Raw genomic sequence first — 63,394 nt, 5'->3', positions numbered from 1 at the left:
TCGGATTATCCCCCGCGACGCACGAGCGTCGAGAGTTGAGTTTGGAGTGAGGACTCGGATTGGGAACACACATCCTCGAGGTCGCCTTGTACCATTGTACGCAGCTCTACTGTTTTGTCCTTCTTGCTGACCGGCGATTGTATTGTAGATCAAGTGGTCGAAATCCCCTGACTCAATATCTCTGAATAAGCGGGACGTCGACCTGCGTTGGTCATGGTGTCATGGTCATATCTGCTCGCTGTTTGTGTACCTCTTCAACCTCTTGTACAGAAGTAAGTGCATTCCTCCCAAACCACGCTGATCTATGTCATCCATCATCCTTTTTTTCCTCAAAGACTACACTCACGAAAAGGACGACGAGCTCGAAATTCAAAGATCGCTCCCGGGTCAGCGCTTTCACTGGCACGGAGTCCGTCTCCGACCGTGCTAATACCTGGACCGGTGCCCTTACAAAGCCACCAGGATCTCATCTTGGTCCACCGCATCAAGAAACAGCAGCACGGTCATCCGAGTGGGGATAGTATTAGATAATAGATGCTTTGGCGAAACGCTCGACTTTTCATGTCCGAGCGGGACCCCGACAAGGAGAGAGCTGGAAGACGACCGTGACTTGATCGTCCTTCCAGTCTCTCCTTGACCTTATTTTCTTTAATGTCATTGTTTGTTTTTTCGGTTCTGCCTTTCGTTCTCCTGCTTCGCCTGTATAACCTATTTATACTCGATGTTGTAAAGTTGTGGACTTATATATAGCCGTAGAATCACTCCTGGGAAACGAATGATGTCCATTCCGAGTCATCCTGCTTCACCCGAAGTTCGTCACTGGTTCGGAAACGTCAGTTGTATGAGCGACGAGACAAGCTATAAGTTATGAACGGAAAGCAGGGTCCGACGGGCGACCGAAAGGGGGCGCGTCTGCGCCAGACGGAGCAACGTCAGGCGCACATTGCACAAGAGCGCGTAAACGGAGGGCCGGTCTCACGAGTTCGAGAGAATTGATGGAGATCGATGCGGAGAATGAGCAGAATGCGGGAGGACGGGGGCAGGAGGCTCCCCCTTGTTCGTTCGTTCGAAAGAAAATTGAAATGGAGGGGCGGGTCAAATCGTGTCGAGGGGATTTGGATTGTCGTATTTGTCCATGCCAAACAACGAAATGCGGGGTTTTTATCACATGCGGGTCTCGCGCTGCTTGACCCCGCATTCGAGCTTAGCAGCGACCCACGATAGACACTGACAGTTCCCGAATCGTCCATCATCCATCATCGTCATAAACACGTCCTCTCAACCAACGCTCGCGACAGTGACACAACTCACGAGAGCGCAAACGCAAGATGTCACTCCTCACGCCCTCTGAATCACACGCCTTCCAGTCCTTCCTCTCCGCCCTCGACTACGACGCCCACTCCCTCGCAGACCAGGTCTTCGCCCCAGAATGGTCCCTCCTCTCCGACGACATACACGTCCCCCAGCCGCCTCCGGGCAAGGAGGCACTCACGAAAGCCACGAAGGATCTCATGTCGCTTCAGCCCCAGTCCTTCAACCCCCCTTCGTACTCTTCATCATGGCCGTCACAACGACCACAGACAGCGCACTCGGCACCGAGCCCTCTGTCCACGAACTCGCCCGCACCGACACAGCAGCCCCCGACGGCGCACACCAACAGTAGCAACAACAACAACAACAACAACAACACGAATCCGTTCTTCCTCTTCCACCAACGCAGAGCCTCCTCCGCGGCCTACAACGATCCTCCTATCCCCACAGCAACGCACCCCCACGCCCTCATGCTCTCCACCTCCTCCTCCTCCTCCACCTCCTACGCACCCCATCCCCATACACCCACCTCACCTCCACCCACCTCATCCAAACGCTCCTATTCCGAAGACTCCTCCTCCACGTCACATAACACGACAGTCAAACGACGCCGTCCCTCCTCTCCCGGCCCCGCTCCTTCACGCCAAGCCTCGTCGCCCGGTGGTGGTGGTGGTGGTGGTGGCGGTGGTGGTGGGGCAGGAAAACCAGCATTATTGAGCGCATCCCAGAAAAAAGCGAATCATATACAATCAGAACAGAAGAGAAGAGCGAATATCAGACGGGGGTATGAGGCGCTTTGTGAGACTGTGCCGGCGTTGAAGGAGGCGATTCGGTTGGAGGATGAGGCGAATGCCATCGCTAATGGAAATGGGGGTGCGGGGGTGGCGAAGAGGAGGAAGAGTCGGAACAAGGGGGGGAGGGGCGATGGGAGGGGCGATGGGAATGGGAGGGGAGAGGGTAATGGGGAGGAGGGAGGGGAGGGGAAGGTGCTGGATGGGAGGGCGGGGCCGAGGAGCGAGAATATCGTTTTGCAGAAGAGTGCGTATCTCGTCTTTACTCCTTTTCTTTGCTTGGTTCTTGGTTCTTTCACTCATGTCCTGCGTTTGTAGCGGTGGATTACATCCAAGACATGCTCTCCGAGAAACAACACCTCCTCGCCCGTCTACAACGCGCCCAGGGCGCATTACCCCCCGGGCACCCTGCCCTTTCCACACTTGCCCTTTCCACACTTTCACTTTCCACACATGCACATGCGACGGGCTCGAGGGAGGATGCGAACGGCGTCAGGTTGTGGGAGAGGGAGTGGACGGGCGGGTCGGGGCTTAATGATGATAATTCGAGCGACGAGGAGGAGTAGGGCTCGGGCTGCGTGCTCGGGCTGTGTGCTCGGGCTCCTTTCATTGGATTTCGACGACGACTCGAGTTTGACTTCACTCCTGGAGCTTGCTATTATTGCTTGCATTTACTTACGCACTTAACAATTTCTAACCCAACATGCTGTACAAACGTCCAAACGTTCAAACCCTTCGTCTTCTTCTTCTTCTACATTTTCACCGTTTCGCGTTTCACCTTTTCGCCGTTTCGCATTTTCGCATTCACCTTTGTGCTTTGATTGACTACTAAGTATTCCCGTGTATTCGCTGCTACTTGCTTCAAATTTCCCAGTGTCCAGTGTCCAGTTGTTTTTATACCTACCTACCTACACCCTGACCCCATCCTATCCTGACCCCATCCTGTCATATCCTATCCTATCCTATCCTGTTGTGGAATGACAATGACAAGGACCATGACAAGGTCAATGTGCATGACGACGAGTCACGTACGTATGTCTATCATCGTCCTCACACAACGCATACTCGCACACTCATCCTATCCTGTTGTGCAATGACAATGACCATGACAAGGACAATGACGACGAGTCACGTACGTATGTCTATCATCGTCCTCACACAACGCATACTCGCACACTCTAACTGAGAGCTTGTGACTGCTACTTAGGCCTTCGGGCTTCGAGCTTCGGCGGTGGTCTTCTGACCGAATTTTCTTGGTGCGGTGCGGTGCGTTGACGAGAAGTGGTTCAATAAGTACATTGTGCGACTTGTTCAATAACTACGTTGCGCGACACGTCTCTATACGCTCCTCACCGGCACCATCGGATACACCGATCAGTGTCCTCCATTGGCGGTCACAGTGTAAGTATACGTATGCCAGTGGTTCCCACGGTGTCGGGTCCGTTTTCTTCGTCCGAGTCTTATATTTGTCTTGCGGCCGTCGTGGTCATCGTGGTCATGCTCGTCGTGTGCGTGGTCGTGGTCGTGGTCGTGTGCTCGAAAAGAACGTACCTGGTGACGATGATCGATGCCCGAGAACGTGCCCCATGGCCGAAGTGGCGTGTCTGCGTGTGGCGATTCTGGCGAACTGCGAAGCATGATCGGCGACACATGGCATGGCGTTGTTTGGCAATAGTGTCACGAGTGGCGCCAGCGCTAAAGTTGAAGGATAGGAGGATAGGGGCCACACTCAGCTGTTACCCTGAGTACGAGTTCAGCCAGTGAGTGGTTGGTGATCATGAGGGGTGTTTGTTGGTCCTCGTGGATGCATATTGTACCCCGAACATACACTGGCAATCACGATGTAAAGTGTACTTCCTCTTCTTTCTCCTGGTCGGTCCCGCTTGGGCTTGGGCATCCGAGTCAAGACGGCGTCGGACTGTTCTAGTATCTAGTATCTACTTGCCCCCGCTCGAACGACCGTGTTGCTTGATAAGGTGATATCCTGCCAGTGGTGGGTAGGTTCAAGTTCGGGTTTTGGAAGGGTGGGGCATGACCTTCGAAGACCCTCGTCCTCGTCGCCGTCCTTCTAGAATCTGCATCATCTGAATCGTCCGAGTTGACTCGGACATCGACGGTAATGAGCGCTGAGCGCCAACGACGAATGGCACGTCCGACTCTCCACCTCCACAAACCCCGGCCCAAGTTCCAACATCTCGAGGGTCCTGTTCCCGCGGTTGTCTTCTAAAGTCCAATGCAGGCGCGAAACAGCTTTAATTCAAATCTCCAAGAAAGAAAATTGATAATTAGGAATCTTGGTTTCAGTAGCACAAATCCTCCAAACCCGGAACTACCATCCCCGCCTCCCCCCACTAGTACTCGCGCCTCCCCACCATACCTCCCTCCCCCCACCAAAAAAAAAACCCCCCAAAGACCGAAGAGCACAAAGAACACCCCCGCACGCACAAAGAACGACCGTCGCTGCCCCACCTCTCCACCTCTCCACCTCGCCCGTCCGGCGGAATCCGCGCTACCCTCGAGCCTCGAAGAAGCCTGAGTTCGCAGCCAAGTTCTAACCCAGGGGGTAGAATACGTGTTGATGGAGAGGGAGATGAGTGGTACGGAGTGGTGGAGGGGGCGAGGAGGAGGGAGGAGAGGGCGAGGAGGGAGGAGAGGGCGAGGAGGCGGATGAAGGGTGTGTGAGGAGGCGGATGAAGGGTGTGTGTGTAGGGGTTTGTGTAGGCGAAGGAGGCGGAGGCGGATGAGCTCGCGGTGATCGCTGACGTTGAGGATGCGGAGGATGGTGAGTGCTAGATGGCGGTGATAACAGAGGTTAGCGCAATTTCAGAAGACAGGACTCACTTCCATATGAGAGGTCGAAGAGGCCAGTGATCAGAAGTACACAGACGAAGAGCGGATCCGACCACGGCACCATAATCAACACATGCACACGTCCCGCCTCTTCATAGATATTGAACTGATGGCCCTCAACACTCCAATACACGATCAGCATAAAATATCGCAAGATAAGTCGGTCGAGTCGTAAGTATGCAATAGACGCGCAGAATTCAACCTCGGGCACCAGAATTCCCAGTCAGAGTCCTAGCTCCAAATCAACTCTGGAGAGGGAGACGTTTGCTGCCACAATAGCCTGAGAGCGCGAGGCTTGCTGGTGAGAGATGCCACATCGGCCGAGTTGTGGTGTGTTTTGTTTGTAGAGAGAGCTTGAGAGGGGAAACCGTACAGGTATCGCACCAGGCGGGGGGTAGAGTTGATCGTGCTATCGTTTTCTGCTATGGGGTTTACGATGAACACGAGATACGAATGGCTCGTCCAGGCGATGAAGAGACATATGCGACGCTGATGGAGGGCAATCGTCTGCGTCTACTGAGAGTCAGAAAGCTCGCTCATGGAGCTTCAGCTGACGAGCGCATTGCGCAAGCAAAGTACGAACTCAATAGTCGTTCCTTTTAGTTGGCCTAAGTATTAATAGCACAGGTCAACGGCAGAGCGCGTTACTTATTCGAATGGTCGTTTGTTATAGTTGAATTTGTTAGCTACAAGTATCCCAAGGAAGCAGAGAACTGTCGATGAAAAGCGCGTTCAACGAGATCCAGATGATACTAGCAACGTAACCTGTGACAGAAGGATATTTTATAGCGTCGAGCCCATCCGATAGTGGGCATCAAAGGAGCCACTGGGACTTGAGCTCGAGTGGTGGCTTGGGTGTAGTGTTAGTGGAAAGCAGAGACTGCAGAGTTGAGAATCGCAGTGCGATTCTCAACTTTCTGACCTTCAATCTCCACGTGTTTTTCGCGCTCCGCACGCCTTCAGCCACTCAGCCTCACTTCCGGCTAGGCTTTCCCGTCCTCTCATTCGCCGTCAGCAGGAGTCTGGAGAGAACATCCCCCCAATGGCTGATATCGAGACTAGGTGTGGTCGAGAGCGGTGCAAAGAGCGGATTTCGACAGGCTCGCTGCCATTTTCTGGGGGATACTCTTCTGGTGCTTGTGTTGGTGTTGGACCTACGTATCCGCCTGGATTTGGAAGAGCGACGGGGGCGCCAGTACCGTGCTACAGTGTATGTACGGTGGAGCGAGGGTGCCGGGGTTGCCACAAAAACAGGTTGCGGGTGGACCTTCGGCGCCGGGGTTTGGTGGGTGGATGGGAGATAGATAGCAAGTGTGTGGGATTCAGTGCGTATTCGAGATTGTTTTGGACGGCCAGTGAGTGTTTCCAGGGGTTCAATTCACCCGTATGGTTTACAGGAAACAATCCTAGAGTATGGTACGCCTAAAGGACGCGGTAGGATTTGACGCGTCGCGTCATCCGGTTAGGCCCGGTCTAGGTGACACATCTCGTCGTCGGCACCTCTGTCTCATTGTCTCATCCTGCCTATCATCCCGTTGACGTGACATTGCTGGGGGGACGAGGACGTCGAGGTGGCAGAGAAGGTTGTGGCGTTGACGGAGAACGACATGTCAGTGGAGGTAGCGGTAGCACTAACAGAAGAGAACAAGCTGCCCGTGGAGGTGACAACGCAGTCCGTCGAAACTACCGAAGAAGACGCTGAAACCGACGGAAGAGAGGAAGAGAGGGCTGAGGGGGGCAAGGGCAGAGCGGAGATGGACGAAGAGGCCAATTGTCTGCGGCTGTGGCCCGACGAGAGGACGATATTGAGGCCGATGTACTCGAACGTAGTGTACGAGAGACTGAAACCGAACTCAAAGCGGGAATCGATGTTGTTCGCGTCAAAGTGCCTGCACAACATAACAATATTCAGTCTTTGTACGTTGAACGAATCCGGAAAAGAGTGAACCCTCCTATAGTCAATGTTCAACGTCTCGTTGTACACGATCTGCGGCACCCGGCGTCAGAACCCACGATGAGTAGGCCTGCAACCAAAAGATGCTGGTCAACGACGGCACGATCCTTGAAGTGGAGGTTGATGACACAAAATACACACGTTTGATTTTGTCGACGTTGAGAGGCAAGGTATCGTTGGTGTTCTTCGGGAGCACAGTGCTCGCCGCGCCGATCTCGCGGATGACTTTATAATGGTCTCCTTGCATGCTATATTACACCAAACAGTCAGTCAAACCCAACGTACTCGCCACACCCCTGAGATGACAAGGGAAAAAAGGCACTCACTTAACATGCTCGTTGACCACCACGCCATTCAACTCCGTCTCCTCGGTCAAGTAGCTGAAGTTCACCTCCGGATAATGAGGGGAGTCCTGTCCCAACCTGAAATACGCCGCCATCGTCCTCTCGACCATATCCTGCACCCTAGCAGCGGGAACGGAAACATTCTTGACCGATTCTATGAGCGCGGAGCCCCACCAGGATGAGCTAGTCTGGTCGGGATTGGGTTCGTCGGGCTGGCCGTAGGCCATGAAACCTGGCATGTTCATGTCTGTGCCGGCAAGCGCGGATCGGACGCCGTTGATCATGGCTGCCCAGTCAGAGACGACGAAGCCTTGGAAGTCGAGTTCCTCCTATTCGTACGAACTTTGTACGAACAACACAGTCAGACGAGTCCACCCTGAGGGTCAGGCAGAAAGGATCGTACCTTTAGAATTCCACTGATGATCTTCGAGGTTTAGCACGTTTGCGTCAGGTTGACCTTGTTGTAGCTGCACATGATGGAACCGACACCGGCGTTCATGGCTTCAGCGAATGGCCAGACATAAAGCTCGTGCATCGTGCGGTCGTCGATGTCGGAGGAGTAGACTTGAGCGGCCTCGGAACCACCGCGGAAGTGTTCTTGTTCATTGCCGATGCTGGATGGGTGGGGGAAAGGGGAAGAGTGGAGATGGACAAAGAGGCTTCCTGTCTGCGACTGTGGCCCGACGAGGGAACAATTAGTCTCCCAAAGGCAGAGTAGACGGGATTTCAACCGGGCAAGCGAGGATCATCTGTCGGAACAATATCGACGAACGCTGAGCGGACTTCGGAATGTGTCCCCGGAACTGTGGGGGAGATGTCGGCCCCACAGTTCCGGGGACAGACTCGCGTGGTTCTGTTCCGTGATTATATAATCACAGACTTGGGGCAAGCAGAAATATTTGTGGAAGGTTCCCTATTGGCTATAAGCCCACAGATGTTCGTTATGGTCTGTGAGTAGGGTACATTTATGTCTGGAACCAAAAAAGAAATTACCTTGAGCAACGAATGTGATGTGGTAGATGGTTAATAAGGGTGTGGTGACCTCGCCACAACCTCGCCAACAGAACATGGGGTGTATATGCTCATTTGGTGCACCATTCGCCAGTGCGACTACAAGCATGAAATATAAAATATCGATGTAATTATTGAGAAAATCTATAGCGAAACAGGCACACATGCGATGTTACATGCCAAAATAACCCATACGGTGTGTCAACGCCACATCCGTGCCATGACGCGGCAAATCCTACCGCGTCCTTTAGGCCAACCTTACCTAGAGTGTAACACCTGCATTGTGGCCGGAGTTGAGGCCGTGAAAGGAAACAAAAGGATGGCACAGCGCTCGGAGTCGTTCCGGTGTCCGCCGGTGCCGCCGGGGCACTGCAAACACGAGGCCGGTACGTGGTTCGAAAATGAAATTATAGTGCCACAATCAAAGTACGCTCAGCTTTCGCCTCCTGACAATTGCTGCTGTTTGTGCCCCCTCTTTCTGTTTTTGGCATAATATCACTGGTCGAAATGCGCACAAAGTGATGTAAATTTCTTGCAAAACGGACCGTTCGTTCGCGAGATAATCGCGCTTTCGTTCTCTCGAACACGCGCCACAGCCCTTTGTGGGTCCCAACATTCGCTTCCTAATCCGGACAAAGTCCGTATTTGGACACAACTCTGGGTGCCGTGACTCGCATGCGACCATCAGATAACGCTTCTTTGTGTGCGATCTGGGCACGGTTTCTGGCCTGCTGGGCCTCGGTATGTTTCGCCGTCCAATGGTGCCAGTGCGTCTTGCCGGGAGGAGTTTGAATCGTTTCCCTGGCTATATAAGACCCACCTGGGGCTCGCTTAGGTCCCCCATCTTCTCTCTCCTCTACCACCACCATCTCCTCCCTCCCCTCCCCTCCCCTCCCCTCCCCTCCCCTCCCTCCCGGACCCGGACCCAAGGTGAGTCTCTTCAACCTTTCTCTTATCCTGTGCTCCCATCCTCTCCTGCTTGTGCCCCCCTCCCTCAATGTTCAGCGTGCTGATTCATCTTGATTCCCATAGGCCGCCCAATCAAGACCGGTGTCAAGACTCAACATCAACTACCAAGACCTCAAGCCGGGACCGTATCGGATTGGGATCGCTCGCGACGCGATCGACAGGCCATGGGTGTCACGGGGATGTGCGCAGAGTCGCGCTGCGGCCTCAAGAACCTCGAGGGATATACGGCATCCCGGACACAATACCCTATTAACCCCTCATTAAAGGACATGCCGGCCAGCGTCGTGCATTGTCCTGGGGATGGTCCAATCTTTCATTTGCTAGACACCCTTCGGGGTGTCACTTTCTCTTCGAGGCTAGTCCTCTCATTATGTCCCCTGGTATGGCATCGGCCTCTTCGTGGCTCAGGGGATTAGTACCTCTTCGGAGGGAAGCTAACAGACGCCCCGCTCGTTGGGGTTCTCTCCCCCAGATCGGCACGAGCTCCGTGTCCTGCATCTATGGCCTTCGTGCGTCGTATTTTCTTTGGGCTTTGGCGACGATGATGGTTGTATACTGACGTCAATATATCTGTATAGGAATGACCCTGACATGGGCAAGGCGGAGAGAGAGAGAGCCTTTTGGACTGGATTATTGAGCGGACTCCCTTCTGGACACGGTACGCCCCCTTCCAACCACAATGGGGTTGACTCCTCGGTTATTATTCCCTATATTACCCTCTTGGATTTGGGGGTCCGGATCCCTATTGTGCCCGGCATCGTTGTTGGCGGTACTAGAACCGCTTGCGCGACACCCACGATGAACCTTTATCTCTTTTCCTTTCTTGGGTTTCGTTGGGGGAGTTTTCGCACTTTGAGTGCATTCTACTGAGGCTAGGCCTCCCTTTTTTCTCCTGGTACTACGGCGTCGGCCTCTTCGTGGCCCAGGAGACCAGTACCTCCTCGGAGGGAAGCTAACAGACGTCTGAGTCCCTCGCCCGTTGGTGTTCTCTCCCCCAGTTCGGCACGGGTGTCGTATTATACTTCCCTGACCACTTCTTACAGCTTTTACAGGTGTGCGTGTCGTATGGATCCTCAGCTCCGACGTCTTGTGACCTGCGGTGACACTTCTCTTCTGCTCGGGCGACGCTCTGAAGCTCAAACGGCCTCTCGTTTAGCCGTTACTCCCCCCGCCCACCCGCCCACCGATCATCGACCTTGCTCTCAGTTTTAGGCAACCTCTGTTTTCTCTCCCTTTCGCTCTTTCTTTATCTTTTCGCTCTCGCTTTTATCTTCACTCTCCTCTACGGCGACACCCTTGGGTCATATCTATTTATTTATATCTGTGCTTGTCTCAAGCCTTCAGCTTGATCCCCTCCCCTGGTATGACGTCGACCTTGTCGTGGTCCGGGGGCTCTAGTACCTCAGCAGCCAACCCTCTGAGCGAAGCCAAAAGACGTCTACTGACAGATGAGTGGATCTACGTTTCGGTCTACATATTTCTTCTAACCTGTTCTGTGCAATTTTAATTCAGGTGCATTCGTGCGAGGAAGCTCAAGACGATCGACGCCCTGAGCATCAACACTCGGGCACGACGACGGGTCTGGTCGACGACTCCAATCAAGCACGATATCAATGGGCAGTGGTCTCTGGGGTATCTTCGGCTGGCTCTCTGGGGCGGGTCTCTGGGGCGTCTTGCGCTGGGTCTCTGGGTTTGCTGGGTCTCTGGGTTTGCTGGGTCTCTGGGTTTGCTGGGTCTCTAGGTCTGCTTGGCCTCTTCGTTTGCTAGGTCTTGTGGGCTTGGTATGCTGCTGGGTCTCATGGGCTTGGTCTCTTGATTTCTGGGCTGAGGCTGGGCTGACTAGAGCTAGGCGACATCGACATCGACCTCACGACCGAGCTCAAGCACGACTTCAACATCGACCTCACGAGCGAGATCAAGCACGACGTCGACACCGAGCTCCAACGAGCTTCAATACCGGTCCCCTGGGAGAGCGTAGACCTTGTCGTGGTCCAGGGGCTTTAGTACCTCAGAGTCCGATCCTCTGGGGGAAACTAACAGACGCTCGCATGGTACGTCTCCTACTTCCTACTACGTAGCTGATTATTTTCTAGATTCTCCTACAGGAGTGGTGTCCGACACAAACTCATAGTGTCTCGAGAAACATTTATTGATCAGTGAGTCTTCCCTCTCGATGCACGCATATTAGTGACCACGCTGACTTCCTCCTCAGTTTAACTACAGATGCGTGACTGTGTGAATGTGAGAGAATGGCGACGACCTGCCATCGACAGCGGCGCCCTAGACACGTCCTCGACACCGAGCTCCAATGAGCTTCAAGACCGGTCCCCTGGGAAGCGTCGACCTTGCCGTGGTCCAGGGGCTCTAGTACCTCTTCGGAGGGAAGCCAACAGACGCTTACTAACAGGTGAGTGGATCTATGTTCTCGCCCACATATTTTTTACTGATTCGTTCTGCGCAGTTTTATTTCAGGACGGTGTGTGTCAGTAAGCTCAAGACGATCGACTCCCTGAGCATCAACACTCGGGCACGACGACGGGTCTGGTCGACGACTCCAATCAAGCACGACATCAACACTGGGCGGCGGGATCTGGGGTATCTTGGGCTGGGTCTGCTGGGTCTCCTGTATCTGCTAGGTCTCTTCGTTTGCTGTGTCACGTGGGCTTGGCCTCTAGGTTGTTGGGTCTCGTGGGCTTGATCTCTAGCTGCTAGGCGACATCGACCTCACGACCGAGATCAAGCACGACATCGACACCGTGCCCCAAGTGCTTCAAGTCCGGTCCCCTGGGATAGCGTCGGCCTTGTCGTGGTCCAGGGGCTCTAGTACCTCAGAGCCCGCTCCTCTGGGGGAAGCCAACAGACGCTACTAACGGGTGAGTGGCTTGACCCTTCGATCCACTTCACTCGTATATTCCCTTTATGGCCTTCGTGCGTCATGTTTCGTTCTGGTCATTGTGGCTGTATGCTGACGCCGATATGCCTGTATAGGAATGACCCCAACATGGGCAAGGCGGAGAGAGAGAGTCTCCTGGATTGGATTACTCAGTGAACTCCCTTCTGTACCCGGTACGCCCCCTCCGACCACAGTGGACCGAAAACCTCGATTATTATTCTCCATATTACCTTCTCGGATTTCGAGGCCCGGATCCCAGGAGGCTCATCGTCGTTGCTAGCGGTACCGGCAGTGCGTGCGCGACGCCAACAATGTACTTTTTTCTGTTTTATTTCTTTGGTCTCGTTGGGGGAGTTTTCGCACTTTTGAGTGTATTCTACCGAGGCTAGGCCTCCCTTTTTTCTCCTGGTATGGCGTCGGCCTCTTCGCGGCCCAGGAGACTAGTACCTCTTCGGAGGGAAGCCAACAGACGTCGGTTTGTACTCTACGGTACTGTAACTTGTTCGTGTAGCGCATCGTTGTAGATACATATATTGTCAGTGGCTGGTAGTGCTCTTTCAGGCTCTACGAGCATGTGAATACTCTGCTTATCGTCGATGACGGTGAATATATACTTGTGCAAATAGCGATGAAGTGTTAAGAAGCGCAGTGCAATAGAGATATGACAGAGTGACCAACTGCGTGTGGCGAACTTCAAAGCACGGGTCGCGATCGGCGACACATGGCATTGTTTGGCAATAGTGTCACGAGTGGCGCCTTGTAGCTTGAAGGTTAGGGGCCACACTGTTCTCCTGTGTGAGGGATGTTTTTGGGATGTTTGTTGGTCCTCGTGGATGCGTGTTGGATCCCGAATATACGAGTGTGCTTCCTTTCTTCCTTTTTTCTCGATCTGGGCTCCTGAGTCAGACTTGAGTCATACGGCCAGGCGATTCGGTCATCCACTGGTGGTGACTGGGGACCATGTGTGGCAGCTATCGATCTTTAAAATATTCAGCAGCGCGCCCAAACAGCAGAAGATCCAATGCATGTATAATTATATAAATAGTCCTAAAATACAATTCTCAAATCACAGACTCCTCTTCGTAGTATGTAGTGATAGTCTGCGTCTCCATCAGAAATGAACAAGGACGTACATCGCCACAGAATCACAACCTCCTCAAAGCCCTGGACTCCACGCTCTCCCTCTGAATATAACAACCCTCTAAAGGCTCGAGATCTACGGCCCGGTGATCAAAACCGTGACGTTCATACAATTGGGTTAAACGTCTTGGCTGTTCTGACCGTGGTTCTGAAGGTGCCACTGGATGAGAGACGTCGCCGGCATACGCATACGCCTTCAAAGGACTCGGACTGGAAAGATGTTGAGCCGCTTGAAAGGTCTCGTCTGTGTCCTTGTCTGAGGCTTCGGCGGCTCGGATGTGGAGGAGGAAGCGATTGACGAGGAGTGTGACCATTGCCCAGACGAAGCTGCAGAACGGTAGCGCCCACGTTAGGAATTGGAAGTCAGAGTGAAACACTCGAGTGAATAGGTGCTTAGGTCTGATACGTACGCGGTGACGGTCATGATTTTGTGCGAGTCCCCAAACGCGGCGAACCAAGTGTTCAGAGCGTCAAGACATGTTTTGATCTTAATCAAGCAGAAGATCCACGTCAGCGCAAGCAAGCAACAAGTCAAGGTAAGCAGCCCACTCACACAGAAGAAACAGGCACCATCTTGACGGACGACGCTCGTAGCCCCGACGTCTCCTGGTCGCGGTCTCGACAGTGAGCTGTACAGTGTTAGGCTGAAGGCGAGGAGGTCGAAGGGCAGCTGATGTATATATATAGATATACGTGTGCGACCGCATTCAATATTCTTCAGCCACGGGATGATGGCAGACAAAGGTGAAGAATATGCTTGATGCATGAACGTGAACGCACCGATGAGGCCCAGACGATCGTTAGAAGAGGTGAGGTCTGTGTGGCGACACACATACGGACGTTGTTGTGCCATACGATGTGCGCTATAGTATTCAGTTCGAACGTTGAGCGGACGAAATAGTTTGACGTGAGAAGTTTTTAGGCCGGCGAGGAGTTTTACTCACGCGCAAGATGAATGACGGTCATTATGACCATGGTCAGTGTCGCGACGGCGGTCGCGAAGAAAGCGGTCGCGAGGAGTTTTAGTATGGTCTATAGCATATAGTCAGGACATGAGCTCCGGGAACAATGTTCGTTTTGGATGGATCGACATACCTTTTGTCTATCCCACAGCACAGCTACTCGCAGCAACATAAGGAAATGGCCGAAGATGATCGAATAGACAGAGCAGACGAAGGTAGCCTTGATCAAGTGTTGGCATCTATAAGGAGTTCGGAAGCACGTTCAAGAGCTAGTCGGAAGTACGGACGGTCTCGTCGGAGGGGGCTGGAAACAGATGTATGACATACGTCTGCGGTGCCATCAGTTCCAACCGCCTATACCGTCAAAGTGTCGGACGACGTACTGTGTCTGAATGAGCATTCTCACTGATTCCACTCGACACTACAATGCCCAACAAAGAATAAGCCGACAGTCAAGATCGATGCATTTTTCACTGGATGCACTCACAATGAGCGTTCATCAGAAGGCATGCAAGAGCAAGATATTTGTTGAGAAGAAAACCATTGCGACCGAATGATGGACGAGCCCTCCAGACGAGGGATACTTCGGCAGAAAACGTGAGAATGTGGTCGTAAAACATCGCGACGAGTCCGATGACTATGTGCATAGCATGAAAAAATATCAGATGTCCGAAGAATGATATATGCTTCCGAGTACGAGTAGGACGCTTACCCGTCATGTATCGTGTCGCCAGGCCATTCAGGAAGACAGTGAGCGGTATGGTCGAGCCATCTTGCATAGAGGATGTTATAGCTGGGAAGGACATTGTCGTGAAGTGTGCGTTTCTGGAGAAGTCTTCGAGAATGGGACAGAGAAAGGAATGAATGTGGACCCAGTTGGTGGACGTGGGGTGAACAGTGATGGAGGAAAGAAGGAGGAGGTAGGGACACCATGCGAGACCGCGATGGCCATCGAGGCCATCGTAGTCATATTAGAGCAAGAGCATGCAGTGACAGTGCTCCGAGGCGTGGGTGACAGTGCTCCATTCGGACGGAACAATCCCAGGCGAAGCACCTAGCGCCTAATCAGGCTCAAGCATTGTTCCCATCGACAGCTTCCTGTGCGATGCCACACCTTCATGTCTACCCAACCCTCACCATCCAGAGTCATGGGAATATAACGGCCGCCGTTCGCATGCAGAAGGGAAGGAGAAAAATCTGGGCATTGTGGACATACGGCGAGCTTTCGCGACTGTGGCGGGTGAGGAGCCGCTGGCGCGATGCTCGCTGGTCGCTAAGGTCTGATCATCATGGAGGCGGTATCAAAAAGGATGAGGATTGCGTTTCTTTTGGTCACAGTTGATAGGAGACCAAGAGATGTGTTTCGCCGAACCGCGATTGCACGCAAATAGAAATTCCACTGCGCATATGCTCAGATGATCAGACCAAAGCCGAGCAAATCACCTAGACGGTGTCATTGCGGTACGCCGACGGTATGATCGACATCTTGATTCGAGCTCCACATTGTAGATGTAGATCACAGTACAGGTTCTGTGAGATCCTAGGACCTTTACGCTCTACTCAAGAGAGGCACGGCCCCTTGTATAACAAGAGTTGTATCCCCACAAGGGAACAACGCGAGAATTCAACATACTCAAAATATGTCTGTGACGCCCTGGACAGGGGGTGATATCGGGCAGTCGCCCACAAAATTCCACTAGGAACGGTCGACGGTCTTGAGCTGTTGAGAGACCTGATAGATCTTTGTATTCACTGTAGAAATCCCACCTTCATGCCAAGACCCTGAAATTCGTCACATGTTACGTTACAAGAAAGCAGGTTCAGAGAGTGACGCACCGCTAAACAATCAGGTTACACCAATCGAGCTAAGTTAAAACATACAGCGTCACTGAGCCGGATTGCCGATTTGGAGGAAGATAAGAGCAAGTGGACTGAGTTGAACCTGGTTCAATGTGTGAGCTTGGGAACTGGCATTGAGTCTCTCACAGACAACCGGAGATACACAGTGAAGACACGTCGGTCAGCAGGGGAGCGTGAGGGTTCGAGTGAACGAGAATCGTCCGAGGACGGAATGGCCCTCGCGCCGGAAAGTGCCGACTTCGTGTCGACGGGAGCACGTGAAATTGTTTGCCTTTGTTGAATTCAGAAGCTATTGGCTTCCGAATTGGCCACCCCGATAACCTTTTTTAAAAGAACTCAACTCAGGCCGCTGCTCACCGCTCTTGTCACGAGAGCGTCTATCGCATAGTCACCTTCATTATCTTGATATCATGCTAGTCATTTAAGTCGAGCGCGAACTCGACTCCGAACAGCTCCGCAAGGCTTGGACTTGACTTGAACTTCTTCAACTGACTCTTATTGACTCGGACTCGGAGGCTCGCTCTTCAGCTTCAAAGAAATAACCCGCTGGCGGAGGCAGCCTAGGATATGCCGTCATTCAGTGAATTTGGGTTCTATCATGGGGGTGCTGCAAGAACGGCGGTGAGCTGTCTGATGTCCGATGTTGAGAAGTAGCAAAAACGACGAACACATACCTGAGCGCGCCGCTTAGTGTCAACGATGCTCCATATCACAGTTGTCTCCATCCAACCCTCTTCCGCTTGCGTCGTCTTCATGTCGAAAGAAAACTCTACAAGCGGACCTCCTACGTAGATAATAACCGACTCCAGCAATGGACACAAAGCGCCAAGGTCTTGTAAGAATTGGACCGGATAATCCAAATACAGTTGTAGCCACGGTTCCACGATATCCCAGGCCTTATCGCGGTCATCACTGTGATTTTCGTCGAGTCCATAGGCAGCAAAATCAAGCTCGCCGATTCCGAGGGGGATGTCCGCCGCTGATACTTCATCGAGATCGCTCTCCCAAAGTGGAACGTTGAGGAGTTCGATCGCAGTGATCTTCTGCAACGTCGAATGCGAGGCCTTGAGAGAGTCGAAGATATCATGCTAGATATATAAATGCAATGCAAATTAACTGCTTCACCCGAACAAAAAAGTTTGTATTCAGGCGTACTATTGTAGTCGTAGCATCATCTGTGTCTTCAATTGCAATGCTTATTAATTCAGTGAACGGCGCTGTTCTCGTGAACAGTGGGAGAGAGAGGACGCCGGCCTTCGTGAGGGTCAGAAAAGCCTTATGAATGCACCACTGAGACGTTTCCTCATTTCCGTCGCGTAGCCCTGGGGTAACCGCTCGTTCAAGGGTTAAGCCCTCGAATCCTATAGAATCTTCAACCCCCTCCGCCGTCGCCGCCACACACAATTCTGTCATACACGGGAGTGGTGACAGCAGAGGAAACTTTAGAAGTAAGGATGATGGTTGCCCAATGACCTTGATGAGCCTGAGTGAAGGATTACGGGATAGCAACGAGCTTTTCTGGAAGTCGAGGTAGATGCTGGATGACAGGGAGGTGACCTGGAACTCGATGGTCTCCAGCCCCTTCAAAGACATCGACTGCCATCGTTGCGGATCACCGTCGTACAATACGAGCTTTTTGAGTCGTGCGCCATCTCCGGGGCGGAAAATGATGGCCACGGCTTCCCACTGAAGACGGGATGAATCGAAGAGTACGAGTTGTCGACAGCCGATACGGCTTAGCGAGGTGGATTGGATGGCTTCGTGGTCTAGATGGTAGAGCTGTTCAGATGAGTCTATCGCGACGGTCTTGAGCGAGGGGTGGTCATTCACGACGTTTATAAGTTCCAGCGTCATGGGTGGGGTCACGGGATCGAAGTTTATATCGAGATGGATGAGGCCTGGTGCAGATCTCAGAAGATCCTGCACGATGCGTTCGAAATGAACCCATTGGATTTCGAACATATTTACGTCCGAAAACCCGTTTTGTCTTAGGTGCACAGAGCTATGATTGTTTGCGCATCAGCTCGGCATCCTTATGCGAAGGGAGACATATGAATGAAGCGCACCGAAGGAGCGTGGTCACGTCCGGACGAGACAAAATCGTCTTTTGTAAGAAGTCCCGTTCCGAGTCCAGAGAGAAGATGTCTAAGCCGATAGATAGTACCCGAAACTGCACCGGAAAACAGATGGTTCGAATACGGCGATTGAGTGCGCAGAGGCTCAGCAGGGTACAGTCGAGGTAATAATGTCGAGGAACGGGATCGACGTCAGGCTGATACCAATCCGATGCGAAATACTTCGCTATCTCAAGGATTAGCTCGTCTGGCAAGATTGACAGCGTCATTTTGGTCCCAGACTATGCGCCAGGGCCACTGTGGAAGACGGATAGAGTGAAATTCAGCCAAATTTAAGGTGAATTTCATGTTTCACCCAATTTTCGGTGACCGCCGCTCAACCGCCGCTAGGCCTGCGGATGGCTTCGTTGAAATTCACCCAAACTTTGCAGGGGAGCAACAAGCCTCTTAAAATTCAAACTAAATTCATATGTAAATACGGTAGAGCAAGATCTGTTGTGTGGCTGACTCGTCAACGTCGAAACCGTGCAGTGTGCGGTGAATCGAGACGAAGTACTGCGAAGGACGGTGGCCACAAAGTAGAGCAGAGTGGCGTAGCCTGTGGGGCAGATGACGTCATAGTCGCGTCTTGCCTCAACGAGTCGACTCGCAGATCTCTTTGCTCTCTCTCTACCACCACCACCACCACCACCACCACCACCACCACCACTTCTGGGTCTTCGTCAACATCGGACGCGACTTACTTTGCTTTCAGCTGGAATCTAGCTAGATCTCTGGCTGCCGCTCACGCTTCATGAGTCTATAGCTTGCTTTGCCGGTCTCTGCTTGATCTCAGCTGTCGAGTCTTGACATCCGCTTGCCTGCTGTCAAGGAACGCGATCCGAAACACTCTTCAGTAACGTTGGGCAATTTTCTGTGGGAGATTTTTGGAGACGTGCATTTGACGGCTACCAGAAAGGTGCAGTCGTCCTTTCACTCCATTCTTTGTTTGCTGTTGGGAGCGCGAAGTGCTTTACAATCGTTATATATGACCCAAAAATCACTTTCAACTTCACAAACTGTCGAGGTGCCCTGCTCGCCAATCCCATTCCTTCCTTGGTGATCGTGCTTATGATGTCTGCTCCGTTGGTTGTATACTGACTTGACTTCGTGCACTCACAGATTCTTGACAGTTGTCAACTCTCCATAGCCTTTCCGCCACTCCCTCTCTCTTCCTCGGACCTCTCAATGGTTGGTTCAACTTTAACGGGGATGGGTGAAGTTGCTGAGATAGGGCACAGATAAGGTGTTTCAGTAGTATGTAGGAGTATGTTATGTTTAATGTATTTATGTATTTATGTATATTACCTACATAATCACTAGTAAATCATTTTTTTCTCGTGTTCCCGGCTCTCTCGGGATTCGAAACAGCGTCACAATATATTAGTAGGGCCTAAGCTGGGAAGCGTGAACTAGCTATCGGACCTCCCAGAGTCAACCGAAGATATGCGGATTTTCACCCGAACTTCGACTGAAATCTTCGGGTGAAAACGAAAACGAACTGGGTGAATTTCACCCAAAAAATTCACCCAAATTTGAGGTGAAGCCGATATCCGTCACCATAGGATTGGGTGAAAATCCCATGCGTATTCGGGTGAAAAATCAAGGGGAAATTCACCCAAGGCGTACCCCCCAGTGGGCCTGACTGATCTGGTTCGTATAATATCTGGGGTAACTCTCGTCTGGACAACTAAGAAAGCAATCAGCAGCGAAGTGCTACTACATATAACCGAATGTTATAAATGAGGACATTTCAAAGCAGATGGAGAGTCTTACCTTCCAAAGGACTTTGTCGTTGAGCGTAAGTTATGTAGTTGACTGCGACCTCGTGGTCGAATTCTATTGGATCAAACTTGAATCAAAGCGGAGATTGAATTGGTGTAGTGTGCGCCGGCGGTTGGCCGATGTGGCGCCGATACAAGCAGTACTCTAGAATTGACTACAACCATGCAGGTAAATGGAAGATGTTATTTTACATGAACAGTGGGCGTCACTGATTGGTTTCCCAAGTATCCACTGGTAGCCATGTTGATATCACCGAGATATTTAAAGTACGGAAGTCGATAGAGTGACTAATACTTAATGTGCTCAGTCGAGTGTAGGTTCAATGGCAGGCTGAGCTCTCGTGACACTCTCCTTGGAAGGAGCAAAATGGCCGACCAAACGTGAATATTGCTCGATATAATTGCGGCCATTTGTGTACAATCAATAGATGCGTATAAACTATAGCGAATCTCCAATAAGGGGTCGACCTTCCAGCGGTGTTGGAAGATCATGAATCGGTAGCTGCGCAATATTCGATCTTTTTATTCATCCATGTGCCTATTATGGACCTTGCGAGTCAAACACCGTCATGAGTTTCATGCCATGACTATTGAGATGCTGGTCGTGACCTACTAGCGATCAACAGTCTACGGTGGAACTCTGAGGGTGCCAGATACCTGGTTTACGGGGCCATCGCACTGATTATCCCATCGCGTTGAATTCAACGTTGCTCCCGGATGGCTAATTGGTGCAAATTCTGGCATGGAGAAAATATGGGTGTCAGAGTTTTGGGCGGTCCGGTCGTGGTCGTAGGACGTCTGTAGGTTCAGTATGAGGCGGTTGACAAGGATGATTGGGATGCTGTGGGGTAGAATAGGTTAGATGATCACCAAGCGCGTACCGAAATAAGTATCGGCTTTCGAAGATTGTGTGAGCGTGAGACTTACACGGTTTCGAAGGGGACCCCGAGATTCAAGATTGCAAGATATTTTGACTGCACGTCAGGGGTCAGAATAACATGCCTAGATGGAAGAGCGAGTGGATATATATCACTTCAGGGTTGATAGATCCTATCTGAGTTTCATAAATAGACTATCAGCGTGATTTCCACAATCGTGATGTGTTTGACCTACAATGTTGTCGATTATTGCAACAGCTGTTACGGCGAGTGCACCACTGCGTTGCTCCCGTCAGTGCTCTGAGGTACTCAGGTACTCAAGGGCAGTGAGATACTGACCATGCTGTACCGATGCCTAATTGCATTCAATAATTGAGTTTACTTGTCACGAAAATCGAAAGGATATATCAAGTACGCACCATCATACATAAAAGCCTCTACGATGCTGCTCCGACCGAAACTCCGCGTCTCTACGACGTGACGCAAAGTTGTCCTCAAGAGAAGGCCAAGCATGGCAATGATGAAAACCAGTTGTATACAACCAGACGTTACCGCAACTGTATTATCGGCGCCATCAGCTGAATAGTTGGGTAGGAGTCATGATGGAACGAGCTATAGGAATTAGCATGCCTCTATCAGCAGTGGCCATGCGTTATTAGTAGCCTCATTCTGAATAGGATTATTCCTCAAAGACTCACTTGGAGGAAAGTGAAACTTTATCTTCGTTGGGTGTGATCATACATTTGACCATGACTTGATAGATTGTTCCCTTTGTAGAAACAGAGTCTACCAGGCTGTCTAGCTACGACAACAGCCATCAGTGCGAACCATCAAAGTCTGCCAAAGGAGAGACACACGTAAATGTTGATGACTTCGTAGGGTACTATCAACGCCGTAGCGACAACCAGAGCAACCTTTCTCTGGTTATGGATAGCGGCTACCCGTAAGGCTATGAGATCTATGAGTGAACATGTGAGAGGCTGTTGGATTGAATCGTAGTGCAGAGGGAGCCTGACACGTACATAGAGTTGCGGTAGTTGATAACTCCCCCAACACTGTACCCGTTATGTACGCTATAGAGCACCTACACGCGATTCTTGAGTGTTCTCTGATGAAGTTAAGTAATAACAGTGAGAACATACATAGTATCACTGAGAGATGCTCCGTAAGATCCCGCGAAAGCGTTGAATCCTAATTGCCCGGAAAGGCCGTATCGACTGACCAAGAAGAGCACAGAGTGTAAAGACATCTTCTTGGACCATATTGCATCATATTCGATGGGTAACATATATATGAAGTCGAGTATCCATAAAACTATTGGGCCAAGTCTTAGCGTGCTACCTAAGATCATCGTAGGAATTGAGTGGAAGCGCACCAGACGAGGATAAGGCTGCGTAGTCGTCTATGACCCTTCGATCGCACATAATACAGTCACGGGAATGTTGTGTCAGTGAATGAGCACAATACACGCACCACGCTTGCAGGGCGTACACCTGTGCTTCTGAGAACGATGAGTTCGACATAGGGGCAAGAGCGAAGTGGAATGTATGAATGAGCTCTGGAGTCTGGGTGCTTATGTATAAATCCTCCCTGTCACGATTTTGATGGGTACCTCTTGATGCAGAGTATCATCTACCCACCCAGTAGTGCACCTACAGTACCAGAGATTAAGATTAGGTGACACCTCAGGCAAACCGCGTGCTTTCTGTCATCGTTGACAGCCCGAGGATATCCTTCCTTCCTCAGAGTCAGCAATTCCGTTTTTTCCGTGACAGGTTGATGTAAAACTCGACGCTTTCAGCTATTAGGCACGCGCAGCCGTCATATGCTTGCTATAGAAGGTGATCTGGTTGACGAAGGAAGTGTGGGTATCGAAAGCTGGATCGCGCAGTTAATATTATTCTATGAGCATTAGTATGGGCACTGTACATGACCTACTCCAATCCACCTCTGTCACCAACACTTCGCCGCCTCCTCTCCACCGTCTCGCGATTATCCGTCGTCTCCACATCCTTCAGAATCCCCACCAAGATCCTCGCCCCCGTCTTGTCTCCTCTCACATACAACGCCTTGATAAACATCCTCAGCATAGGCCTGACGTGCTGGCCGAAGTGGATCTCTTCCCCGCTCTGCATGACAATCCTCAACAACTCCACCCAATCCATGACGCCCTGGCCCCGACTCTGATCCTCTGTCTTGCCCTTCCCGTCTCCCTCCGCGTTGATTGCACCAGCCTCTAATGGAGCACTCTCATCCGTCTGGCTCTGAGCAAGCCCTCCATCTCCATAAATACGTTCATCAACCCTCGACCGACTCGATCCAAACGGTGCATTCTCCTTCGAAAACCTCTCCCCAGCCGGATACCCACACCTGACCAATAAATCAAACAGCATCCTGACCTTCATCACGTCCCACTCCTTCACCCAGGCCAGCATCCCACTCAACACGATATTCATCGTTACTCGATCCGGGACGAAAGTAGCATCGGTCGCGTCTCTTCCAGGCCTCTTCCCGTGAACGTGAACGCTACCGCCGTCGGTGGCCTTCTTCTTCCTCCCTCGCATCAAGTCGTCCAAGGTCTCCAACGCGGCCCTGAGTCGATCCCTCGGACGTTCTCTCCTCCGCCTCGACAATCTCTCATAAATTAGCACGTTCCCAAGATACGTCCTCATTTTCGGCGTAATGCTAGAATCATCCGCCAAGATGTGCGACGACCCAAGTCGATGCGCGAGAGGTATAAGAACCCGACTTCGTTCAAAGTCTCGTGGTGAAGGTCGCCCAGCACGCGACGGAGACGTCCATCCTCGCAACTTGAAAGCGATCTTCATAGCTCGATTGCGCACGACAGCCAACGTCCGATCCCCGCTCTTCTTGCCAACGTATCCCGCAAGTCTCGAGGCCCCCCTACCCGACCTCACGAGCGAAATTAACAAAGCTTCCCTCAACGCCTTCTTGTGCTCTTCATTCGCCACGGCCGGCGAAGCATCCACATCATCCACCAACCTGACAGCGAGCCGAAACTGTCGGTTGCTGCATAGACATTTCATCAGAGCGTGGTCGAACGCGGTGGAGAAATAGCTAGGCTGTGCGGATCGGATGTTCTTGTACGTGTCGGACGCCGTGGCCGCATGTCCCGCATTCACGAGCGCGAGCAATGCGAACGAGAGCGGACGTCGAAGTCGCGATGGAGGTCGTAAGACGGCAGGAGTGGCGGAATAGAGGGATTTGAGCGCTCGAGCGAGGACCTGCGCCAGTCCAAAGTCGATGAACCGGTTCTGTTCCCTGTGTACCGCTTGTAACACAGTCTCCAAGACCCTGTGGCCTCTCCGTCCCTCGAATCGTAGAATGGACAGAAAAGGCAACGCGAGGTCCATCCTGCCCGCGTGGATTAACCCCGTTGCTATCGGCTCCGCGACGTCCTGCGTGACCTCTAGATGCGGCATCCAACGCTGATGAAGTTCATGCGCCCTTAGCGCGTCCACCCTCGCCAACCTTGGTATCGCAAGCCTCGAAAGCACATCCTGCCACCCCTCGCGCACCACAAAGCCCGGCAAACCCTCCTGCCACCTCAACTGTCCGCACGCCTCCGCCGCGGCCATAGCATTGGCAGCCAAGATCTGCACCTGTCTCTTCGCGAAATCGTCGCCAATGTCGAAGTTATAGAATCCAGAGTCCGCGAGCTCGAGGCATTGGAGCCGGAGGCGATTGTCTTTGGTGAATCTGGAAAGATGAAGGAAGGAGGAGATGAGAGGTCGGATTTTGGCGGGGTGGATGGTTCGGTCTTCTCCGATGGCTTTGTACCAGAGACGCCAGACACCACGGACAAAGAGTCGAATTTCGGCGTCGGCTTCACCGTATGACGAGCTGACAAGGCGTTCGAGGATGGCGAGGACGGCTAAGATGCGGAAGTCGGCGGAGACGATCGGTGAATGTGACGCTGAACTGAGCGCACTATCGGGCACTGTCACAGCGGAGGAATTGGCAGACGCGAGAAGAGTGAGGTTGTGCCAGCGGGTGGAGGACGAGAGGTTAGGATCGAACATGATCAGAGCTTGATGCCGGGCCCAGTTCCAGAGTATCTTTTGGGCAGCTGTGCCCGGTCCAGAAGGAGAGATAGAGCGAGGGAAGAAGACAGCCTGACGCACTTCCTGCACCAGGCTGGAGGCCCCACCATCGCTGGTGAATACGGACTCATCCCAGGAGTCGCCATCGGGGAGGTCATATCGTGCATCGCTACTAGGTAGATGTTTCGGGAGTTTGCGAGTGATTCGACGCCACACGGTCGACAAAAGAGCTTCCTTCGAAGCAGATGAAAGATCGAGCCCGGCATCGAGGAGAATGTCGTACAACACGTTGACAATGGACTGGCTGGGAGACGTATCCAGATAGAAGCAGATCCATGATACTACCTCCTTTGTCGAACTCGGTCGCTTGATAGCCAGCAACGCTCGCAAGTACGGCACATTGCTATGAGCATCCCATACAGACAGTTTGTCGTCGAGGAATCGCTCTCTGGCATGATAGACACTGCGCTCGGATGCTAAAAAAAATAAGGAAAATATAAGAAACAATACCAGGATAATCGGAAGGTTGTAAGGAAAATGACGGACTATCTTCGCAAGCATCCAGCTCAACGCCCTTCACTTTAGCCAGTCCTAGCCTCGCTCTCATCAACCAATAGCTATCCGTCTCGTTCCCCTTCCACCCGCCGCCATTCTCCGCCTTCACCAACTTATCCTTGACCAGCCTGAGGACGAAGCCCCATCGAGGCCTGAACGACGACTTGTCCATCCTACTCGCAAATCCATGCAAATGCCGTCTCATGCCGTCATCATGCCGTATCAGCCTATGTTCCGTTGTTGACCGACCCTCCTGTTCCGCTTGAGTAACTTTGGCAAATACTTGAGGGCCGTGATGGGCATAGAGCGAAAGCGTGCCGAAGAGAGAAATGAGAGCGGTCAAACGAGTGGGACCAAGGCGGCGCGGGTGATGAAGGGTTAGATAGAGGGTTGTGATGTATCTTGCGGTGAGAATAGTAGGGTTGGGAGATGATAGATTCTCATAGGAGAGGAAGGAGCGTAATGTGGCGAATGCGAAGGCAGAATAAGACCGATGATTCTGCCTACGGTCCTCAACAGCGACTAGCAATGACACAGGTACTTCGGAGTCTTCCGAGAGCGTAGGTGTGGGCTCGTCTACCTCCAAGCCGCTAGGACGCGAACTGACGGAGTTATCGGCGCGTGAGGTTGATATTTCTTCGTGCCCGCGTGATGAAGTAACAGGCTTCGGTGGCTTCACCTCGTATGTTAGTTCTCCTGCGTCACCTGAAGCATGAATGAAGTTTCCGATGTTATGCAGTCCAGTAGTCGAGTATAGTCTGCGTAAAACACTAAGATATTATGTGTGTGAGCTATGACGGGATAGGGCGCACCTGGGGGTAGATACAAGCAAGCCGATGCCGCCCAAGTTCCTCTGGACGGTCGACAGAGCCCATCGCAACATTCCATTGCATACAGAACGGTCGTGCGTCGCCTCCAAACCGTCCTTTCGAGCTCGTCGCCGTTGGCCTGCGTACGTGTGAGGTTGAACTGCTCAACGTCGACTTCCGCGCCAAAGTCGCGTCTCGCGCTCGGCGGTGGCCGACGTCGGAGTCTGAACCTAAACCTTGTTTTCACGAGCGACCGACGGTGTAGATTTCTGTCTACACGTCGTTCTCGACAACTCACGCTCAACGCACGTCTAGTCGCCTTGAAAAATCCATTGGCACCAGGTGCGTCCACGTCGTCCGATATGTTCTCGAAAATGTTGCTGACAATTGTTCTGTAGAGGTCAATAGGGAGGCACTAGTTCCATCTACACCTGTATCCATAACCTTTCCTACCGTGCGCACATAATATTTGTGCTGTTCCCGTTCCTTCAAAAGACTCATCCCCATCTTTTTTCGCAACGCAGACCTCACGAACTTACAACAATGGGTGCCTCTCGTGCCGAAAAGGAGCTCTACTTCGTTAAGCTCAAGGAGCTGATCGCGAAGTTCCGTGCGTCGCCACACTTCTTTTCGTTCCTTTTCTTCGACTAAACTTGATTGTCTATCCCTCTAGCCTCCATCTTCATTGTCAATGTCGACAACGTCGGATCGAACCAGATGCATCAGATCCGTGTTGCCCTCCGTGGCAAGGGTGTTGTCCTCATGGGCAAGAACACCATGGTTCGCCGTGCCCTCCGCGGGATCGTCTCCGAGTACCCCTCTCTCGAGCGTCTCCTCCCCCACGTCAAAGGCAACATCGGCTTCGTCTTCACCTCGAGTGACCTCGCCGACATCCGTGACATCATCACCGCCAACAAGGTCGCCGCTCCCGCTCGTGCCGGTGCCTTTGCTCCTCTCGATGTCACCATCCCCGCTGGTAACACCGGCATGGAGCCCGGAAAGACCTCTTTCTTCCAGGCCCTCGGTATCCCGACCAAGATCGCCCGTGGTACGATTGAAATCGTGTCCGACGTGAAGGTCGTCACTGCCGGTTCCCGTGTCGGTTCGTCCGAGGCGACACTCTTGAACATGTTGAACATCTCGCCGTTCACGTACGGTATGACCGTCGTCCAGATCTACGACCAGGGTCAGGTGTTCGAGCCCAGTGTTTTGGACGTCGATGCCCAGGAGTTGGTCGACAGGTTCTTGACTGGTATCAAGACTATTGCTGCCCTCTCGCTCGCGTTGAACTACCCCACCATCGTCTCGGTGTCGCACTCGCTCGTCAACGCGTACAAGAACCTCATCGCCATCTCGTTGGCCACCGACTACACCTTCGAGGGCTCCGAGAAGGTGGGTTTTTCTCTTCACCCTTTAGTCTTGTTTACAATATTTTTCGTCTTCACTTTCTTCCGACGATGTTTATTCATAACACACACTGAAAATACTGAACGTCCTTGGACGCTTGTGGATTTTTTACTTACTGAGGATACTTTTCACACTTCATTCTCTCTAACTTCCATGGATGCCACGTCTCCTTCTGTTACTGACAAGTCCATCTTCATTAGGCCAAGGAGTATCTTGCCAACCCTGAGGCGTTCGCTGCTGCCGCCCCTGTTGCCGCCGCCGCCGAGGCTGCCCCCGCTGCTGAGGAGGCCAAGGAGGAGGCCAAGGATGAGGAGGAGTCCGATGACGACCTGGTAAGTCTTGTATCTGTTTATGTGTCTGTGCTCGAAACTGAATATGACATTTGCAGGGCTTCGGTCTGTTCGACTAAGCGCCACACTGGGATACATGTAGCCATTTATGTGTACGGTCTCTTTTGGGAAATGACGATGATGCTCCAAAAACTCTTGCTAGCGGGCCGTTGAGATGTGTGAACCAGACCGTCGTGTGCTCCAGCGATGAAAACTGATGGCAGATGCTGAGCTCGAGATATTCTACTCGTCTGCCTTCAGGGCGGTTGGGCATTACTTATCTAATCCGGCCTTGAGGGAATTGACGCCGTAAGCACGCGTACGCTTTGAGTGGTTGATCATGATCTTTCTCACCGCCACGTATATCCAGATACATCTTTATTTTATCTGACGAAATACAATGCTTGATACGATCCCAGCTGGCCTTCTTCTGGATGGGGCCTACATACGCCACGTCCCATCACCCTATACACCTTCTCAAGCGCGACAGTATCTCCTTCGTATCGCATGGCCCACTCAGTTTGTAGGAGAATCGGACGACTCTCCCATCGAATTTGAATCGAATCTGGAGAACTTGACCGCGCTGATGGTACACCACTGTACGACGTTTCCTGCGGAGAATACGGATTTGCATTAGTGAGTTCATCTCATTCTGCGGACGAAAGGCTTTATCGTTCTCACGGTACATATTTGGGCATAGTACGAAGGAGCACCGTATGCCTGTCAAACCCGACGAACTGTTTGACCGCATGGTGCTTGGAGGAAGGGGAAGCTACTGCTTCGGTCAAAACGGACTATTTCTCGGTATGCTTCGCGGTCTCGGGTATAGGTAGATGACGTCCACCTATCTTTCTCTCTCACCGGTCCTCAAGTGACTCAATATTCAATCTGAACATTTGCTCAGGGCGTATGGCGTCTCAGGCCGTGTTCTCAGTCCTGCAAGCGCTCAATACTCACCCGACCCTAGCTCGCCCCTCGAAGGCAATATCTACACCTCCCTCGTACACATGACCCTTCTCGTCCAGCCTTACTCGGATCCTGCGCTCGCAAATATAACTTATGTTGCGGACATGGGTTTCGGTGGTCTTGGACCTATGCGACCGATCTTGTTCGCGGATGGGGGTGACGGTGACGAACAAGAGTTGCCTGCTACGGACATCGACGAGCCGGGATCGTCAAGGCCGCGGTGTAAGGGCGGGTGGGCCTGGGGTACGTTCCCGCCGGTGCGGCATAGAGTCATTCGGGGTGCACATTACTCAAGTAGTCTGGGTGAGCAGAGCTCTCGCCAGTGCGGCAATACTCTCTTGTACTGGTGCGGATGGTGTTCTGAGACTAGAATTTCTTTGTGCAGAGACGACATTAGGATCGGGCTTCGCGCCATCACGCGAATGGCATATGCAGGTCACCCGTAGCAGGCTTCCATCAGATCCAAGCCACGAAGAATGGACTACGCTCTATACGTTCTCCGAATCCGAGTTCTTTCAGCGTGATATCGATGCCGCTAATGTTGTCACCTCCACCTTCGAGGATATGCCGTTCCCACATTTCGTGATGTGCACCAAACGGTTCGAAATCTCGTTGGATGACATTCGGCAGGCAGGGGTTTATGATGGGGAAGATGAGGGTCGTGAGGTTATGAGGACCGCGGAGAATGTGGCTGAGGAGAAGGGGATAAGATGGGTGGGGCAATGGACGCTGGAGGGTAGCAAAGCGTTCCGGAGGATTGGAGGAAAGGCCCTTGAGGAGGTGCAGTTCGAAAGTGAGAAGGATAGGGTGGTGTTCTTGAGGGATCGCATTGGGATGGGGATTAATGAGGACGATGCGCAGTGGATCGCCGGGAGAGAAGCCGCTATATGACATGTCACGGACAATGCGTTCACTAAATGGATTGTGTCCTGCCGATCGATCGAGCACATATACCCAGGATAAAATCATATATAAATACAGAACAGTTCTCTGACGAGTCACCTCCACCTTTCGACACTCCATGGGCATGTTCTACGCAAGACGTGCACACGCCCCGTAGTCATAAGTACAAATATCACGTCCCTGTGTTCTTGTTCCACTCCTCTATCTCGGTTGCAGAACTGTGACCGTCTCCATTGCCGACTCCAGAAACTGAGTAGCTGGAAGAGAGTTGAGGAGCAGCAGCGAAAGAGACATGCGTCCCTATGCCTTGGATCTCGAGGTCTTTGCCAGAGGGAGAAATGGCCATGTTCGGATGGGTCGCTTCCTCGAGGGATTTTTGTAGGCTGACGAGGACAATAACGACCGTTGGATAGATGCCCTGATGATAGGCTAAAATCAGCACGATACATTTGATGGCAATGCGAAGGCAAGGTATTTACCGAAAGCTGGACAGCCGTCGCTCCAAATAGATCGCTGGCCCATGCTGTGGTATTAGGCAGTAAGATGAACCATGAGACAACCAACGCAATCTGCCACGACTCAGGTCAGCTCTCTGGACGTCGAAATTTTAGAATTATATGCAGACCTGGGTCAGACAGTACAAAAATCCGGACTCGACGAGAAGTGCCAGGATTCTCTGAACCCTTGACGAACTTTGAGATCGTCCGACGTACTCTCTGAGAGATTGTCGCATTTTCCTAGCATGGGACTCGTGAGTCCACGCCTCCATAATGAGTATTAAGAGAAACAACGTACCATGCTCTCCAAGATATGAGTAGTGTCGCAATCACATTCGTAGCCAGTGAGAGCGACCAGCTCGCAATCTGCGTATAGCTGAGGTCCCACTCCAGAGCATCAGTGTCCGCATAGAACGCCTTCACTTTCCATGCGCCCACCAGCAGGGTCAAGGCTATATCCAAAAGCTGTCAAAGGCCAAGGTTATAATTGTATCGACAGAGAGACTTACCAACACTTGACACCAAGAAGAATACAGGTAAGAAGAACCACCTCCATCGGTTTCCTCGGGGCCATAGTACCCATGCTCGCCACACAACAACGGAATCACCCAAGATATACTATATCACATACAGCTTTACATCGTACGAATGTATTAAATAGAAGACTGATGGGTGCGTACATTGACCATGGGCAGATAAACTTCTGCGAGGTACAATCTGGACACGTTTACGTTCGCCGCGGTGAGTCGATCGTCGATGGACAGCCCGTTATTGTTGATGAGAATATCGTGGAAGCCACGGACGAGAATGGTCAGGGAAATGGCCCAGTAGCTCACTGAGGCTGCGAACATGACCAGCGTGGTGATGAGCATCGCTAAGTTCGCCCTCGATTTCCAGTCCCTGCGCCTAGTGATTGACATGATTCAAGTTAAAAAGGTGCGACATCCCACGAGCTCTGGACATAATTGACTCACAAAATGATAAATGTCGAGAAGACAACCAGGACCGCGAATACACCTGAATATGCAGGATAGGCGTTCAGTTACGCCGACACGCTCGCTAAGATATGGATAGTGAGATCGAAAAAACAACATACCAAGAAAAAAAGTTTCAAGGGCGATTCCAATGGCACTGTATTCGAATATAAAGCCAGCTCCTGCCAGAGCATCGCTGGTGGAGGCGCTGCCGATTGGGCCGTATCCATATTGCGCGTGCACTGCGGTCAAAAGGTGTGGGGCGCATCCCAGCAAGAAGAGCAGTTTAGGGCGAAGCATGATGTGAATCACGATGGAAAGCAGGGCGCCGCATCCTCAGATTATATATGTACCAGATAGCCGTCAATGGGGGAGCTTCTGCTACTAGTGCCTCCGGGACCGCAATATATGCATGAAATGGATCGACCGTTGATCAAGGGGCACACTACCGTTGCCCGCTATTGGCACTAGCGCTGAGGAACCCGCCCCTACGTCTCTCCCTAGGGTTTCAAGATCGTTCGGAAGGGTCACTCTCCTCTGCGTTCATATCCTACTTCGTACTACTTCACAGCGGGGAGAAAAATAATATGTTCCAAATCTCCTCACTGCATACTCAGAGCTATCTTATCAAGGCTAATTGATGCAGCTGGGCATACTGTACTTTTTCGACCAAAGGTTCGTCACGCGTTCTCCGCGTTGATGAACCGAACAAAATACCGCGTGACCTCACGCATAACGCAGGGTGAGCGAACAGTGACCTCGGCAGGCGCTTGCGCAAAATAATCATTTTCGCAAGCGCCTACATTGTTTTCTGAACCATTTACGGGTCCCGTCACGCTCACGCACGGCTTCTGAACCGTGACCCGGGCGAAACTGATGGGTGACGTAAATTCTTGATGAACCTTTGGTCGAAAACGTACAGTAGTGGTGAGAGTGGAAGCAGTCAGGTCTGTGTGAAGATCATTCACCGGATGTGTGCACGCATGTGCTCTTGATACGAAAGGAGCCGGATGCCATAAAATTTCCGCGGTTTTACTCAGTTTCCACTGATGCGCCGCTTTGGCAGGACGCTTGTGATTTGGGCGGACTGAAAATGACGCTGGAGTACGTTTCATTTAGTATGTATGCGATTTGAGTACGTGCGTCACCGATGTGCTGTATAATATGTGGACATCCATGACGACTCACTGATACTCAGAGGTTGTGCCTCGATGATCATCTTGTTCGGGCCATCAGCCAGTCAGTGGTTAGATTTTACCACAAAGCATCGACCATAGACAAAACCCTATCAGAAAGTACTGTCATGGAATGATATCCCAGAAAACGATAGACCGTCATTTGACGATGGGGTTAACGCCACGCGTAGCTAAATATTCCTTCGCAGCACTTGCGCTCTGCCAAAAAACAAGACGAGAGGTTCGATTACAGCCATAAGAGAGATGAGGAGAGACGGGAAAATATGTGCGTACCAAGCCCTTGATCAAGTCATATACGCTTCTATCGTGGTATCGCAGACCTGTTGCTGGGTCGGTGTATGGTGCCTACATGTTGTGAAATCAGGAGAAGTTGAAATGGAGTCAAAATGGAGATAGAATACCTCAAGTCCAGTAATATCACAGTAGTGTTTCTGTGGTAATAGAGAAGGAGGAGCCTCGATGGAAAGATCTACCACATCAGCGCCACACGACTATCAGCGCCACATTAGGCCAGAAGAAGCGTGAAAGAAAATCCACAGGAAGGAAGGTCCTCCTCGAGCACATCAACTTGCTGTTGTGCGGTTTCTCCATCTACGTCCATCTTCTCCTCCTTCAATTGTCGTCGCCGTTCGCGTTCTTGTCGTTCTCGTTCCCGCTCCTGCGCGAGGACATTCTTCACGTTCTTGGCTCTTCTATTCACGTTTTTGTTGTATGCGGGATTCTTGAATGGCCGGGGAGCGTTTGTGTAGGACAGTTTCTCACTCAGAGTCTATTACTCGATGAAGATGGACAAGTGGGTTATACGGTCATTTCGACGTGGATGCGGGGATTGTGGCGAACATACCGGCGCTTGCGGGGTTGATGCCCCAGAGTCGGCATTGCTGGCTGCACCGACTTTCTTCCCCTTGGATCCTTTAGGTGGCCTGGAGATATTTCGTCAAATATACAGTACGGTCGAAAGATAGTCGTGACAGACATTATGAAGATCGGGAGGCAAGAGCTTGAGCGAAGCGTACGCCGGTTTGTGGGGTTGGAACCAATTGCAAGATGAACTCGGCAACTGCCTGATCGAAGTGACAGTGATGCATCCCACCCCTAACCCTGCTCTATGGTTCTGCGTTGGCTGCCTACGTGGCCAAAGTCTTCGAGCGCCACGCAATACTCACAGTGGCCCTTCGTCGTATTCAACTATTGAATCTGCAACTGTGCTCGCAGTCCCCTCACTCTCTTGGTTTTGCTTTGTGACACTTGTCTATGTCGCGATAGGACCATGGCTCTCTACTCATTCGTTCTTCTCGTATTATTATTCTTCGCCGCTATCGTGCACGCCGCAGACTTGTACAAGGTCCTTGACCGTACGTGGCGTCTCGCGTTCGGGTTATAGTTGGACTAACTCTGAGCTTTCTCACTCACTCTCAGTGCATAAGTCTGCTTCGGAACAGGATATCAAGAAGGCGTATAAGCGATTGAGTCGGAAATTCCATCCGGACAAGAACACGGACCCAGGAGCTGAGGATAGATTCGTTGAGGTGGCTTATGGTGCGTTTCCTCATCCCATGCTTTCACTCTTGGATACTGAACTGTGTAAAACTTTCATAGCCTATGAGGTATTGTCAGACTCAAAAGTATGTGTGTTGCCGTTGAGTTTACAGGCGCAGTAATTGATAGACCGTATAGAAACGAGATATCTACGACAAGTATGGGGAGGTCAGTGTTATTGCTCGTCATGCCGATACCCGTCAAAGGCTGATTATTGCCCGTATGGATTATAGGAAGGACTGAAGGCACACGAAGGTGGCCACCAACATCATGCCAACCCCTTCGATATCTTCTCTCAATTCTTCGGTGGAGGCCGTAAGTTCTTCCCAATCTACCTCACAGCTAGACTCGCCCTAATAGCGTTTTCTAGAACAAAGTCAACAAGTGCGACGGGGGCCAACGTCTGTCACTGAATTTGAGGTCTCTCTTGCTGATATCTACAAGGGTGCGAGCATTGACGTATGTTTTGTTTAGTTTTCTTCATTGCTTGTGCGCAGAACTTACACTGTGTCACACAGTTTATGATCAAAAAACGTGTCCTTTGCGACCATTGTCGTGGAACGGGCGCTGCATCAGATGGAGACATTCATCAGTGTTCAGCCTGCGGTGGCTCCGGCGTTCGCCTCGTCAAACAACAAATTTTCCCCGGCATGTTCGCCCAGTCTCAGGCCACATGTAACGAATGTGGTGGCAAAGGCCAAATCATCGCTAAACCCTGTCCACACTGCGGAGGCGCTAAAGTTGGAGAGCATACCGCAACCTATACTCTGGAAGTACCGAAGGGAGCACCAGAAGGACACGAGGTCGTGTTTGAGGGTGAAGGCGATGAGAGTCCGGATTGGGAGGCCGGAGATGTGGTGCTGAGAGTGAGGAGTAGGGGCGAGAAGGGCGGGTGGAGGAGGAAGGAGAGTAGTCTGTATTGGAAGGAGACGATTGGTGTGGACGAGGCGTTACTTGGGTTTGAAAGGAATTTGACCCATCTGGATGGGCATGTCGTGACTCTTCATAGAGAGGGCGTGACACAACCAGGTGCGTTTCATCATCCTTATCCATAATTTGTTCTTCACAGCTAATTTTACTTTCCATAGGCTACGTGCAAACGATCAAAGGCCAGGGCATGCCTCATTTCCAGTCTTCGTCGTACGGCGACTTGTTTGTGGAATACAACGTCGTTTTACCGATAGAACTCTCCTCCGATACCCGACGTCGTGAGTTATACTCATCTATTCACATTTCCTCAGAAATAACCGTTCATTTTTTGCAGATCTAGCGGAAGCGTTCTATGGCAAGGATGGCAGTAGAGAACGGGATGAGCTATAGATTATTCGGCGATGTGTATTTCTGGGCATAATCTTATTTTATTGGCCTCGCCTTAATATTCTCCTGCTCGAATGACGGGTATACTGCGCGTGATGCATCGTCCGCATCTAGGGCTCTAAATTCGCTTCACCTGTACACACTGCTCGAGAGACAGAGATCTCGGAGACAGACACAACTGTCGCTACAAAGCCACATTCGGTTTTGGGCCAACTTTTCCCGAAATTGTCCAGAAGCGGTGATTCTCCGTCCGAGAATGCGAGAAAAACGGCTGCACCTCCGGACAGAAGGTTAAAAACAGGTGTCCGGAAACTGCCGGCACGAAGATGTTCAAACCACCGCCAGCAGCAGGAGCTCGTCCGTTCCTAGCAGCTTGTACAAGTCGGCCTCGACGGCTACACCGACCACTACGACTATCAAGCTGTGGTTTCTCCGTTTCTGCTACTTCTGAACCGAATACCAGTATCTATTCATCGAAAGTCAGAGGTGGGTCGTACAGAACACGCATTAAAAGGCGCCCGTACGGCCCAGATCTCCGTGTCAACCACTTGTGTGGCGACTGAGAACCGCGTTTCTTTCTATGGCTCGCACTCATGGCAATCAGGCTAACCCGTCTTGTTTCTCCGCAAAGCTTTGCTCTTCAAATACACTGGCTGGGATGCTATTCGACGAATGGGTCCTTACGCGGCCATGGCTGCCGCCACCAGCCCTGTCGACTTGGCTCGTGCTGTAGCCGCAAAATTCGGGCTTCCTTACGGAAAGATGTATGAGCCTCTTAGAATGCAGGCTGTATATTATCCTGCATGGATTCTTGATGCCCAGCTACATGTCAGCATTCAGATACTTTGTCATACTCAACATCGGCTAACATTTGTTCATCGGTGGTCAGGCAACTCTCGAAGAAACCCACTTGCCCGCTGAAGAGCGATCAGACCCACAGTGGAAGTTTCAATTTCTCCATTCGTAGGTCCTTTCTTGTTTCTTTCTAGCTATCATCTGAATTCAAGGTCACGCGACTTCAGGTATATGCCGGGTTCGTTCTTTGTCTTTGCAGTCTTCACTGGGTTCAAGAACCCTGAAACCCATATGACCCCCAGGCCATACCCTCGATCCTCTTTCCACCATTTCCTTCAACTTCGGGTCATCATCTGAGACTCCGTGGAGCGAGCCACCAGCACTCGAAAAATGGGAAGACAGCCTCAAACGTCAACATGACGTTGACATCACTACTCTACCCTTCACCGTGAATCCCCTGGACGGCATTACTGCCGAGTTGAAGCATCGTATCGAGACATCCCTCGAGGTTGATGGAAATAAGTCCATTGGGTGGGTTAGGCATCCCGTTGTTGAATATGTAAGTTGTGTTGTGTGCAATGAGGATAAACAGTTGTCAACCTGGGAGTACTGACTATGGTTGCTCTGGGACGAAAGATTGCAGCACATCCCGTCTTGATCCCGCTTTATCTCGTTGAGTATGGATCGAACCGCCCTGAAGAAACATTCACGCTCGTATACGAGGCGCATACCGTACGCAGTCCTTGACACCCTCACTGACCAAAAATCGCCGTTGATGTCCATGGATCATATAGGGACAATACTACACCACTGATCAGCTCCCCAAGGATTTAGAAGGCCTCCGCCAGTGGCGAAAGACGGGCGACGCGCCGTACAAGCCTCCTCAGCCCGTGAACCTGCCACCATTAGAATCGTTCGATCCTTGGGTCGGAACGTTAGGCGATGTAAGTCAATTCCCTCTCACTTCCAAAATCCAGCTAATAAATACGCACGACCGTTGATACCGTCATTTTCTTATTTTCAGACGCCCATTCCTGTTCTCGAGGGGTTCAGATCGTTCCTCAAGCAGATACTACACGAACAAGTGCATGGGCCACTTCACTCAGCGAAAATATTGAAATCGTGTGCGGAGATTCCTGTGAACATGGATGATCCTCGGGTCAGGCCATACGAGCAACAGGGAGATGAAGAGGTCGAGCGTTGGATGAACGCATACGTGATGGCAACGATTCTGAAGCGTGCAATTAAGGTACGCCCCAATCCTCGCATATATGATTGACCCACAGCGCTGTGTCGGATGGTATACTTATTGAATGATTGCTCCTGGACGTTCAAAGATTCAAGAACACAACAGCCTAGACTTTCGACCACCTGTACCGCCTGTTAACAGGAAGCATACGGTTGACTTTGCGTTCGTATCCTTGAACGCGGAGAAGAATCAGAATAAGTTAGCGGAATTGATGGAGAAGGTGGAGAAGGGGAAGCCAAAATGGTACGAGGAATGGTCGGAAGCGATGGAGCAGCAGAAGAAGGATGGAGAGAGCTCGAAAGAGGGTGGGAAGACGACTTGAAGTTGGTAGGAGTGGAATGTTAGATCGGCAGTCGTTCGCGGCTTTCATAGACTTCAGTGCAGCCATGTCAAGCTGAAGGATTCTTGATCGTTTGCCAACCAAGCACATCTAAATTTTTACTGTCTTTCACCGTCGTCGATATTTGTGGGACGTCCGTGCTTCTGTTTATATCCAACAACGTCCGATCTGAATCAAACAAACCACGACTAAGTAATCCGTCGTCTTCTCATTGGGATAATTCGCAAGGACTACATCGTGTCCGCCATCTACCATGCAACTACCTGCGAAACAGTGTGGCGTAAGTCATTGTATGAAAATATATGGAGCTGCACGTGGGGGATGTCGAGATTTTGGATCTTTGATCAGATCTCACGCGACCCGTAAAAGCGAGGCAATCCAAAAAGGTCCAAAAGAGTCACCGCGAGGTGCCACCTTGAGTTCTTTGACCCTTGTCACCCCTTGTTCTCCTTTCTCTTTAGCTTTGACCTCTACCTGGCTTCCTATAAAATATCCCACTTGCTAGCGGGACTTTCGCAATCTTACTTCATTTGCTAGTACTTCCAAGGCGGCTATATTTTCAACTTCCACAAACATGGACCAAGAAATAAACCAAGTCATCCAAGCTATCCTCATCGCCGCAGATCCTTCACAAGGGACACTTCACCAACAAGCCCTTCAATTTCTCTCCGACGTCCAACAAAATGCAAACAACACGTGGAGGCTTGCTCTCTCTATATTCGTGGAAAGTGCGCCGGAGGGTGGCAGGAAATATCCGCCACAAGCAAGGTTCTTTGCATTGAGAGTATTGGATGACTTCCTCGACAACCGGTGAGCAGTTTTAATCTATATCGTCTGCTATGGCTCTCTGGGAAACTATGTAGGCATGGGTTGTATGCTATGCAGAACAGTATACCGGGTGCGAGTGTAGGGAGCCACGCTAATTAACATCCATTAGAATCGAACCTCTCGACGAGGACTCATTTCGAACACTACAACAGTCACTATTATCCTTCATCCAGTCGGAATACGTGTTCGGAAACGCAGAAGCGAGCGCGACGTGTGCGTGTTTTCATGTGTTAGGACTCTGTTCATGTTCCATAAACTAACCAAACCGCTCAGTCCTTCGGAACAAGTTCTCTCATACTCTCACGCTTTTCTTCCTCGCGACATACACGGAACAATGGCCTACCTTTTTTGTGGACCTCTTCGCGTTGATCCGCCCCTCAGAACCCTCCTCGTCACAAACGTCTTTCAACCACCATGTCTCCCTCCTCTTCTTCCACATCGTCCTCGAAATTTCTGGTGAAGTCGCCGATCAAATCATCAAGTCTGCGCGAGCGTTTACTACAGAAAGGCATGTAAGGGATGCTCGTGTGCGTGATGCTATGCGGGACCGGGATGCGGCGGGAATCAACGAGGCCGTCCTCACCATTGTGGCGGAGAGCACAGACAGGATGTCGAAGCTGCAGAAGGGAGAAGTAGCGCCAACTTCAGAACGAGAAGAAAGTGAGGTGGTCGAGGTCGTGGACTGTGGTGTTAGGACGTTCGCTTCCTACGTGGGTACGGGTCATATTGCTGCATTGTTGATGTCGAACTCAAGTTGACAATTTTCGATTTTGGCGTTGGCAGGATGGATCGATATCAATCTCACAGTCACTCCAACAACCGTACCGCTGCTTTTCTCATTGCTGTCCGATCGTTCGCTAGCCATCCGATTAGCCACATCCACCGCATTGCTTCGCATCGTCTCGAAGGGTCTCAAGGAGCCCGCAGATAAACTTCAACTGATCAAGGTTCTCTCGCTGACCCAAGTCCTCGACGCGTTGGAAAAGAAGACGCGAGCAGAGCAGGAGAGCCGGAAAGCAGATGGCGCCGATGAAGGTGAAGAGTCTTACCGAGAAGCCTTGGGCCGGCTGCTGAACGCTCTCGGACTGGAGCTCATCAAGCTCGTGGATGTGAGTTCTTTCATCCCTTCATACCAGATCGAATCATTGATTCCCGTGTAGGAATGCCCAGACGAAATGGTGCGCCTAGAAGCCGGTCGAATCCTTCAGGATACACTTTTCGTCATGATTCGGTTCATGTCGGACGAGTACGACGACACCTGTTCGACTATCTTCCCTATGCTCCAGATGATCCTCGCCAGCGTAGGTTTATTTTTCGCCCACCATCGCGAGCATGGAATCTGATTTGCGCCACATAGTACAAGAAAAGCCGAAAAATATCTACGGACACAATCGACAATGAGAAGCGAGCGTTCCTCGCCTCACTTCTCGAGACTATCATGGCGAAAATGATTTGGGATGAGGACACCGACTTTGATGATTTGGACGAGGATGATCGGGAGGCCTTTGAAGGATTGCGCAAGGTGAGTTTCTCGGTCATGCTGCACCTTGGCGCTCTCAGGACATTGAAGCCTCTAGTATCGCAGGACCTTCGATCTTTCATGGAATCGATCTATTTAATCGACTCAGACCTGGTCACAGAGGCAATCCGCTTGCGAGCAATGACCGCCCTTACGGCTTATACCAATGGTGTACCCGTCAAGTGGTTCGATGCCGAAATCGCAGTTTACCTGACGTTCCTCTTTGGCGAGATCAACAAAGGTGCGTCGAGTTGTTGCTGTCCCGATGTGAAGGATCATAAATTTCAATATCTTTTGTAGCCGGTGGAAAAGGTCGTGCTGCATTCTGTCAAACTCCTGCCATAGCAAGGGAAGACCGAAAAAAGATCGACTACTCCAGCTACCCTCTCACGTCTCACGGAGAACTACTACTTGCCTTGATCCAGTCCGGCATCTCTGCGTACCCGCATCGAATGGTCGTCATGCAATTCTTTGAAACGGTCGTGCGCTACGCCGACTTCTTCAAGGTTCGTAAAGATTGTGTTGTTCCTACCCTCGAGTCTATGGTCGATGCAAGGTTTGCTTCTTTTCCCTTCATATATAGTGGTTCACTCAATGCCTCATCGACTCACGTATCTCCTGTCTGATATAGAGGTCTGCACAGCTCAGATCAGAGCGTACAAACACGAGTCTTCTACCTCTTCCATCGATTCATCAAGGAGAATAGAGGCGACATCTCTGCAGAGCTTTCTGGAACTTTGCTAGGTGGAATTCGAGACTTGCTCGATATCCAGGTCGAAATCCCAGAACTGGAGAACCCAGAAACCGATGATGTTCTTTCTGAAGCGACCAAACATACCGGGATCTTCGACGCCCAGCTCTACCTCTTTGAGACCGTCGGCATCCTCCTCTCGGCATTCATGAAATCTCCAGAAGGGGCCTCTTCACTACTGCAGTCCATCGCCACCCCGCTATTAGACGATCTGTCGGTGAACCTGCAGGCCATCAAGGGCCCGCAGGATGTGGTACCTGTGCTCAAGGTTCACCATACCATCATGGCGTTGGGAAACATAGCCAAGGGTTTCCCAGATTATCCGACCAATCCTACGGAAGAGAATACGCCGCCGTTGGACGTATTTAGGACTGTGGCGCAGGCGATTCTGGTATCTTTGGAGGCTATGAACGTGTTCAAGGTCGTTCGGGATGCAGTGAGTCATTTTTGCCACGACTCATGATGGTATATGCGATATTGACACTATGTTCAATCAGACAAGATTCGCCTTCGCACGGATCCTAGCGACGACAGGGCCAACCGTCACGCAGCTCATTCCGACATTGATGGCGAACCTACTTGCTCACTTCGAACCCAGTGAACTCGTCGACTTCATCAACTTCATTGGCCTTCTAATCCACAAATTACAGGTTCGTCCGAAAGGATCAATTACCTCAGTGTTTATATATGCTGAAACATCTGCTCCTTGTAATATTAGGAAGAATTGTTCGACGTTATGGATCAGCTGCTTGGACCCCTGTCCCAACACATTACCGGTATTATGAGCCAAGAGGCATCCGGAACAGACGACAAACTCGCTCAGGCGGAGATCAAACGAGCGTACCTCACCTTGATCAACAACCTCCTCTCGTCCAAATTGCCAGGAATTTTTATTTCCGATCGTCAGTCTTCCGATCCTCCATCCATTATCCCTGTTGCTAACACTCTTCTGCCTCCTTCTAGGCAACATGGCTGGCTTTGAGTCACTGCTCAACACGATGATTCAACTGGCCAACGATTTCAACGACGCTCACAGCCAGAAGGCCGCTTTCACGTTCATGAGTCGCAGCGTCACCGTCTGGGGAACGCCCGATGCCTCGAATGGGACCTCCAACGGCAACATTCCGGCTACGATCACCCGCCAGATTCCTGGCTTTGGCGAGTATATCTACAAGACCTTCGTCCCTACGGCTTTCACCATCCTCTCCTCGCCATCGTTGAACATCAAGGACCCGCAGATCTTGATGGTATGCCCTTCACTGTCGTTTCCACGTATCCACCATGTCTGAAATGCAAAATTTGTACTTCAGGTCCTTCACGAAATTGCCAACTTTTTGCAGACGGTTATCATCACACGAGGACCGGAAGGTTATGAGTTCTTCGTCAACCATTTTCTCCCGACACAAAGTTTCCCGCCGGATGTCGCCATTGAGTTCACCACGAAGATGCGCGACCTGGATAACAAAAGCTTCAGAAAATACCTCGTAGAATTTGTCCGGGCGTCTCGTTCGTCATAGCATCTCAGAATTGTAAAGACCATTTGGGCAGGTGCCAGCTCGAAAATGCTACCTTCTAGATATATTAATGTATTTCTGACACGATTGCTCTCAAACGCTTGCTCGTTCACTACCTTACGGTCCTTAGTCATTCTTCATCTTCACCAACATTCAGCGTTATGCTTTGTATTCCGTTCTATATCGTGTTTCTCGCTACATACGTAATGTCTTTCCTCCTCTGCAATCGCATATCATCACGTATATCCCCTCACTCACGTCACTCTTCTCTGCTCTTGTCTACGAGTTGTCATCAGCTAGTTGTGTTACTATTCGCTCGTTGTTTTCCTATATATATCCAGAGATCTTGACGGGGTTTCTGCCCAGTTCGAGTTTCCATCTGAAGTTGAGTGCCGTACCGAAACCTGGGTCCCGATTCAACCTGTGGCCCGGATCCTGATTGTACCCACTAATCAGGGTTTTCATGGAGTATCCCTATATAATTCGCGGATATTCAGCCACTTTCAGTCAATATTCAATACCGCATGATATGTTTATGGCGGCCTACTCCATTGCTTGCAAACAAAGACAAATCAAGAGTTGTGTCAGTATGATGACTAAGCAAGAGCTTTTGATCCTAACAGGGACAAATAGTCCGATTATGGACGTGACGCATCTCCTATTCGTCCAGCTTTCTGCTCCCGCCACAAATGGCATCCAGTACGTTCGTTATGTTTGCGATAGGCGAGCTTACCGCAATCTAATAAAATGCATACAGCTTCAAAACGTACCAAACCCAGAATCGTGAGTTCACAGTATTTGGTGCTCTCTTGACGCGTTCTTGACATCGTTACCGCCACTTCCAGAAACCACGCAAGGTCTGTTGCAATTCCTAGTGTTTGTCATCCTAAGGAGCTCATAATATACAATAGCTTGCCTCGGCAGCGCCTATCGATGAGACATGGGCTAAATTAACTGTCAATATCCGCGAGATCCAGCACCATCGAGCCTTCACGCTTTCCTTTGAGGAGAACTACCGCCTTGCGTACCAAATGGTCGTCAACAAACAAGGGGAAATGCTCTATAATGGTGTCCTATCTCTCATCACAGAGAATCTTGGTTCACTGGCAGAGCAATTCATCTATCCCGCGTATCCGACTGCTGTGGATGGCGATCCTGTTACGGAGAGTCAAGAGAACGAGAGGTTATTGAAGGCGTTGACAAAGGTGTGGGAGGACCATACAAGTAGCACGCAGAAGCTCAGCCATATCTTGAAGTACATGGTGCGCCCGTCATGAATCTTACCCCTTTGTTATCTGACTGGCTGCATACGCCACAGGATCGAGTGCACACAAAGGCTGCCAACGTACCGGAAGTCATCCCTGCGGGGCAAAATCTCTTCTTGAAACACATAATACGACCACCAATAAAGGATCACATCATCTCTGCCATCTTGGGCCTTCTTCGCATCGAGCGTGACGGGTATGTCATCAACCGTTCCGCTGCGACGGGCTGTGTCGACGTCCTACTGCAGCTGAGCAACAAGAACGACACATTGTCCGTGTACAAGGAAGACTTGGAACCCGTTATATTGAAGGAGACAGAGGGTTATTACAGGGCCGAAGGTGACCGGTTGTTGGAGACGTGTGATGCGTCAGAATGCTTGCGACGAGTGCGTGTTCTGCCTTGTTCATCCCATTCGCAGAAAGTGTGCTTAGAGCTGTGCAGATAGACTCTCGATTCTCCGAGGAGCAGTCGAGAGCACATCAATATCTATCTGTAACCACAGCCGAACCTATTCGCCATATTCTTCAAGATACATTACTCACGCCACATCTACACCACATCATCGGCATGTCAGGGTCTGGCTTGGACGTCATGATTGACAACGAGAAGACGGACGATCTTTCACGGCTATATCGACTCTTTGTCACCGTTCCTGAGGGTCTTCCCTGTCTTCGGCGAGCCATCAAAGAATCGGTCATTCGCCGAGGGAAGGAGTTCAACAACGACACTCCGATGGATCAAATGGATGATGTAGACGGCGGAGAGGAGCAAGCTGCACCCGCAGGCAAGGGAAAAGGGAAGGCACGAGCTACCACTGGTGCCCAGAGTCTTGCGCTTGCTTTGAAGTGGGTAGAAGACGTCCTGCGACTGAAGGATAAATTTGATGCGGTCTGGAAGGACTGCTTCAAGGTCGACCGTGAGATTGAGAGTGGCCTAAACGAGGTACGGGTCGTCCATAGTATGCATGATGTATTGATACTGACTCTTGTCCCAGTCCTTCGAGTCGTTCATCAATCTGCAACCACGAGCACCCGAATTCGTCTCGCTCTTCATCGACGAGAACCTCAAGAAGGGACTCAAAGGGGTCAGCTCGACTAGACCCTCCGTCACTATATTTATGCTCACTGGTCCTTCCTGTAGAAAACAGATATCGAGGTGGAAAGCATCCTCGATAAGACGATCACCGTTTTCCGGTACATCACGGAGAAAGACGTCTTCGAGCGATACTACAAGGGTCACCTCGCCAAACGTCTCCTTCTCGGTCGTTCAGTATCCGATGACGCGGAACGTGGCATGCTCGCGAAACTGAAGGTCGAGTGTGGGTTCCAGTTCACTCAAAAGCTGGAGGGCATGTTCCACGATATGAAGATCTCGGCCGACACGATGCAAGCATACCGTAATCACCTAGCCAAGTCTGCCTCGGTGAGTCTGGTCGTATTCTCGCTGCCATAGATTATTGATATTTACGGATAAATTATATACTCCAGCCTCCGGACGTCGACATTTCCGTGACAGTCATGACATCGACTTTCTGGCCCATGGCGTATGCGAGTGTTCCATGTGTTCTACCGTCCGAGCTAGTTAGCACAAGCAGAGCATTCGAACAGTACTACCTCTCGCGACATTCAGGTCGGCGGTTGACATGGCAGCCTTCGATGGGGAACGCGGATGTCAAAGTTACGTTCAAGTCAAAGAGGCACGACTTGAACGTATCCACGTTCGCTCTCGTCATCTTGTTGCTTTTCCAAAATTTGGGAGAGGGAGAGTTCCTAACATACCAGGTAAGACAATTCTTGACTGTCCCATGTCTGGAACTAACGGGATCTCGGATGATTATAGGAGATTAAAGACTCGACACTCATTCCTGATACAGAGCTCCAGCGAAACCTCCAATCACTCGCATGCGCTAAATTCAAGATCCTCAAAAAGCATCCACCAGGACGAGACGTCAATCCCGAAGACTCGTTCTCCTTCAATAATGACTTCACATCGCCGTTGCAGAAGATCAAAATCAGCACTGTGGCATCAAAGGTCGAGAGCGGCGAAGAGCGGAAAGAGACACAGGATAGAGTGGAGGAGGAACGGAGGCATCAGACTGAGGTTCATCTTTTCACTCTCTGTTTTCACTTTGCCCTTTGAGAACTGTACTGACCCAATAATTTTTTCTGTTGTAGGCATGCATCGTGCGGATCATGAAGGACCGAAAACATATGACGCATAACGACCTAGTGAACGAAGTTACGAGACAGCTCGCCATGCGATTCCAACCCAACCCTCTGAACATCAAGAAACGCATCGAGGGTCTTATCGAGGTCCGTCTGCCCCGTCTTAATCTGTTTTCTACTTTGATCCTGACTCGTTGGGAAACAGAGAGAATACCTGGAGCGATGTGCAGATCGCAAGTCTTACAACTACATGGTGGGCAGTCCTTTCTCACCCCCACCTTGACCGTTTAACTCAACCATGAACTACTTTTCTTGAATTGCAGGCATGAGCTCGAGCATTTATCTGTCACCCTCTGGTCCGAGTTGTTGTACTTTATTGCCTATCACTCCTTCCGTCCACGCACCCGGTTTCTTTTTTCTTGTAGCACAATTCGTCACGGACATGGAATGTTTGACATTTTCTGCGGTCTCCAAACAGCAGACAGACACGGATGCTTTCGAGATACTGTATTTACCCAGTAACAGACGGTCTCGCCTTAAGGCTGTTATCGGTTGCGAATGAGCATCCTCAGCCTGAGCTCGCTGCCAAGACGGCCTAAGTCAAGATCGGAGTGTGTAGACGAGTATGCAATGCAAGCTATTATTTGACGGAGAAAAGGTATACAGAAAACGGGCGTGGGTTGTCAATGTAAGTACGTACGTATGTATGTAAGTAATGCAAGAATCGGGCTGTATATAACTTTAAGTATCTTCAGGTCGTGTCCGTGCAAGAAAAGTCGAAAGCGAGAGCGGGGGCGAGGGGGAACATGAGAAAGATAGGTTGTTGGGACTAGGGATAATTGATAGCAAGCGGGTGTGGTGACTCGGATTGAGCAGGGGAGAGCGAGGGAGCGAATGAGGATGTGTGTGGGGATAGTAGGATGCTGAACGGGTCTGTCTGAGCGAGTGAAAGAGATGTCAAGAACACAAAGTTCGAAAGAGAAGGAGAAACACAAGAAAGGCGCAGAGAACGCAAAGGACGATAACAAAAAAGTGGGGATATAATCGACATGCTGGGAGTCAGAACTAGTCAGAATACGAATCGAAAGATTGCAGTGGCTAAGAACAAGACAAAAACTGGCGAAACGAAGAAGACGAAGACGAAAGACGACAAATACTGGGTAAACGGCAGAGGCGGAGACACAGTCCTAGGCCAAACACAGAACAAAACACAGTAGAAAACGGGACAACAAAGTCAGCAGCCTGTAAAGCGTACAACCATGTCCGAGCGAAAACGAAATAAGAAAAGCACAAGAGATCAAGCGAAAAGAGCGATCTGAGGCAAAATCGTAAGTACGCTCCAATGAAGAACTGTCTGTGGGTCGACCTCCTGAAACAACGGAGGCACAAGAAGAAAGCAATAAATCACTCAACCTCCTATAGAAGCAAACCCACTCCACCCATCAAACACCCACCAACAGCCACTGCAACCGCTACCCCAGCACCACCGCCCCCTCTCCCCCTCGCCGAATTCGTACTCGCCCACCCATACGGCACACCCAACTGCACGCTCCTCGTCGGCGCCACACTCGTCGTCGTCACCACCTGTCCCCCACTCTCCGTCACCACCACCGTCTGCTGCGTCGGACTCGGACTCTCCACGGGCAACGCCGTAACATTCCCCACGCTCTCCGCCGTCGCGCCCGGCACGGACGTGAACACGGCTGAATACGTCGATGTGGCGAGCGTGGCGGAGAGCGCGGTGGTCGCGATGGATGTGTTGAAGGTGTAGGTCGGGGTGGTGAGTGTGGGGGTTGAGAGGAGGGAGTTGGGGAGGTCGAAGGTTTGGGTTAGGGAGAGGGAGGCGAAGAGGGCGGAGAGTTGGGAGAGGGGGAGGGCGGAGGGGACTGATGCTGCTTCGGTGGTCGAAGAGGAGGAGGAAGAGGTGGAGGAAGAGGAAGCGAAGGCGTCGTTGAGGGGGTAGAGACCGATCATGGGTGGCTCTTTGCCTGTGATTCCGTAGCTGAAGACGGAATAGACGGTGCGCATGAAGGGAGAGCCGAGTTGCCAGTCGATGCCGTCGGAGGACGGGGAGAGGGCGTTGGGGTAGGCGATACATTCGTTCGTGTCCGAGGAGATGGGGCCGGCGAGGTAGTCTGATGGTAGGAGGGTGAAGTTTTGACCGCTAAAAACGGAGATGTAACCGAGATCGTGAGGTTACAGTGTGGACAGGAGGAATGATGAGGTGAGGGTTTTACTTACCTGAATGTGAAAGTCATAGTAGCGGTGGTATCGCAAGGCATAGCCCAGATACCGCCTGCATCAGGAAAACCATCTCATCAGCCACAATTTGTGCCACATTCCAGGAAAATCGACGTACCCTCAACGTCAACTAACCGACTCCCGGTCATGGAATCAAATATACGAGCGACCTAACACGGCATAACCTCAGTATCAATTTCCCAACAGATATAGAATTCAAGAACATACATCTTGCCATGGCCCAAAGATACCCGTTGTGCCACTGACGACAAAATCAGCTCAAATATCTGGGCCACACACAAAGATAGGCACTCACACATCGAACAGCGCTATCGACGTATTCGAGTTTGCTTCTGAGTATGTTGGACGTGGTGTTACCGTAGTGGAGCCGACCTATGTCACAAATGGTAAAAGGTCAACTTCGGAACACGACGGTGAGATACGGGCGCCGATGTGAAAACGAGCCAGGACAGGGAATCGAGCTACCCACTGAGGCGTGGGGCCACGCTCCCTTCTAGTTGGGCAACTCGCTTCCCCTAAGTTATCCAAGCTCGCTCCCCCTATCCCGTAGAACTCAACTCAACTCACCAAAATATCACCCATCCCGACAGCCCACTGCAAATAACTGCTCGCATTGCCCGCCAGCGCCTCGGCACTACCGCTGAACGGCCGGAAGGGCACGACTTCGGACCAGGCTATGTTGGTGAGGTTTTGGACGATGGAGGAGTCGATTGCGCCTGTGATCCGAGATGCAGAATGTGAGTTTCTTTTCGAGTTAAAAGGAGTCGGTCGGAAATATGTATGGAATCAATAGATAGATGTGACGAATCATCGCCCAGTACAACTGCCCCGGCGTACGAAGCTCATCCCAACTAATACTCCTTAAACATCTAAGTCAAAAGAAAACAAAACACACACCGAGCGCTAACGACCCCGGAGTCGCGTTTCTGGTAAGACTGAGGCCGAAGAGGGGATAATCGAGTCGGACTTGCTGGGCGAGGTTTGAAAAGAATGGGGTGGCTGTTTTGGGTTATTGTGTTTTCGTGTTGTTGGTTGTTTGGTGGTTGGTTGTTTGGTGGTTGGTGGTTTGTTTGGTTGGTGAGGATTGTTTGTTTGTTGGTTGTGAGGATCGATTGTTCGTGCGTCGGAATTTTGAAGGGCGCATAGATGAAGTGAGGTAATGCCGACGCCACAGCGAATACGAGCGGGTGACCCGAGCAAAAGCATACCAGGACCACGACCATGATTCAGGACAGATCAGAAACAGAAACAGATGCAAAAGCAAAAAAAGAAAATGGCAGTCAGCGAACATTCATCATTCATCAGCGATGGGCGCCAAGAACAGAACAGAACAGAACAGAACAGAACAGAACAGAAGAAGGATGATGGTAGTAATGCGTGCGAGCAACGAATATAGTAGTAGCGATGATTGCCAGGAAAGGGAAGATAGGGGTGATACGGCGGGTGTAAGGTAGGAATGAGAAGGGTGTAAGCCAGGGATAGCACTGGGTGGGAGGCTTGGAAGGTAAATGGTGAGAACATAAAAAAGGCAGACGTACCATTAGCTGCCAGAGCGTTGATAGTAGAGAGCCGGGGAAAACCTAAACCAAGGAGACCGCTGATGTCGTCGACGAAGGTGACGTTGGATTGTGTGACCAAGCCTTTAATTTCCCCAGAATATTTAGATTTAGATTTAGAATGATATATGAGAGGGAGAGGGAGATGAGGCTGAGAGGATGTAGGGACGCACCGATTGCTTGGTTCTGCATTGTTAGATTCGCGGCGGGCCCTAGCATGATTTCTTCCCGTGCGACGAAACCGGATACTCCTGCGCAGACGATGAATCAGCAGCTGAGACGGGTTACGAGGGGAGGGCGCGCAGCACGTATACGTACCCGTCGTATCCGCAAAACTGACATTAAACTCAGTCAAGTTCCCATTAACGATCCCAAACGTCGAACTCTCATACGTGAGCGGATATTGTGGTATGGACGAGCATGTGCTAGACGTGCAGTCCGAGGAGAGGAGCCACAAGTCTGAGGAGGCGGTATCGAGTGCGAGTTGAAAGCTAATGTTCCCGACATTTGCTAGGACGTAGAATGATCTGGACATACGAACGTCCGGAAGCAGCATATATATGACACATGTCAAAGAAAAGAGAAATAAGCTTCATTCATTTCGGACAGGATATTACGACGCACCCGTCTTTTGCGATATTCAGGTCTACGATCGTAGAACTATTGGGATTCCCTGGTGTCCCTGTATCGCGCTTATGACGCTCATGTAGAGCACTCGGGACACGACGAGAGGGTGTCGACGACGTCGAGAGCGATGATGGCTGCGCCTGAGATGCTTGAGAAGCCTTCGGTCGTTCGACCTGGTCTCGAGCGGCGAATTCGTCACGGTGGCCGGTAACGACGGCTGAAGCGGCGACGTCGAGGAGGACGGTGAGGAGGATGGCGAGGGCAAAAGGAATGGGGAGCATGGTGGGCTTGTGAAGACGGGGGCTATGGGCGCAGTGCCATGGGAGATGGGCCGCCAATTAAATAGAGTTAAACGAGAGAACGGGCAGATGCAACCGCGGACGTCGTCAACAGGCGCTCGTCACAGCCACCCCCTCGGCTCGCTAATCCTCATTTCGGCTACTCATCTTTCAGTCGTGCAGTGCTCTCGGAAATATATTAATGGGTACAGATACACCGTCGGCTGTCTTCACATTTTCCTCTGGGTATTTCGCAGCGCAGTATACTATCATTCCAGCAGTGTTCGGTATTAGATGGGTGTTCGGTATTGCGCTCCAACGCACGCAATTCCCCATTGTTTCTCTCCAAACCTTCTGGAGATGATATCCAGGGTTATCAAAGTGACGTACACACGCTTTGGGCACAAACCAATGTCTCGTCTATGAGTGGGGAATATACTAAAGGATAAAAAAGGCCGTTTTAGGCCGTTTAGGCCATATTCCACCTCTCTGAGCAGCAGCTCCTTCTCGTTTTTCTTGACCGTTGGCTGTTAAATACCTCTATGGGATTTAATGGTACTGCATAATTCTCCGAGGGAGTACAGGTTGGGTGTTCTCAACAAAACGAAGCGCAATGGTGTGGCGGAGAATTGACCGAACACCCATCCGCGACCACCGGAATTGATCCGGACAGGAGCAGAGACAACTTTTGGTCAATGTGAGTACCTAGGGTTGAAGCATACATGTTTGCCAGCATGTATACAAAATCTCGTGAGGTACTGTGGCGAAAAAAAGTATTGCCCACGCCACTCTGGGCGAAGACTTGGATCCTTTGTGGATCCTTGTTTTCTCAACGTGAACGAATAGATTCCATTCCCAGTTTGCATAATATGAGAGGCATGTACAGCCTATGCAAGTAGATTATCCGCTTTGAGGATCATGCTGTATTTTTGTAGAAAGAAATCCAAAAAAAGCCTGTTTTGACTGTGGGAATGAAAGAATTTATTGTAGGCTATGAAGTGCATGATTTCTTCCAAAAAAAATATGTGCATACACCTTGACGAATGTAGTATCATACTCTGAATTTTATGGGAATTGTGGTGCTGGGTACACAAAACTGCACCGAGGTATATAGAGTGGTGGCACTAGGTGTGGCCCATATACCCCCTCATAAAACATTATCTATGGAAGTTGGTGCTAAATCTTGCAATGTAACATATAGACTATCATTGTACATTCATGATATAACATCAAACATTATCTCTTGCTGTACACACCATGTGCTACAATGCCGATGTGTACCACAGAGAGTGACACTCCTTTGTATCCCCTGGTGTGCTTTCTTTCACTGTGATCAACAATTCTGGGAAAACTCATATCAAGCTACTACACCATGTAAGGTGTGTGCACATATTTTAAACTGAGGAGAAACATACACTTTGTATCCTACAATAAATTCTTTCATTCTCACAGTTAAAACAGGCTTTCTTTGAATTTCTTTCTCCAAAAATACAGCAAGATCTCCAAAGCGGGTGATCTACTTGCATAGGCCCTACATGCCTCTTATATGATGCAAATTGGAAATGTAATCCATTTGTTGACGTTGAGAAAGGAAGGATCTAAGTCTTCGCCCAGAGTGGCGTGGGCAATACTTTTTTTCGCCACAGTAAGAGGGCGGAGGAAGAGCCCTACGAGACTTTCAGTGTTTTGCGACCGAACACTGCTGGAGTGATAGTATGCATTTACCAGAGCCCCACGCCGTTCCTGGTAAGTAGTCCGGTCAACTGAACCATCTGTTTTCAAAGTCCGCGAGCCACCCGCCACAACCGACTTGTGGCAAGTCAACCGGTCAATACCAAATGATATTCGAGTCATGCGTCGATTACTTGGATATCACGATATGATTGTATAGTCTTACTTCAGTTCGCTATTCCTGCTCGACGCGCTTAGAACTCCATCATGGCTGACCCGACCTCCTTCACAAACACCTATCGACCCCCAACTCCCCCTCCCACCGTGACCCCCACCTCCCTCGAACCAGCCTACGGTCCCTCTCCCTACGACATCAACTTCTGCTACCCCCTCGACACCCACACCCACACATCCATCCTCGAATCCTCCCGCGTCCGACTCACACCCTTCATCCCCCGCCTACACGCCTCGACCTACATCTCCCAAGTCCTCGCCCATCCAGAACTTACGCAGCATTTCCCAAGTGAACATAGATCTCTTGCTGAGTTCCTCACTTATTTGGAGTATGGCGTAAGGAGGAATTCTATGTGGTGTTTGTTTGCGGTGTTGGATAAGGGGGGGCTTGCGATTGATACTGAGGGGGCGTCTGAATCTCCCGACGGAAGAGGAGAAGGAGGAAGCGAGGAGAAGGAGAAAGAGGAAGAAAAGATGGCAGGCGTAATAGGCCTCATACGTTCCGACCCAACAAACCTAAGCACCGAAATCGGCTACCTCATGACCTTCCCCTCCTTCCAACGAACACACATAACCACCCACGCCGTCTGCCTCCTCCTCCAATTCACACTCGAACTGCCTACTCGACGGGCTGGCGCGCTCGGTCTTAGGAGGGTAGAATGGAGGGCGTATGCGGGTAATGATGCGAGTGTGAGGGCTGCGGAGAGGATGGGGTTTAGGGAGGAGGGGACGAGGAGGTGGTATGTCGCGATTGCGGAGGGGAAGGAGGGATATGGAGAGCCGAGGGAGGGAGATCCGATGCAGGGGAGGAAGAGGATTGATTCGAGGGTTTTGGCGATGTGTTGTGATGACTGGGAGAGTGGTGGGAGAGAGCATGTTGAGAGCTTAATGGCGAGATTATGAAAGAACGGTGCTCTTAAATAATTACCAGGACCGATCTTAGACGCACGCGAGGAATGTAATATGTACGGGTTCATCACACGCACGAGCATAATCTCAATTAGACAAACCTTCATAGCATAGAACGACATAATTTCGAGCAGCACCAGACTCATACCGACAAGAACAGAACGTCAGGCTTCAACACCTCATCCCTTTTCCTCCCATTACCAATCCACCAAAACCCGACTCATCAACCTACCCAACCACGCCACGCCACACGACTAAACTACCTCCCGCCCCCCACCTTCGCCTTCCCCTCCTCCTTAACCAAATGCGCCAAAACCCCCTGCTCAATCGTAACCTCCCAAAGCTCCACCTTCGCCCTCTCCAACTCCTTCTGCAACGCCTTCCGCCTCTCCTTCGCCCTCTTGATGATATCCTCTTTCTTTGACTTTGCGCTAGCTGACTTCGCCGCCGTTGTCGAAGTGGTTGTGGTTGTGGTTGTGTTCGGCCCAGTCGAAGAGGGGTTACGAGCCCCGTTCGCGATTGTGGGAAGGGATGCGGAGGATGTAGAACCCGGAGAATGTTGGCCCAGGCTATCAGGGTGTGGAGCGTACAGAGGCGGGTACTGTGGCTGATGACGCGGATCGAGCACGGTAGCAAGAAGGGAGGTGGACGTAAGACCCGGAGGCGGGTGTGCATAGGCGTAGGCGTACGCGTGTGGCGAGGGATGCGAATGCGGATACGCGTGTGGCGAGGGATGCGGATACGCGTGTGGAGAGGGGTGCAGATACGGATACGCGTACGCATACGGGTAAGGCGCGGGAGTGGGTGGCATTGACATTGAGGGCGAATATGGGGTCCCTGGGCCGGGGCCGGGGAGGAAGTATGCTGGGGGATGCTGCTGTGGGTATGACTGTGGCTGAGATGATCCTGCGGGTGCGGGTGCGGGTATCGTTGCTGGAGGCTGCGTATGTGCTTGTACTTGACTACTTGCTTGTGGTTGCTGCTGCTGCTGCTGCTGAGACGACGACCCCCCACCCTCCCTACCCACACCCACCTCCCTATTCTCCACAATCGCCCTCTCACCTAAACCCATCGCAGATCCAAAACTCATTAACGCTCCGTTCGTCCTCGTAGAATGAAAGACACGATCACGACGGCGACTCGACGCGGACGCACCTAATTGCGAGAACTGCCCGAAACCCTCTCCTCTCACGATCTGGATCTCCGACTCTACACCAGTCATCAGTTCATACCGAGATAGGTGTCTCAGGGTCCATCGGCGCGATCGTCGACGCCTCCGGTGACTGGCTCTGGCTCTGCGACTGTGTCGTTGGAGGCGCGGTTTGTGACTGGACCTGCGAGGCGCCTTGCAGGTTTGACGTGTTGGGGTTGGAAAAGCCGAGGCTGTGATTGAAGCAGGGTTGAGAGATGAAGAGTAAAAAGGGATCGATCATGAACGTTATGTCGTCAAAGTCGTTGAAAGTTACAGCCCGGAGGCTGAGGAGTTAGACTGGCCATGGGCTGATGCCGTGGCAGGTGCACGTCCTGAGGTGACGATTGTTAGTCCACGTCCATGTACCATGGGCACGTTTGTCGGCGACTGCATCCGGGTTCTTACTCGAATTCAGATCGAACGAGAACGTATCACCATGCAACATCGAGTTGAAAGCTTCCAGATCGGGATCAAGAGATGCAGAAAAGTCCATGTCGTCGAACGAAGTTGACGTCGTGGAATCATTACATGATGGTAGGAGAATCGGCGGCAGAGAAGGCAACGGAGGGGTCAGGAGCAAGGGCAGGAGCGGATTGTATATCAGATAGCATTGGAGCCATTAATGATCGCATGAGATCATCGAATGCCTTTCTGGTCGAGGTGGTGCTCTGAGGTGACACTAACAGAGGGATTCTGGCAGTAGACTCAGAGGTGAAGCGGAAGCGTCCCATGGTATCTTCTACTAGACGTTACTTGTACGAATTTGCGTCTAAGTCGACGCGGCGCAAGGCGGAGTTGATCACGTGTGGCCACTCCGCCGAGCCGCGTTCGTGGCGCGTTCCAACTTCCCGGATTGCCAAAAAGGAAGGAAACGGCTTCAGGAGGGAATAGCGCTGCCTTACTCTGTTCTGCTGAGGCCTTTCACGAAGGTCCTACTCTCAACTCTCTCTATACTCGTACTTCGACCAATCTTAGCATTTACACTCCCAAAATCATTTCGAGCATCCCAGATGGTGAGACAGCAACCACGGGACGCCGCGAGAGATGGGAGTGGGTGAGAGCCCTACCTATATGGTATGTCGGATGACCGCCTGGATCTTCTGTGTCGTAGGTTCTGGTGGCAGTGGAAGTCTTATGCTGCCGTGAACGGTGAGATACCAAAGAAGGTGCGTATGTGTGGTTCGCCTTTCTTTTCATCTTGTGTCGCAGGTGCGCAAACTGCCTAAGTATCGTCGACCTGGTGCTCTTCATAGCAGCCCAAGTTATAGGAATCCAATTTTGATTCTCGAATAACAGGGCTGAATGCACTTTTACTCCGTCTCAGATATTTTTTATAGACTTGATGCACGAAGCTGTATACCAGAAAGCGCGCTGACATCCACCTCTGCACCGTGCGGATCTCTTGCGATGAATGAGACAACCGGCGGTGCAATACCAGTGCCTCTATGATCACGACTCATGATATGTGGGCGCTTCGTAGCGAGTATATATCTGCCTCACAGGATCCTCGGATTTTCTCACATGGCCATTACGCTACCGCGGGTGCGGGTTGATAAGATGGAAACAAATTTCGCAGATTAGGTTCTACATGTTCTCCACGACGTGGCACTACTTATTTTAATTCGCAGGTGATGATTCAACGAATTCACTGCCTCCTGATCTACTTAATCGCCCCCGTGATCCATGGCGATGGCGCTGCGCTGCACGTTGACAGGTGAATTTGTTTTTTTGGAAGCGATGAGAAACTAGAGATGGATACTGGTTGCTAAAAAAAGTTAGTTAACACGGCGTTTTAGCTACACCGAAGGTTAGGAGCTGGGCAGCGTCCATATTTAACAGGCGTCTCACTATACGTTGTTGAGCGATTTCAATGAGCGATCGGGTGAACACCCGAAAAAACATGATAGGTGAACATTGAGGCAATCGAAAGCATCTTCGCTGCGCTGGACTCTTCGTTCACGGAATGATTTCACTTTTTAGAGCGCGCTCTTTCGAAGGCTAGTGCATATCATCATCCAGTTTTTGTTAGACCCCAAAAATGGCGTGCTCCGTATTTCCTCCATGCCTCGGCCGGTGGTCTAGGAGCACGACTGTATGCATATAGATAACGCTTCTCTGCGCTCTTCTGGACATGAACAGCCATCCTGATTCTTTGCCTGCAATGCACTGTCTCAACTGTTCTGATTCCAGTGCAATAGCGGGTGCCATACAGGTATACTAACTGCATGGTTCAGCGTTCTTTTACCCCATCTTTACTTTACTTGGGACTGTGTGGACTCCGCATTCCTTCTTTCCGCAATCGCATTCCCTGACATGACACAGGCTAGTTCCTTCCTATAGCAGAACGGCTCGACATCGATCAGCCGATCACTAAGAACCTAGGTCCATTCGGGTTTTGCCCGACAAGCGTCGCAGTAGACCTAGCGCCGTCGCCCTCGATGGTCTAAACACTATTTTCATTATCAAGATGATCTATACATGCGCAAACCATAACAGCTTCCATTTACAATGGAGGATATCGCGGGAATACGACACTGTCCATCAGTGCCTCACAGTTCACCAGATGTTTTAAAGCAGGCCTCATATCCGGTCGAATCTCTCGTCCACACCCCCAACAGTTGACAATCACGCTCTTCTTCATCGCATACGCACAATCACTTCGTTGATCGACATGACATTTTCATGGTCTTGTCCCTCCTTCTCAAAGAAGTCAAAAACTGACCCTCAATCTACGTCAGTAAAGTCGCTGTTCCCCTTGACATCAAGCTAATATAGTGTCACAGTCACGACGGAAACGATCACGACCTGTGGGTATTAACGACCACCTCCATTACAGCCAGGCTCACTCAGCTGCATTCGGGCTAGTCCTCCCTCGAATATTTTCGCTCTTATAATTGGAATCAACCAATACAAATACATGAGCAGCCTGCGTGGTGCCGTCGCCGATGCTGACGATGCTTCAAAATTCTTTGAGACGCGGGTTCCAATCAAACGTATCCGTAACCTTAGAGATCAACAGGCAACTCGGAAGAACATCTTGAAGGAACTGGAATCTCTTGCGACAAACGACGCCATTAAGAAGAACGACCCTATCATTATCTTCTTTGCTGGGCATGGGGCTCTGGCAAAGCTTCCTGAGGGATGGAACACCGGGGGGCGCGAGCACGGACGAGTGCAGTTGCTTTGTCCCTATGGTTTTCTTCCGGAGGCAAATATTGACATGCGAAAACAAGGTATCCCCAGCCTTACCTTGGCCAACGTGCTCAATGATATATCTCGGGCTAAAGGCAATAATATTGTGAGTAACAAGCACTCTTAGTCTATGGAGCTGATGATGTCCTTTTTGGACAGACGGTTATCCTAGACTGTTGTTACGCTGGCGGGGGAGCTCGGCACGAAGATGACGATACGTACATCATGAAACGCAGTGTGGATCTCGACAATGACTATATCATCCTGCCCACCATCCTGCCCACCATCCTGCAACATCAGGCTACGCCGTCTACAACCACTTCCAGTCCAGAATTGGACGAACAGGTTGCTCGTGCGCACCATCAAAAGTTCGACCCGAGGACATCGGGATTTTGGTCTAGCATCGTCCTGGCCGCATGCAAAGACACAGAGGTCAGCTTAGAAGAGAATGGACGTGGACGTTTCTCCAAAGCTCTCTTCGAGGCGCTCCGCGCTGCTGGGAATGCTGGTGAGCTGGATGGGTTAACATACGAGAGCCTTATTGATCGTCTATCTATACTTGATCGGTAAGTCGACTGTCAAGAATTGTAACGGGACTAAGGACGCCGTAACATATACTTATATGCCTGTCTTGTGTACACAGCCAGAATCCTCAATGCATAGGCGGTGACAAAGCCAGGCTCTTGTTCAGTTTCAAGACATTCGATTCTCTTGTATATTTCGAGGTCACGAAGTCAGAGCACGACGGGATATTCCACCTGAATGCTGGCGAGGCTTCCGGAATCAATACCGCGGCCCGCTTCAATGTCTACGGCAGCAAAAGTATCGAAACACAACTTCTTGCCACCCTCACCGTCATAAAAACCACCCACGACTCCGCTGACTTGAAGCCCACAGACGGCTATTCGGATTTCCACCTCCCTCCGTCTGGAGTGGCCTATGCTCGGCAAATTCACGGACAAGGTTCGGCGGAGAGCTTGAAGCTAGTTATTCCTCCAGGGAAGCCTCTCCTGACCAGAGTCAGCGCTCTAGTCAACGATGCGCATTCGAATGGGAGGCTCAGGGTCCTTCCTGACATGAGGTTGGTGATGGATGGAGACGATACGGTTGCCTTCGAGGTCAAGAACGGCATCTGGAGGGACCAGAATCTGAAAACCCTGTACTACAAGATTCAGCGATACACATCCGACATCCACCCCAGAAAAACTTCTGCACGGCTACAATACCGAGTCCGCTGCCGCAAAACCTCTGAAACCTCCAAATATGATGACGACACGTTCGACGACGTATTTGACGACGAAGACTCTGCCAACATCCGCTTCGCCGACAGAGTATTTAGTGTCATATCGAGCGCGGCAAACTTTTACTTCCACCTCTCTCGCGAACCGACCAAAGCCAATCCCGATGAGCCCATTGCAGATGTTCGTCTCGAATGTTTCGAGCTTGATGAGGTTCGCAATGGGCCCAGCCTCAAGAGATTCACCCGAGAGAAGGACCCGAAGACTAATCTCATCGATAATGGTGCATTGAACGTATCCGTGTCAGTAAAGAAGGTTCTCGGTTTCAAGATCATCAACGGGACCGACGTTCCCCTTTACGCCGCTTTGTTTTACTTTGACATGAGCGATCTGAGCATCAGTACGCTACTTTAATATTGATCACTTCTACGTCCGCGAAGCTCACGTTCTCTCCTTGATGCATGCTTACGTCTCAGTGTCTTATTACGAACCGAGCTTAGCGAAAGGTAGCAATGCACAACAATGCATCCCCGCTGGAGGCGAGCTCACTGTCGGCTATGGATCAGGAACCGGGCGTCCTCGCAGATACGCTCTTAGAGATGGTCAGACAATCGATGTCGCATACCTGAAGCTGTTTTATTCGACGAGATGGGTAGATTATTCAAGAATCAAACAGTCGTCTCCATTTAGTCAGGAGGCTCGTTTTGGAGACCAGATCAAATCGAACGATATGGTTGCTCCAGTATGGAACACCATCTCTGTTCGTTTCACCCAGACCACCTGACCCACATCACTCCTGTGAGGAAAAACCCATCTTAGTCCTTCCCCCTATCTCGTCAAGCTCACTACACTCCTCAATCCCTTCTTCTCTCAGTCTCTTATCTTCCTCTTTCACACTCTTGATGCTCACTGACCTTCATGACCTGCAGTACTCTTGCGACCCTTACAATCACCCGGCTTGATGTCCGTGACCACGACATAGCTCTCATGGGCACTTATTATTTCCTATCACACTACACATGTTCTTCCTCCCTTCGCTGATGCCAGCCCCCTTCTCCTTTCTTGTTGATGTGTGGTCCCTTGCTCAAATATTTGTTTATTCACAAATTTACGCTGCCAGATGCTCAGCCTGCGGTATGATGGTTTTTCTTGGACGGAAAACAGATATTCTGTTCAAATTATGAGGGACTATGATGTCCGAGTCTGACTGAGTCTGGTGAGGTCTTATGAGCTACGATGTGAGACAACTTCATTAGACCATGTCAAACCTTGTCAAGCCTCGACGGACCTCAGCCAACTTTGTCGGACTTCATTGTATGGGCAGAACTGAGCAAACTCCAGCAAGCCAGATAAGACTTCATCAGACCTTAGACAACTTACATCAGCAAGGTCGCACGCGTCTGGACCAGGCCGTCCAGGCAGTCTCCAGAGTTTCCCAAGAGTTTCGAGAGCTCCAGACAAGCGCATGAACCCAGAAAGACCGACGCGCGACCAGGACCTCGTCTGGGATCATAAATACCGTCTGGAACGTCTGGAGACTGACATCTCCAGTCATTCCAATTCCACCATAAATGCATAAAATACACATATTTTACTTATTTACATGATACTACACTACGGGTATCGAACAACGTTCATACACACAAACAATCACCTCTAAGACCGTCTTCCTGTTACCAGCTCAGCCATTGAAGGGCTGCCAATAATTACCAGGCCCATCCCTCGACCAAAACCCTCCTCAATGACGATACCCGACGAATGCTGATTCGCAGCGTGGTCGTGACGCAGTTGTATGGCATGCCGGAGGATCATAAATAATTGATGCGGTATGTATAAAGGAGGGTGACGCACCTCTTCTACTTCACAACCCGCGAATACAACGACCGATGTCCCTCGCACCCATGTGCAAGCGCAGGTGTGCGTGTATGTGAGAGGTCGCATGGGAGAGGGCGAGTGCCGAGGGGTTAAGGAGCTGGGATGAAAATGGGAGTGAGCAAGGAAGAGAGGACGTGGATGCAGTAAGGGAGAGCGACGGGCCCGGAATGTCGCTGGTCTGGCTAAGGATGTTGTTGAGCGACGATGAGGGGGTGAGGAAGGAAAGGCGAGGGTGAGTATGCCATTGACGAAGGGAGAGGGAAGAAGACACGACGAAGTTGGGGGAGGTTGAGTGAACGAGGGAAGAAGAGAGAAGAGAAGAGGATGGAGGCCGCACCCAACGCGATCCACTTCACGGAGTGATTGCGAGCGCGGGTGTGCGCATAAGGTCGTGAGTGAGAAAACGAGCGCCGAGCGATGAAGAAACGAGGAGAAAAGCGGGAGTGGGTGGGAGTGGGCGAGAAAGAGAGGGTGTGAATGTGATGAGGGAGCTCGACGGGGAGTGTCGAGGGAGAGCAGTGGTACGATCACAAAAGAGAGAACGATAGAGAAGGCTAAAAGCACTTACAATGGCCCGAGCCTCCGGCAGGCCACCCAGCCTCCACGATACAGCTTTCCCTCATTCTAACTTCCGTTTCATTTACTGCTCAACCGTCGCGGCCGCACCCTGGAGCGTTATCACTGATAGCGCTGTTAGGACGGCCTTCCTGGCTACAGGTATCGTGGGGCGACAATGAGGGAGTGAAGAAAAGAGTGAGAAAAAAAAGGGGGGCATGACAAGGTTAGGGGAGATCTAGCGAACGAGCGAAGGAAGGAGGAAGAGTGAAGTAGAGAAGAGGGAAGGATGAACGGGCCAGTGTTGTGCCGGTCGCGCGATAGTCTTTGGGGTCTCGGTCCGAAGACTCGGAACTGTCGCGCGACAGCCGAGCGACCTTGGAAAGGCAGGACCTTGAAGATCATCTAATCTAATCTAATATGGAGTGTGGCGGTGGCAAAATTGAGCTGTTGCAGACGTCGTACTGATCACTCGACATTGGTGCCCGCTCCGATGTTGTATAGGATGAGTTTGAATGATAATATGTGCCCCCATCTGTGCAATGAGCAGGTTCTCTTTTTGATTCAAGTGCACAAGGCCGTGTTGTATGTAAATCAGTGCACTGCATGTAATCTACATATGCATACTTATGCTTTGCTGTAGAATATGCCCTTATGTGACACAATCTTGTGTGTCTGCTTAAATGGCTTATGTCTGGATTGTATCTGAAGGGATGTGTGGTGCTCAATAATGAGGGTAATGAGGGATGGATGTTGGTGAAAGAGGGCAGGTGGCACCGGTGTGGCCATGATCAACTGTTTACACCTAATGAAAAATTGGATGAGGCTTGAGTCGGAGTCAGTAACTCCGTCCGACCATAGGAAACCAAATTGAACCATGTTGAACATCAGCTGAGCACAGCTGATTCTGCTCGTGCTCATTGTACAGACTTGGAGTGGAGAGAACCTCACGAACTCGGTGCAATCCAAGACAACTTGTGTGGCCGAGTTTCACACCGATGCCTGAGAAACAAGTTCAACCAATTTCAAATATATTCTCTGAATTCCACCGATCTCTGACAAAAATGTCTGAGGGCATCGCGTCCATTTTCCTGAGCAGTTGGACCTTGGACAATCTCATAGTGTACTGTATAACTCCTCACTTTCGGGCTTCACATGTATCCTTGTTGGACTAGCGGCAAAAAAACGACCATGCAGTCATCCTTTGCTCTCAGTCATCAGCATGGGAAGTAGCGAGCCGGAAGTCATTGTCAAGAAGCACAGAATGAAATATGTACAGACTGCTCACAGACACAAGCCTGAGATGTGGTGACGTTTACAACGAATTTGCCATCGACAGCACAGGATATCATAAGGTATTCACCATGCAGAGAGTACACAGAACACACTATGCATGTGACACATTTCGAGTTGTGATCACCCAGGCCTCGGTAATATGGAAAAAACAGCGGGCGAGCACAGAACACGTCTTGGAGGTTGCTTGGAGGCGCTGTGTCGACTCGTCTTACATCAGCAAATGACCAAATATGGGATAAGACCCCAGGATGCCCAAGGTCTCGGTCGCTGAGGTCGCTTCGCAGACCGGATCCGGCTGTCCACGCGACTTACAGCGACAGTCCCGGACCGGCACAACACTGGAACGGGCACAAGTAGTCTCCTGCACAGACCTTATATAAGAAATCATTATATAAGGTCTGTTCCAATTTCTGGGACTTTGGCGGGGCGACCCCGAAAGACCATATAAGGAAATTTCTGGGTCGCGTCTCAGCTCGGTGCCACACGCAAGGGTGGCACAGACAAGTTGCGTAGGTTTTCATCTCTGCTGCTGAATTCTTCCTGCTCGTGCGTAACAAATTTTCTCTGCCATTTTATCCTGCATCCATGCTGTATTTTCGACACAAAATTGTGATCATAAGAGTCTAAGAGAAGTACATAGCTTTCAAACTGGGACGTCCCCCCCC

At 51.0% G+C, this 63,394-nt stretch overlaps 23 protein-coding genes across 23 annotated transcripts in view; 11 read left to right on the top strand and 12 right to left on the bottom strand.

The window, feature by feature from the left end:
- Nucleotides 1-691, top strand: part of STEHIDRAFT_144344 (uncharacterized protein) — a 799-nt gene extending 108 nt beyond the window's left edge. Inside the window, exons 1-3 of the mRNA XM_007299643.1 lie at nt 1-96; nt 149-272; nt 336-691. The exon at nt 1-96 is cut by the window's left edge and continues 108 nt beyond it. Of these exons, the coding sequence (XP_007299705.1) occupies nt 214-272; nt 336-531 (255 nt within the window). The 5' untranslated portion in view covers nt 1-96; nt 149-213 and the 3' untranslated portion in view covers nt 532-691. The remainder of the gene's footprint in view (nt 97-148; nt 273-335) is intronic.
- A 508-nt stretch (nt 692-1,199) lies between these two features.
- Nucleotides 1,200-3,053, top strand: STEHIDRAFT_165300 (uncharacterized protein). Its single transcript, XM_007299642.1, has 2 exons — nt 1,200-2,349; nt 2,421-3,053. The coding sequence occupies exons 1-2, from the start codon at nt 1,329-1,331 to the stop codon at nt 2,666-2,668; spliced, it is 1,269 nt and encodes a 422-aa protein (XP_007299704.1). The 5' UTR covers nt 1,200-1,328; the 3' UTR covers nt 2,669-3,053.
- Nucleotides 3,054-3,831: 778 nt separating this feature from the next.
- Nucleotides 3,832-5,094, bottom strand: STEHIDRAFT_152497 (uncharacterized protein; the record flags this gene model as incomplete). The annotated part of the gene is made up of 3 exons (XM_007299641.1): nt 3,832-3,843; nt 4,548-4,891; nt 4,944-5,094. 3 exons carry the CDS (start codon nt 5,092-5,094, stop codon nt 3,832-3,834), a joined length of 507 nt encoding a protein of 168 aa, XP_007299703.1.
- A 1,181-nt stretch (nt 5,095-6,275) lies between these two features.
- STEHIDRAFT_136781 (glycoside hydrolase) lies at nt 6,276-7,785 on the bottom strand (the record flags this gene model as incomplete). Its single annotated transcript, XM_007299639.1, has 4 exons — nt 6,276-6,976; nt 7,048-7,154; nt 7,233-7,579; nt 7,708-7,785. The coding sequence occupies 4 exons, from the start codon at nt 7,783-7,785 to the stop codon at nt 6,918-6,920; spliced, it is 591 nt and encodes a 196-aa protein (XP_007299701.1). The 3' UTR covers nt 6,276-6,917.
- A 1,234-nt stretch (nt 7,786-9,019) lies between these two features.
- Nucleotides 9,020-12,279, top strand: STEHIDRAFT_152495 (uncharacterized protein; the record flags this gene model as incomplete). Its single annotated transcript, XM_007299638.1, has 12 exons — nt 9,020-9,191; nt 9,294-9,610; nt 9,672-9,739; nt 9,809-9,888; nt 11,080-11,204; nt 11,271-11,281; nt 11,336-11,386; nt 11,590-11,637; nt 11,703-11,874; nt 11,936-11,995; nt 12,055-12,158; nt 12,219-12,279. The coding sequence occupies 12 exons, from the start codon at nt 9,020-9,022 to the stop codon at nt 12,277-12,279; spliced, it is 1,269 nt and encodes a 422-aa protein (XP_007299700.1).
- A 989-nt stretch (nt 12,280-13,268) lies between these two features.
- On the bottom strand, nt 13,269-15,031 carry STEHIDRAFT_152494 (uncharacterized protein; the record flags this gene model as incomplete). Its single annotated transcript, XM_007299637.1, has 10 exons — nt 13,269-13,590; nt 13,674-13,750; nt 13,817-13,933; nt 14,044-14,126; nt 14,208-14,295; nt 14,359-14,445; nt 14,513-14,554; nt 14,609-14,646; nt 14,713-14,862; nt 14,938-15,031. The coding sequence occupies 10 exons, from the start codon at nt 15,029-15,031 to the stop codon at nt 13,269-13,271; spliced, it is 1,098 nt and encodes a 365-aa protein (XP_007299699.1).
- Nucleotides 15,032-16,367: 1,336 nt separating this feature from the next.
- Nucleotides 16,368-18,429, bottom strand: STEHIDRAFT_127869 (uncharacterized protein; the record flags this gene model as incomplete). The annotated part of the gene is made up of 4 exons (XM_007299636.1): nt 16,368-16,381; nt 16,789-17,173; nt 17,241-18,087; nt 18,152-18,429. The coding sequence occupies 4 exons, from the start codon at nt 18,427-18,429 to the stop codon at nt 16,368-16,370; spliced, it is 1,524 nt and encodes a 507-aa protein (XP_007299698.1).
- A 2,181-nt stretch (nt 18,430-20,610) lies between these two features.
- Nucleotides 20,611-21,374, bottom strand: STEHIDRAFT_152492 (uncharacterized protein; the record flags this gene model as incomplete). The annotated part of the gene is made up of 6 exons (XM_007299635.1): nt 20,611-20,824; nt 20,911-20,957; nt 21,017-21,037; nt 21,097-21,139; nt 21,201-21,216; nt 21,281-21,374. The coding sequence occupies 6 exons, from the start codon at nt 21,372-21,374 to the stop codon at nt 20,611-20,613; spliced, it is 435 nt and encodes a 144-aa protein (XP_007299697.1).
- A 61-nt stretch (nt 21,375-21,435) lies between these two features.
- STEHIDRAFT_152491 (uncharacterized protein) lies at nt 21,436-22,384 on the bottom strand (the record flags this gene model as incomplete). The annotated part of the gene is made up of 7 exons (XM_007299634.1): nt 21,436-21,493; nt 21,560-21,663; nt 21,719-21,819; nt 21,884-21,945; nt 22,004-22,175; nt 22,237-22,271; nt 22,353-22,384. The coding sequence occupies 7 exons, from the start codon at nt 22,382-22,384 to the stop codon at nt 21,436-21,438; spliced, it is 564 nt and encodes a 187-aa protein (XP_007299696.1).
- Nucleotides 22,385-22,795: 411 nt separating this feature from the next.
- On the bottom strand, nt 22,796-25,685 carry STEHIDRAFT_127868 (uncharacterized protein; the record flags this gene model as incomplete). The annotated part of the gene is made up of 2 exons (XM_007299633.1): nt 22,796-25,401; nt 25,472-25,685. 2 exons carry the CDS (start codon nt 25,683-25,685, stop codon nt 22,796-22,798), a joined length of 2,820 nt encoding a protein of 939 aa, XP_007299695.1.
- Nucleotides 25,686-26,591: 906 nt separating this feature from the next.
- STEHIDRAFT_72429 (uncharacterized protein) lies at nt 26,592-28,477 on the top strand. The gene is made up of 7 exons (XM_007299367.1): nt 26,592-26,631; nt 26,688-26,743; nt 26,814-26,899; nt 26,963-27,681; nt 27,897-28,028; nt 28,085-28,334; nt 28,396-28,477. The coding sequence occupies exons 3-6, from the start codon at nt 26,833-26,835 to the stop codon at nt 28,103-28,105; spliced, it is 939 nt and encodes a 312-aa protein (XP_007299429.1). The 5' UTR covers nt 26,592-26,631; nt 26,688-26,743; nt 26,814-26,832; the 3' UTR covers nt 28,106-28,334; nt 28,396-28,477.
- STEHIDRAFT_136778 (cysteine proteinase) lies at nt 28,445-29,882 on the top strand (the record flags this gene model as incomplete). The annotated part of the gene is made up of 4 exons (XM_007299632.1): nt 28,445-28,661; nt 28,726-28,854; nt 28,930-29,294; nt 29,377-29,882. Exons 1-4 carry the CDS (start codon nt 28,612-28,614, stop codon nt 29,880-29,882), a joined length of 1,050 nt encoding a protein of 349 aa, XP_007299694.1. The 5' UTR covers nt 28,445-28,611.
- A 69-nt stretch (nt 29,883-29,951) lies between these two features.
- On the bottom strand, nt 29,952-31,665 carry STEHIDRAFT_165292 (uncharacterized protein; the record flags this gene model as incomplete). The annotated part of the gene is made up of 8 exons (XM_007299631.1): nt 29,952-30,312; nt 30,374-30,463; nt 30,520-30,631; nt 30,690-30,843; nt 30,901-31,009; nt 31,072-31,297; nt 31,366-31,408; nt 31,488-31,665. The coding sequence occupies 8 exons, from the start codon at nt 31,663-31,665 to the stop codon at nt 30,067-30,069; spliced, it is 1,158 nt and encodes a 385-aa protein (XP_007299693.1). The 3' UTR covers nt 29,952-30,066.
- Nucleotides 31,666-32,045: 380 nt separating this feature from the next.
- On the bottom strand, nt 32,046-32,255 carry STEHIDRAFT_118042 (uncharacterized protein; the record flags this gene model as incomplete). Its single annotated transcript, XM_007299630.1, has 1 exon — nt 32,046-32,255. A coding segment is annotated over one exon (210 nt), but the record flags the coding sequence as incomplete, so codon positions are not given.
- Nucleotides 32,256-32,590: 335 nt separating this feature from the next.
- STEHIDRAFT_72427 (uncharacterized protein) lies at nt 32,591-33,569 on the bottom strand. Its single transcript, XM_007299366.1, has 5 exons — nt 33,406-33,569; nt 33,099-33,330; nt 32,963-33,030; nt 32,835-32,906; nt 32,591-32,759 (listed from the first exon to the last, which is right to left on the bottom strand). Exons 2-5 carry the CDS (start codon nt 33,160-33,162, stop codon nt 32,700-32,702), a joined length of 264 nt encoding a protein of 87 aa, XP_007299428.1. The 5' UTR covers nt 33,163-33,330; nt 33,406-33,569; the 3' UTR covers nt 32,591-32,699.
- A 169-nt stretch (nt 33,570-33,738) lies between these two features.
- On the top strand, nt 33,739-35,481 carry STEHIDRAFT_90657 (DnaJ-domain-containing protein). The gene is made up of 9 exons (XM_007299525.1): nt 33,739-33,916; nt 33,981-34,100; nt 34,161-34,186; nt 34,239-34,268; nt 34,334-34,415; nt 34,471-34,559; nt 34,619-35,129; nt 35,189-35,308; nt 35,365-35,481. Exons 1-9 carry the CDS (start codon nt 33,832-33,834, stop codon nt 35,418-35,420), a joined length of 1,119 nt encoding a protein of 372 aa, XP_007299587.1. The 5' UTR covers nt 33,739-33,831; the 3' UTR covers nt 35,421-35,481.
- Nucleotides 35,482-35,745: 264 nt separating this feature from the next.
- Nucleotides 35,746-37,883, top strand: STEHIDRAFT_165290 (uncharacterized protein). Its single transcript, XM_007299629.1, has 9 exons — nt 35,746-35,903; nt 36,049-36,245; nt 36,307-36,380; nt 36,440-36,450; nt 36,515-36,771; nt 36,849-36,944; nt 37,007-37,156; nt 37,237-37,461; nt 37,550-37,883. The coding sequence occupies exons 2-9, from the start codon at nt 36,090-36,092 to the stop codon at nt 37,781-37,783; spliced, it is 1,203 nt and encodes a 400-aa protein (XP_007299691.1). The 5' UTR covers nt 35,746-35,903; nt 36,049-36,089; the 3' UTR covers nt 37,784-37,883.
- Nucleotides 37,884-38,210: 327 nt separating this feature from the next.
- Nucleotides 38,211-42,732, top strand: STEHIDRAFT_118039 (ARM repeat-containing protein). The gene is made up of 13 exons (XM_007299628.1): nt 38,211-38,611; nt 38,739-38,842; nt 38,903-39,343; nt 39,413-39,738; nt 39,790-39,930; nt 39,987-40,151; nt 40,215-40,389; nt 40,449-40,704; nt 40,780-41,335; nt 41,397-41,549; nt 41,618-41,801; nt 41,863-42,146; nt 42,210-42,732. The coding sequence occupies exons 1-13, from the start codon at nt 38,376-38,378 to the stop codon at nt 42,414-42,416; spliced, it is 3,228 nt and encodes a 1,075-aa protein (XP_007299690.1). The 5' UTR covers nt 38,211-38,375; the 3' UTR covers nt 42,417-42,732.
- A 590-nt stretch (nt 42,733-43,322) lies between these two features.
- On the top strand, nt 43,323-46,127 carry STEHIDRAFT_90652 (Cullin-domain-containing protein; the record flags this gene model as incomplete). The annotated part of the gene is made up of 9 exons (XM_007299521.1): nt 43,323-43,675; nt 43,732-44,064; nt 44,121-44,621; nt 44,674-44,763; nt 44,820-45,101; nt 45,167-45,460; nt 45,519-45,779; nt 45,854-45,991; nt 46,050-46,127. Exons 1-9 carry the CDS (start codon nt 43,445-43,447, stop codon nt 46,125-46,127), a joined length of 2,208 nt encoding a protein of 735 aa, XP_007299583.1. The 5' UTR covers nt 43,323-43,444.
- A 1,133-nt stretch (nt 46,128-47,260) lies between these two features.
- Nucleotides 47,261-50,197, bottom strand: STEHIDRAFT_48786 (acid protease; the record flags this gene model as incomplete). Its single annotated transcript, XM_007299228.1, has 10 exons — nt 47,261-48,008; nt 48,086-48,140; nt 48,204-48,255; nt 48,314-48,347; nt 48,402-48,478; nt 48,674-48,822; nt 49,004-49,105; nt 49,645-49,746; nt 49,836-49,913; nt 49,981-50,197. 10 exons carry the CDS (start codon nt 50,195-50,197, stop codon nt 47,261-47,263), a joined length of 1,614 nt encoding a protein of 537 aa, XP_007299290.1.
- A 2,308-nt stretch (nt 50,198-52,505) lies between these two features.
- Nucleotides 52,506-53,488, top strand: STEHIDRAFT_90646 (acyl-CoA N-acyltransferase; the record flags this gene model as incomplete). Its single annotated transcript, XM_007299516.1, has 1 exon — nt 52,506-53,488. One exon carries the CDS (start codon nt 52,506-52,508, stop codon nt 53,373-53,375), a length of 870 nt encoding a protein of 289 aa, XP_007299578.1. The 3' UTR covers nt 53,376-53,488.
- A 152-nt stretch (nt 53,489-53,640) lies between these two features.
- Nucleotides 53,641-55,302, bottom strand: STEHIDRAFT_136770 (uncharacterized protein; the record flags this gene model as incomplete). The annotated part of the gene is made up of 5 exons (XM_007299627.1): nt 54,940-55,302; nt 54,848-54,905; nt 54,614-54,764; nt 54,537-54,588; nt 53,641-54,443 (listed from the first exon to the last, which is right to left on the bottom strand). Exons 1-5 carry the CDS (start codon nt 55,064-55,066, stop codon nt 53,641-53,643), a joined length of 1,191 nt encoding a protein of 396 aa, XP_007299689.1. The 5' UTR covers nt 55,067-55,302.
- Nucleotides 55,303-57,490: 2,188 nt separating this feature from the next.
- STEHIDRAFT_107519 (uncharacterized protein) lies at nt 57,491-59,787 on the top strand (the record flags this gene model as incomplete). Its single annotated transcript, XM_007299626.1, has 4 exons — nt 57,491-57,871; nt 57,925-58,331; nt 58,409-59,403; nt 59,480-59,787. The coding sequence occupies 4 exons, from the start codon at nt 57,491-57,493 to the stop codon at nt 59,785-59,787; spliced, it is 2,091 nt and encodes a 696-aa protein (XP_007299688.1).
- Between the last annotated feature and the right edge of the window lie 3,607 nt (nt 59,788-63,394).

The sequence above is a fragment of the Stereum hirsutum genome, assembly GCF_000264905.1.
Source record: "Stereum hirsutum FP-91666 SS1 unplaced genomic scaffold STEHIscaffold_2, whole genome shotgun sequence".
NCBI classification, from domain to species: Eukaryota; Fungi; Basidiomycota; class Agaricomycetes; order Russulales; family Stereaceae; genus Stereum; species Stereum hirsutum.
The sequence above is the reverse complement of the archived record's forward strand: the minus strand, read 5'-3'. Positions and strand labels throughout refer to the sequence as shown.

Excerpts from the sequence above, each read along its gene's own strand:
- STEHIDRAFT_165300 (XM_007299642.1), top strand. The coding sequence starts at position 1,329 with ATGTCACTCCTCACGCCCTCTGAATCACACGCCTTCCAGTCCTTCCTC. Across the intron at positions 2,350-2,420 it reads GAATATCGTTTTGCAGAAGA|CGGTGGATTACATCCAAGAC; the intron begins GTGCGTATCTCG and ends CTGCGTTTGTAG.
- STEHIDRAFT_72429 (XM_007299367.1), top strand. The coding sequence starts at position 26,833 with ATGGGTGCCTCTCGTGCCGAAAAGGAGCTCTACTTCGTTAAGCTCAAG. Across the intron at positions 26,900-26,962 it reads GGAGCTGATCGCGAAGTTCC|CCTCCATCTTCATTGTCAAT; the intron begins GTGCGTCGCCAC and ends CTATCCCTCTAG. Across the intron at positions 27,682-27,896 it reads CCTTCGAGGGCTCCGAGAAG|GCCAAGGAGTATCTTGCCAA; the intron begins GTGGGTTTTTCT and ends CATCTTCATTAG.
- STEHIDRAFT_72427 (XM_007299366.1), bottom strand. The coding sequence starts at position 33,162 with ATGGACGTAGATGGAGAAACCGCACAACAGCAAGTTGATGTGCTCGAG. Across the intron at positions 32,907-32,962 it reads GTGATATTACTGGACTTGAG|GCACCATACACCGACCCAGC; the intron begins GTATTCTATCTC and ends CACAACATGTAG. Across the intron at positions 32,760-32,834 it reads ATGACTTGATCAAGGGCTTG|AGCGCAAGTGCTGCGAAGGA; the intron begins GTACGCACATAT and ends GTTTTTTGGCAG.
- STEHIDRAFT_90657 (XM_007299525.1), top strand. The coding sequence starts at position 33,832 with ATGGCTCTCTACTCATTCGTTCTTCTCGTATTATTATTCTTCGCCGCT. Across the intron at positions 34,101-34,160 it reads ATTCGTTGAGGTGGCTTATG|CCTATGAGGTATTGTCAGAC; the intron begins GTGCGTTTCCTC and ends AAACTTTCATAG. Across the intron at positions 34,187-34,238 it reads AGGTATTGTCAGACTCAAAA|AAACGAGATATCTACGACAA; the intron begins GTATGTGTGTTG and ends TAGACCGTATAG.
- STEHIDRAFT_165290 (XM_007299629.1), top strand. The coding sequence starts at position 36,090 with ATGGGTCCTTACGCGGCCATGGCTGCCGCCACCAGCCCTGTCGACTTG. Across the intron at positions 36,246-36,306 it reads TTCTTGATGCCCAGCTACAT|GCAACTCTCGAAGAAACCCA; the intron begins GTCAGCATTCAG and ends ATCGGTGGTCAG. Across the intron at positions 37,157-37,236 it reads GGGTCGGAACGTTAGGCGAT|ACGCCCATTCCTGTTCTCGA; the intron begins GTAAGTCAATTC and ends TCTTATTTTCAG.
- STEHIDRAFT_118039 (XM_007299628.1), top strand. The coding sequence starts at position 38,376 with ATGGACCAAGAAATAAACCAAGTCATCCAAGCTATCCTCATCGCCGCA. Across the intron at positions 41,336-41,396 it reads TCAAGGTCGTTCGGGATGCA|ACAAGATTCGCCTTCGCACG; the intron begins GTGAGTCATTTT and ends ATGTTCAATCAG. Across the intron at positions 42,147-42,209 it reads AGGACCCGCAGATCTTGATG|GTCCTTCACGAAATTGCCAA; the intron begins GTATGCCCTTCA and ends TTTGTACTTCAG.